Genomic DNA, 58,399 nt, shown 5'->3' with positions numbered 1-58,399 from the left:
GCCCCGCTCTGCACGCCTGGGGCTCTCACTGCTGGCCCTAACACCACGGTCCTCGTCCCTCTTTTCCTTTCCCTCTGTCCTAAATGTAGACGGCAGCACTGCAGGACCTGTGCCTGAGGAGCAGGACACCAGGAATTGCTCCAGCTCGGGTGGAACAAGGACTAATGACGGTGCACAGACCTGACTGCGTGGAGATACCCTGAGGGAAAATGACAGTGAGGATGAGGAGAAATCCAAGTTCTGATTGCACATTTTGTCCTCTTTCGCGGCTTTGTTTACCCTTTCTAATAAAAATAAAGCCAAGTGTTCTTGTATTCCAGCAGCTGCAGTGCCTTTCTGAGAGCTACTGTTAATGATCCCAGTTTGCAAGGAAACACCCAGGATCATCATCAGTTTTACATCCCTGGAGACATAATCAAACTCAGTGAACTTTCACAGAATCAGAGCATGGTGGGGGTTGAAGGGACCTCTGGAGATCATCTAGTCCAACCCCCTGCTAAAGCAGGATCACCTACAGCAGGTTCTTTGTAAGAATACGATCAAAAAAAGAAATAAGACACCTTACAAAACCACAACTGATGGGGCATAGAAACAAAACCAAGATACATTTGTCATTTTTCAATCTCTAATTTTTTTTTCTTAATTATAAAAACCCTGAATTGAGCCTCGATGATAAATCGGGAACTACACCAATCCTATTTAACAGAGCGAAGGTTTGGTTTGAAGCAGCATTTCAACATGACCTCATTCCTGTCTTTGGCTTTCAGTGGCTGCCTAAGGAATTCCTCCTTCCTACACCACCAGTTGCACTGGCTTTTCTCAATTCGGGGATGTTTCCCATGCAGGTGGTTTGCCCAGCACCACCTCTCTCCTGACAGATTATGGAACTACACAGCAGTCTCTGTTAAGTTCGACTCGACAGCATCTTTCATCCCAGTCACCTTTTAAGCTCCTTATCTGATCTGCCTCTTCCATGAGCACCTCTTAAGCCCTCAGACCTTCCTTGAGTAGCTCCCCTGATATGGAGGCTTTTAACCTTCACAAAGCAGCTCAGCCCGGCCAGTTTTAAGGGCAGAAAACTGATTGCAAACAAGCAATGTTTTTCTAGTAGCATCTTTTCCCAACCCTTCTCCTCCCTTCCCATCACTTCAGGCACTTGAAGGACTTTTTTTATAGTAAGTCTTTATATGCTCATAAATTCCTCTATATTTGAATTACAGAAACCCCTTGAGCTCCATCCCCCCCAAAAAAACCTAAACACACACCACCACCCCCCCCCAAAACACTGACAACAAAAAAATCCCACAAAAACAAACCCCCGAGGGGTGCAATTACTATTTGGTAGCACATTCAACTTTTGGACTAGAGTGACTTTTCATACAGCTCGCTGTTACTACATTGCCAAGTATGTAAGTTTATAAAAGAAAATGCTAGCAGTTTCTTGCAGCCACATCTGTTAATTTTTCTCCTGTTCCTCTCGTTTATGTAATTCAGACATATGCAACAATCCCCCAAACCACAGGAAACTTACGGTTGACTGTACTTTTGCAGGTATTTAGAAGAATCTTTTAAGTTCTACACTCGGACAAAGAACAGGACAAGTGTGAGAGAGCCAAGGCATGTTGCTGTACAAGATTTTCTTCTCTTGTGGCTACAAAAAGACTGGGAAAAATAGGTGAAAAGGGTGAATTCAGAGAGATGCAGAGTGCAAAGAAAACCATCCTAGCAGTGCTCCTTTCCTAGAGCATCTTTCCTTCATCTTCAGGCAGCCTCTACTTCAAAGAGGCACCCCTTAGGTCACACAGCAATGCCACAGTGCTCCCCAACAAACCCCAAGACATTGAATCCCGATGTTCAAGACCTCTGGAAAGGCCCTCGCTTCTTCCAGCCGCATCCACTCTGCTAACCAACCCGGCCTCACCTGGGGCAGGCACAGCTCCCAGCAGCCCGTCAGGGCCCGCTCCCCCTGGAGCTGCGGCCCTGGCAGCTGGTTATTCGGCACCGCACTGGTTTATTCTGGGATGTTTCAGCAGGGTAGCTGAGGCACTCTATCCAAACGATAAAAATTCATGCTGTTAAGTTAATCAATGGGGATTTAGTTTAAAAAGAAAAAGCTAGTTCGGTTTTTTGGAATACGCGTTTACTGCACTTGAAAATTCACTTTTCTTCTGCTTTTGCCCATGCCAGGACAGACTCTATGAAACAAGCAAGCTATAATGGCTAAGTGAAAGAAAGGAACAGACATTACAGGTCAAGAACTACTGTCTTGCACACCAGTTTACGTTGCCATAATTTATTGGTTGCTGATTTAGACCAGTTTATATACGTAACATGCAAGATGAAGAAAACCAGTCATTTATTCCAAAAATAGGGGTATCGCACAGGTCAACAATTGTATCAATGGCAAATCAAGATCAAGTCTCCGTGCAGGATCAAATGATGCACCTACCAATTTTTTTTTCTCTCTAGTAAAAAAAAATTAGGACTAAGAAGCATGACTCAACACATTAAATATTTAATTAGTCCTATTTGATAACTTGATTACAGCTCAGATGCAGTAGCACAAGAGAACACAGAGCCAGCTAGGAAACACAGAACTGCTCTACCACGAAAACATACTTTAGCATGTGGGGAAGCACTGCTTGAACTACGCTTCACCTAGAAAGGACAGCAATGTCGTCAGCAAACAATGCTGAAATTCAATTGTTTTTTGAAGTTTCTTTGGGTCTTCAGACAGTCAATTCTGGTTTGCAACAGATGGCAGAATCTTAATTTGGAAGGCATCACAAGCATTCCAGCGTCCACGAGCTACCAGTGTTACTGGAATTCAGCACAGCTGGGTGTGCATGGACCCACTACAACGCTTCATCCACAGCAAAGCCTACCTCACCACCAGCACCATCATTTCTAACCTATAAATAATCTGGGGGAAAAAACCCAAAACAAGCCACGGCTCTTGCAGTGAATTCTGTGCTTGATACTACATACACCTTGCTACTGAATAAACTCTAACAGAACTTCCATTAAAAACAGCAGGGACTAAAAAAGTGCAGCGCTTAATAGAATTATTCCCATTTTTATACTTTGTCGAGCTCTTTAGATGATATCTCTTTGTACCATTCTCAGAGGTCAGTATTTGGGAGTTTAAAGAGCTTGAACTCCTGATTTCTCCAGCAAGACATCACAAGAGAAAACAGATTAAAATTAAAGCAATTTAAAAAAATCAAATGCCCAGCATATTTTAAGTCACGGAAATTAAAAGCAGAAGTGTATCTTGGTTTTTAAATGACAGGACCTTTGTTTTATATTGACTTGAGAGCATAAATGCACCTAACAATTTTTTCTAAGACTTCTTCCAGTTAATTAGTGGCATTTTCCTTTAAAAAAAGGGTTTTGTTTATTTTCCTTTCCACCCCCTAAATTAGTATTTGTACTAGCAACAGGTTGCAGTAAGTCCTGCTCTCAGACAGGCTGTCGTATAGCAGAGCGTATCATTCTCTCCCAAGCATCGGATGCCCCATTTCCTGGGAGGTACCACAAGGCCAGCTAAGGTTTGCAGCGCTGGACAAAGCGTGGGTAGAGACAGACATCTCGGATATGGTGCCTATTCAGAATCCAGGTTAGGAAGCGTTCCAATCCCAAACCATATCCACCGTGCGGGCACGTACCATATTTTCTCTGTGAAATTAAGATCAAGAGAGTAGCTATTAAACATTTTCTTGTTGTTTATATTGTAATTGCAGTAATACCACTGGGAAAAAAAACCACAAACCCTTCCAAGATTATTTTCTGAATGATGAGGAAAACAGACTATACTCTTTTCGGGCAAGATACTTGTAGTTAGTTGTCCCTAGTTTCTTGGGGCACTGTACGGACTAGAAGAGGAAAAAGGAAGGTGAAAAAGAAAGTCTTAGCGATTCTTTTTCAACCACCTCCTCTTCTGCTCCCCTTACGCTAGCAAGATGTGAAGATCAACGTCTATCTAAGAGCAAACATCGCAGAAGATGGACGTTACAAGAGGAACACACCCGCACAGACCAGTCGAATGGAGGTGATCTGGTCAGGGCAGCACACAACTGCAGCAAACAGCAGCCAGTTCACCAGAATGGAGACCGTTACCCACTGCATTTTGCCAATGGGTAAATGATTACCTACTTTGGGCCACCGCACGTTTCCTCATCTTAAGAGCAGTTAAAAAAAACCACCAAACATCCCATCTGACAAGCAGCACATCAAATCTGTTTTACAAACCTGATCAGTATACCAGTAGTACGGTGTGGGATCGATACCCTCTCTCTTGTAGCCTTCGAGTAGCTCCTCACTGTCCCAGGTACGCATAGAGCCTCCAACGATTTCACCAACATTAGGCATCAACACATCAACCTACAGCATGCAACATAAGAGCAAACTATTACAATTAAGCTGCTGCCTGCAGGAGGGGGAGGAAAAAAAGCCCAAATTTAAACCTGTATTTCCATAACACATTTCACCATGTGATTTTAATTCTCTGACAAGAAAGAAGGCAATTCCTTTTGGACCCAATCTGTAGATGGAATAAACTGACTAGGTACTCTGATCACTAATACTCTCACCCGCACTGAACTGCAAAAAAAAAAAAAAAGCCATCCAAACAAACAGACCACCCACACAAAACCAAACAACAAAAAAACCCCCAAACTCCCCACCACAAACCCAGCTGCCAGACAGCTAGTGCTTAGACAACACAGTCTCCAAGAAGTGAGAGAGGTATTGTCATTAGGCTAGCACTTACTCCAGGTCAGCAAAGAGCAGCTCACTATGACCTACCGACACTTTACCAGCCCTTCAGAGTTGCTTCATTATTTCTACAGGATCAACAAGCCGTGCCAAGAGACACCCACACCAATGCCTGGTAAGAATTCTCCAAGATTTTCCTGTAGTACCTACTCACTTTATGCTCACTCACACTGTCATTCCCCCTCTATTTAGAAGCCTGCAACACTATGTAAAATGCCAACTTACAGATTCAGTCAGCCGGGAATCGTCATGACAGCGCTGCATATAGAAAGACTTTATCTCCGCAGGAAATCGGCACAGCAAGATTGGCTCATTAATGGTGTCTGTCATCAACCTCTCAGGAGCTTCAGGAATATCCTAAGGGTAAAGAAGGCTTTATAAATATTTGAAACCAAAACTACCCCAATACCTTGAGTTCCACATGTATCAGGCATGAAACAAACAGTTTCAGACCACATGTATCCATGCATTCATCCTTGCGTACCTCAATTTTTAAACCAAACTTACTTTAGAATAAACTATATTTACATATAAAACATGTCAGGAGAAAAAAAAAAAAAAAAAAAATCTGTTGAATTACAATGCAAGTCTTCCCAATGTTTCAGAGAACTGAGAAAAACCTAAACCTGAAACCTAGACTTTCCAACAACCAGTAAACACTGAAGAGCCTGATCTCCTTCCTCCCCAATAATGTTTTCCACAAACCTTAAGACTGCGTTTAAGTGTTTCTCTGTTATGTATACGGGTTATTTTTTAAAAACATCAACTGATCAGTTACATAGAGGAGCTTATTTGGTTTTTATTGATGTTTTCTGACTGAAATTTGGTAAACTGTGAAACACCTAGCCCAAGTTTCATTTTGATCAATTCAGCAGCTTTACTGTTTCAAAACTGGGGAGAAGTGAGGGATGACACCACAGTTACACTGACAGGGAACATCAGTGATGATGTGACCACGGCTTGTTACACCAACACATCTTGTTTAGTCAAAAAACTGTCTATCCCTAAAAGGTTTAATCTGAACTTTTGTTCAGCCAATGGTATCCCACTTTTCTTAGACTCTGAGTTAAAGTCAGAAAATTAGACTTTTCTTTCACGGGAAAAACCAGCCACACCTGTAACCTGTTTTAATCCCACTGAACACTCTGTTATGGACCTGGCTGCTGCGGGAGCGGGGACGAGAAGCCAGCTGCAGCATGTGCAGCCTTGTGCAAGACCTTGTGCAAGGGCAGCTCACAAGGCAAAACACCAGCCTGCAATGGGGCGGAAGAGGGAAGAATCCTTATTTCCCCCTGGAACCTTATGCTCAGTGCAGCATGAAGGCCTTTCTCTCCCTTCATCTCTATCATCTTTAATAGAGATGGGAAAAAAAGTAACAGCAAAAATCCCAACACATCTGATTTTGTGCTGCCAAGATTCCCTCAGAATACACTGTGTAGACTTTGACACTAAATAATTACATGATCTCCTCCTAAAAATCATCTTCTTTTAAATCCTTTGATGACTACGGCTACACCGTCAAGTCCTCTTGAGCTCCTTCCAATAGTTTTGTCCGAGGTGTCGGTGAAGAGCGAGACAGGGAAGAGACAGACAGACGACAACACAGGTTTGGGTTCCCACGCTCAAAGACATCGTGTGAAAGCCCAGCCCACAGCCACACTCCCCAGTACAACAGTACTGCCCCTCACAGCGCAGTCCAGACAAAAATCCAGGCCTCAGGGAAGTTCACAGCAGAGCTCCCTCTAACTGAAATGGGACTAGAATTTCACTCCTTATCGATATCGTTCCAGCCAAACCACAACAGATTCACACGGCACCGGTAAGCCCAACAGCATCATGGCCCAAACACGCTGTCCTTCAAGGGACTGACGCACCCCGAACACAGGGCAGTGGGATTTTGTTTGGGTTTAACTCCTAAAGCGCCTTGGAAAGACTTACTTCCCCAAACTCGTAATAAGTGCCATCTTCCTTCTTCACATCGTGTTCCTTTAACCACTCAATGGCTTCAGAATAGTTCATTCGTCGGAAAGGACGCTTAGGGGGCTTGAAGCCCTGTAAATAAGAGTAGACATAAAGACAGTTGGAAGAGTACCACATTTAAAGAGTACTTTTCTAGTTGATCAGCAAGCCCACTTCCCGACCTGAAGCACAGACACTATTCTTTCCAGCTCATCCATCAACCAATTATTACTTATTTAATAAACAAACCAAGCTCAGTACTGGGAAGCTAGAACCAAGCCCAGTAAAGCTCACAGAACAGATGCTGAAAAAGATGGCAGGAGAGAGAGGAGAGAGGCATTTTCAAAGCCGTTTACTTTTCTGTACGAATTTGTTGCCCATGTAGGAGTTTCAGAGCCATTAGCAGAGGTTCCACGGGCAAGGCCACAAAAGAACACTTTTGCTTCCTTGCACACAGAACGGCTTCAGGACCCGCCTTTGTGAGGTGGGCCGTGCTTCTGCTGTTTCCTGCCTCCTGACCCGTCTCAGCCCAAACGTTAACACCGAACCTCCCAGCATTCATCAGGAAAACAGGTCAAAATAACGGGGATGACCGAGCTGGTATGGGCTCCAAGAGAAAAGCTAGTGATGGAGATGAAGTTTGCAGTCACCTAAAGCCATCTTCTTTGCAAAGGCAAGAGAAGACAAAGGGTCTCTAACACATGAGAATAGCTTGAGAGCTCCACATTCCAGGGTAGCAAGTAAAACACCAGCTGTTTCATTGCTCCCTTGTGCTCAATCTGCCAGTACCAGCCGATCAATATCACAAGCTCTGGGATAGAGGGGTTTATTCCACCGGTACGGTACCCATTGCGATAAATCCCAGCACATTGCTGGCTCCTGGAACTTGCTAGCACGGAACTTCGTCCACACAGTCCCCTGCTGCTGGAAGAGTCATTACCAGCCATGCAGCATTTTCATTCTTCTGATGTTATTTAATATTTTTCTTATTATTAATAACAGTAAGCAAGCAGAGCTCCCTGCCCTGCCTTCCCCAGACGAACATGCTGATCAGGAAAGGTGAAAAATCATCTTTTCTTGGCTATTCATGACCGTTTCATACTGTTGCCTACCGGGTTTAGGTCATATAGTAAGCTCGATGCAGGTGATTTCAAGACTCTGTCTACTACATCACAAACCAAGCTCTCCAGACGGTCCAACAAATCCTCAAAAGTTATAAAAGGGCATTCAGCTTCAACGTGAGTGTACCTGAAACAAAGAGTCACACCATTACAAAACCACACACAAGCAACAAATCTTTACCCATGAAAAAAAGCTCCACAACCCAAAACCGCACACTTTTGTCCCCTTTTTCATTTCTCCCACTTCTACACTTAAAGAAAATAAAACCATAAAAGAAACAAACAAGAAAGACAACAATATGAACTGTATTTTCTAAAAAGACAAAGCTTCCTAAAAACGTATCAGCTGTTTCGCCCAGATCTTCCTTCACTAAACGACAACGTATTAAGACCAGCCGGACGTTCAGTGAGACAAGGTATTACCCCTCAAATACACTTTTGCTCAGTCCTTCTGCAGTAGCGTCATGCTGTCTGTTCACTGTACATGATGTCATCCAACCACCTGCTACTCCCCTGCTTCATGAATTCACTTGTACATCAACAGCAAAGAAGTATACTGTCTCATACTCTGCCAGGTGTCTGCGGGTCCTGGACTGCTCAGCTCTGTATGACTGAGCAACACAAAAAACGTCACCCAGCGCGGGAATGCAGGTCTCCAGGTAGAGCTGGGATGATTGTGTCAAGTATGCCTCTTCACCAAAATAATCCAGCTTGAACAGGGTGGAGCCTCCTTCCACCTGCGTCTGGACTAAAGTTGGTGGTGTGACCTGTTACAGAACGGGACTGTCGTTACTTGAGTGAAGGACAATGATGACAACACATGAGAGCAGTGATGCAAGGCACGCTCTTCCAGAACACCATCTACAAAGCTTCTGTACGCACGCATACAAGCGCTGCAGTCCGATACTCTTCGGTGCGTTAAGAAGAGGTACGCGGGCTGTTTGGGAATCATGCTGTAACGCTTACACGCCTCAGAAGTGTCTACGCACCTGTGAGATCTATGTCTATGAAAGCAATCAAATAATAGTTTCCTAAGAAACAGCTTTTCTCTCGCCCCTTGAGGACAATTAGAAAGTCTACAGAGTTTTTCTACGACAAAGATAGCCTTGAAGTCAGGACATCAAAGTAGTCACTTGCTGACAAAGGAAAACATACTTACTTCGTAATATCCGTTGGCAAAGAAATGATCCCTGAAGGCCTGTACTACCATGGAGCGCACCTTGAAGATTTTAGACATATTCTCGCCTCGAATCATCATATGCCTGTTGTTAAGTTGCACATCAACCTCCGAATCCTCGTTGAGTAGATTATCAGCCCCTCCTGCTGGGGCCAGACCAATAAGCTCCCAGTAGTCACAGTTCAGCTCGTGGCCTCCTGGAGCCTGCCAATTTGGAGAGAAACAGAAGTTGCACAAGTCCACTTTTTGCCCCTTGGATGTCACCACATGTGGCAGAGACATTAATCCAGTTTAAACAAAAGATGCTAGAATCCTAACCGCAGTATTTGCAAAGCGACTGCCTTGGAACTCAGTCATACCACACTTGGAAGCACCATTTGTAATCCACCACAAGTCTCTCAGACTTAATGTGAACGGGATTGAGTACTACAGCCAGGTAATTAGGAGCTTCCAGACGCAGTCAGTGGAAGTATGATTTATCACAGACAGCTGGGTTTATTCAGCTGGAAGAACAGAAAGCTAAGCAAGGCTAAACTCCTTGCTACCTTCAACTGTTCAGTGAGCGGTTATAGAGAAGATGGAGGCAGGCTCTCTTTAGATGTGTCCAGCAAAAGGACAAATGTCTCAACCTGCAGCAAGGGAGATTTCGACTGGCTATAAAGAAAAATTTCTTCACAGGGTGGTGAAATGCTAGAGCACGGACCGAGCCAGCCTGCAGTCTCCATCTTTGGAGACATTCAGGAACACATCTGAACAAGACCCTTGGCTGCCTGACCTCACATTACATCATCTTCAGGAAGTGGGTGGACCAGGTGACCTTCAGAGGTTCCTCCCAAGTAAACCATTCTGTGATAACTTACTCTGTGTGCTAATTTTGGCTGGGATAGAGTTAATTTTCTTCATAGTCTGTAGGGTGCTACAAGACAGCACACTGGCACAAAGAACCTTCCCATACACCTTAAGAACACTACGCACCCACCCACAGAGTGGAGTCCTCCCATCTATTAGAAGAAAAGGCAGACCCAAGACTGCAGTCCAACATACAAGGTATTTTGTTCTTTGTACTACTTGAGCCACATTCTCCTACTGCATGGCAAACTTCAAAAAAGTTGAAAAAAGTCGCTTAGATCACAACGGAGGAAGAACTGGCTCACTATAGGTACTTGTGAGTTTGTCTGTCGGAGACACCTGACCGATGTCTCGGCACTAGGGAGCATCTGCCCACAACGTGCAACCCTCCCGTGCCCCGTTTGCAGCGGCCCCACCAGGGCTCAGCCCTGCCCGGCTGCAGACCAGACCTCTTCACTTCTGGTCTCACTAGCTCCCCCGCGTGGGTCCAGTAGCTTCTGTCCCCTAAAACAGGATTTTTTTCATTCACAGTATTTTCAGGGTATAAATGCAGATTTTCAAAGTCTAATCAACAGATTTTTACAAACCTGGTGGTTTTGTTCATTAAAAGCATGGTATCGTTGTGATAAGACATGAAAATAGTTCATGTTTTGAGCAGTACATGAGTTACTCATGATTACTAAACTGCATAAAAGTAATTTCAAAAAAAGCCATCCCTGTTTGGCTGCATTTATTTTCAGAAGTGCCATAAGGTATGAAGGAAAGGAAACCTTGCTAACTTCTGATCGGCAAGCACCACAGGGAGCGGGCTCACATTTAACTGAGCGTGGCTCTAACCGTAGGTCGAGCTTGCTCAGGTCCTATCGCCAAGAAAGGGACAACTAGAACAATTAAGTCTATCCAAATTTCATTCACAAAGCATGCCAGTAACGGCCAACACTACAAGGCTTACAAGAAAACTGAAATATCTACAAAGCACCAGAAATAATTGTCAGTGAATATCCTGACATAGGCCTGCATGTCCTGATGAATGCACCAAGCTGCCGTCACAGATAATGGCTCCTAAAAGCTTCTCTCCTGCCTTCAGTTTGACTCCTCTTCCCGAGGCCACCCTTCATGCACAGCTGCTTAGCATGGCTTTAGCCCTAACTCCAGGTTCAGTTTTCCAAACAGTAACTGTGCAGATCTAGACTGGAATGAGAAAGGCACAACACATAAGCAGCATCATATTTTGAAACCTACAATCACACTTGCCCAGCCGTTAACCTGAGACCACCACTACAAACAAAGTTTTATAACATGAGTTACAATACACTGCCTAGTTCATACGCTGCCACGTGCTGGGGGACAAGTACAACACAGTGAGGAGCCTACTAACTCACCTCAGTAACAGAAGAGAGCTAATGCCAAATTCTTCACCTCACAAAATAAAGACTGAATAAACCTCTTGTTAGGGAAAATAAAGCTATGTCATTTATTTCACATAACTTTCCGCTGTTATATTCTAGGAAATATCTATGGGACGTAATGGAAAATTGTTTCAGGCAAAAGCAGAACAGTCACATAGTTCACCTGTCACACACTGACCCGTGGGTGACAGCAGCAGCTTTGGGAGGTTCTTTTCTCCAAGCCAAATTCCCACCAAAATTATTTAATCATTATTTCCACCTCCACTTCTCCTTCCATCGGGAAAACAATAAACCGCTGAAGAGGAAGAGAACCCAAATGCACCAACTCCCGTACCTGCTTGCCTTCAGGAACAAGGTTCAGCGTGCCATACACCGCAACACTGCTCTCCGTAGAGAGAATTAGCCCGTTGTAACACTGACACTGCAGAGAGAAAAAGAGACAAAGGCACAGTTAAGGTAAATATTTTACTTTTAGTTTTCCTGTATCTATTGGAGTCACAGGCAAGATTAACAGTCACTTCTAATAGTTCTCACATTGACAAAAATACTCTAGTGGTAGGAGACACAATTTAACAATAATACAATTTAATCAGTAGGTTATGGGGAACTTCCAATCATCTAGATAAAAGAAAAATGGATGAGGTCTGAGCACCTCACTTATTTAATGACAGAACAGAATTAAATGATCACAACTTACCAGTTCATCTGAAAGGACACACTGAAGAAAACCTGTGCCATCTCTCAAAACAATGAACATCAAATTTTTTCCTAGTTAAAGAGAGAAGACAAAACGCCTGATTATTCACCGATCCATTTGAACAGACCCACTCCCGGCAGACATTAATCACTGATGTGCAGATTATTACAGAAGGACTATGATCACATTCTTCCATCTTAAAACCCAGAGATGCTCCAGGGAAGCACTGAAGCATTAGCACAGGCACAGAAGCCTTTCAGAGCTGTATTCTGTATAACAAGTTTAAGTTTCAACAGACATCAAGAGGGTTGGGAGCGCGTGGCCGTGCTGTGACCTGAGGCGTCCCTCTGGTCCCGAGGGGTCCCAGGTCTTTGCAGCACTGCTGAGTGCGCAGGCCCCACGTACACTCAACATGGGTAAGGTGACGTCACCCTGGTCACCCACCTCTCCACAAAAGCATCCAATTACAAAAACAATTCGCTAGAAACTGCTCACGACGCCCAGATCCACAACCGCTTCGTCAAGTCCTTCAGTGGTAATTTGAAAAAATACCTGCAGAGGCAGAACCACCCCTGCTGTGAGCTTCCACGCCCCCACCTTGCTAACTAGAACACCAATCACTGTGATAGCAAGTATTACTGCCTCAACTTATTATATAAAGTAGCATGACTTCTTTTAAAACTTTGGAATTCCAATTTGCTGATTTCCCTATGAGCAGATGCTAGTTACCTCCGCAGTTTGCAGGATTAGTTTAACACACAAAACAAGTCTTTTGAAGAACTTCTGCAGGACTGGCCTCCAAACTGAAAATCCCACAAGATTTCAAGTAAGAAATGTCTATTTGCTCACACATCATGCAGAATTTGCCGTGTTGTAGTGACCACTGTGATAAACCAAAGAGGACATCTAACTGACGGTTTTAAAATTTAAGAGTAGGTGCTGTCTGATTCATTGTAAGCGTCCAAATTTTGAAGGCTACTGAGTTTGCTCCATCTCTCTGCACAGGTTCAGTAACTTCTAAATGCTTTTGGTTTACCTTGTCTCCGTAATCTGTGAATCCAGCCAAAAATCTTCACTCTCTGGCCTCTGTATGCTTCCAGAGCATCAATCTTTACCTGTAAGCCAGAGAATAAAGGCAATCAGAGAAACGATTCACCATTTAAATGGCATTTTCCACACCATTACTTAGACTACAAGTATATATGACATCTCCCTCCCCAAAACAGCTCCTCTCAGCAGCACCTGAAGCCAAGTTTCATCCAGGGTATGAGCACAGCTGTCAATTCTGAACAGCTGTGTAGTAAGGAAAGAGCATTGTCACCAGCTGTATCACAGGCAGTACGTCGGGACAGCATTTCCAGACTTCACATTGAGTCCTTTCTGTTTAGCAGGCTTACTTTGTCATGTAGGAACTCAGGACTGTGCGAGCTTTTAAAGCAGCTCACTTTGCATTTGACCAGAAGGAGAAGTGAAAACACCTAACAGCTCACACCTTAAGACTAGAGCACTCAGGTACTACAGGAAATCCAAGGTGCATTCTATCACCACAAGACTGGGAAAGATACAGTTTCTGGCCCTCCAAGTGCACGCTGGATTAATTTCTGAAGACATCCAATAGATGAGTTCAGTTAGCAGAGGACTGGATCCGACAGGGGTACATCCGGACACGGAGCTGAGGTAGTGACACAGCTACAGTCCGAACAACGAACCCAGCAGGCACCGGCAGACTGGATCCTGCCTCAGGACTGCTACAGCACTGCTGTGGTTTCAGCACGGCTGGGCCCAGCCGCCCCCCCCCAAAGGGCGGCCACCAGAGCGCAGGGCTCCACTCAAAACCAGCTTCTGTCCACGTACACAGAACCTTTCTGCACAGGGTCTGTCCAAAAATGCATCACACAGCAGCGTACGTAGTATCTGCTTGCTAAGCCAAGGACTGCACCACATCGCCAAATCCAGCAGGACTCCACAAACAGCCAAATAAGAACATGTCTCGATAAACTGCATCCTCTAACCAGCACCGCTTCTTCACTCTCCACCACTACGATAACCAACCAAAGCAAAACTAACGAGCTTTCTCAAACAGAAATATGGTCTCCACCAGCAGACAAACAGAGAAGTCTGATGTATGAGCTAAGAAGGTTCAGATACCCACCAAGTGCACGTGAACGACCAAAGTCTACACACTAGAGGACACAGATAACCAGACAACAAGGTTACATCTATGGACAGCAAAACGACAGTGGCCTCCAACAGCTGCCAGAGCCACGAAGCCAAGTCAGACTGGATCTTTGTGCAGACAAGACGCAGTAACAAAGGCCACGTATCAACCGCACCAGATCTTACACATTTGGGCTCTGGGAGACTAGGATCACTCTTGATCACAACTTTCTTAGCTTCCTCCAGGTTCTTCTCTCTTCTCAAGAGATCTTCTGCCTGGTGTAAAAAAAAAAAAAAAAAGTATTCAATAGCTGTAACCAGGCTTTACAAGATTCCCCCTCCTTACACCTCCTGGAAACTCTAATGTACACTTACAGACACAGATGGCATAAAGAGCCCTGACGCGACCCTGCTGTGGCCTACAACTGCCCTAATTCAGGACCAGGATGAGAAACGATGCAAGATGCATTTCTCACTTTTTCCAGAAAGTCCAAAGGCAATAGACTGCCATTGCTCAAAACTCACCCAGTTTCTGCCACTGGTTTGTCCTAATCTAAACAAAGGCGAGCTGTAAGGAACGTACGTGTAAAACAATGACACAGATTAAAACCAAACTGAAGCTTTTTTGGAGGAGTGGGAATGACAACAACGCTGTTTAATGTTTTTGGAAGAGAAAGATGGTACGCTTCCTCCAACTTGGCATCACCTGCAACCTACCTCCTTCTTCTCCTTAGCTTCATTCTTCATTTGTTCCCTGTGCCACAGTTTTTTGACATTTTTCATCTGTGACTTTGAAATAATGGCCCATCTCTAAATCAATCCAAGGAGAGAGCAGAAGAGAAAAGATTACTTTTGTGTCCCTTCACACAAAGCAGCATTAACGTAATTTCAACTAGGAAGCTCTAATGCGACAGCACCTCATTCTCTTTTTGCGAATCCACGTAAATAGTAGGAAACGGTTCCTTTCCTGCCGTCATCAGAGCCTGAAAAAAGAAGGAGAAAATAACAGAATCAATGACACTGCAAGTGAACTAAAGCCATCCCTAAAGAGACCGAGCAGATATCTTTCTTCTGGTTGGAGCTGCAAAACCAGGTGTACAATCTACACGGAGAAATACAAGGCCAGTCACTCAGCCACAAGCGCAGTTCACACTCTTCAGAAAAAAAAAACAAAAAACCACCAAAAACCAAACAGCAGGTGTTTTCCACAGTTACCTTTAAAACAGTCTTGAACGGTTTCTTTTGGGTCCCATCACCAGTGGAATCATTGCCCTCTCGTTCAGAAACGTACAGCTCTTCTGTAATACATGACAAATACAGGGAATGACTCAAAAAAAGAAAATTATTGGCTACCACAATGCTCAGGAAGAAACTGGACGCACACAAGGATATAAAATCTTTACGGTTTTAAGCAACAATAAACCTTCCAAACGGACCAGTGGGTCAGACGGGGTAAGAATTATTGAACATTTCCCAGTCTGGAGATGAACCCATGCAGTGAGCGCTCCATGCTCAGCTCCTGCGGAGTCCCACAGGGTGAGCTCGGGAAGCCACCGCAGAGCAGCCGCCTTTTGCGGGAGTTCCCGGGCGGGCAGGCAGGCAGGCGGTAAGGCGCGGTAAATCGGAGCCAGCCCCGGTGCGAGCCCGCTCAGGCCACGCCGTGCCGGAGGCCCGGGAACGCTTCCTCCTTCTGCCGGCGCCCGCAGAGCAGGCAGGGCCCGCGCACGCGCTGCCCGTGCCCCGGGGCGCTCCAGGCACCCCCGCCGTTGCCGGCCCGGTGCCCCCCAGCCCCTCGCCGACCCGCGAACCTTTTCGCTCCCGCGGACGCGGCCCGCTTGGGCTTCCCGGGCTCGAAGCAGGGTCGAGCCCGCCCGGCCCCCGGCCCCCTCCACCCGCGCTGCCCCCCGCCCTTCCCGCGCCGCGGACCCTCAGGCCAGGCACATCCCCGACCCTCTCGCGGCTCCCTGGCCTTCCTCCCTTCGCGCCCCGAGGCCGGAGCCCCCCGGCACCAGCACGCTCCCCCTCGGCCGCCGGCACCAGCGCCGCCCGCCGCCATCTTCCGCCTGCGGCGAGGGCCGCGGGCCGAGCCCGGCCCAACCTCCCCCGCACCGCGCAGCCCCGCCGGAGCACGGCGCCGCAGAGGCCGCCCGCCCCGCCGGGCCTCACCCAGGACGAGCGCCGCCGTCCTGCCCAGCACCTCCGCCGCCATGGCCGCAGCCGCCCGGCCGCAGGCACCCGCCGGAAGTGCCGTCACCGCGCCGCCGCCTTGCATCAGCCGCCCCGCCCCCGCCGGCCCGGCCCCGCCTGCCGCCCGCAGCCGCCGCCGGGGCCCCGCCGTCCTCCCGCCTGCCGCCCTCCCGCCTGCCGCCGGCCTCTCTGGGGCGGGCGGCGACGAGCAGCCCCCCGGGGCGGGGGCGAGGGCGAGGCCAGGGCAGCGGGCGTGCCGGCCCCTGCCGACGGCAGCCGTGCTCTGATCCGAGCCGCCCCTCGAAGCCAGACATCTCCGGGACGCGTTTGGCTCCGCTAAGTCTCATTAGAGACAAAAGGGATATCCCCACCTCCGCGTAAATAGTTGCTATTTTAGTATTGCACCTGGTTTTAGAGTGCAACACGGGGTGGGGTTGGGTTTTTCTTTTTTTTAAAGACCAATCCCATCCGTCTCAATGACAGATACGTTATCCCCATTTCCTACTCCAACTCCTCCCACATTCCCGTTCTTACCCAGGTAGTTATTAGAAGAGAAGCTGTAAACTTTAGGACATTTATTTGCATGGAAGTTTTGAAATGTACATTCCATTAAACAAGAGCTGTATATCACGATTTTCACTATAAAACCATTTCAGAAATCAACCTTAGTCCGGGAGTCAGAAGTAGATAAAAGCAAAACGTTCATATATCTCAACTTGAGGGGTAAAAGTATGTGCAAATGTAAAGAGACTCTCGTAAAAACACTTTTTACATGGTAAAATTGACTTGCTAGCAAGTGAAGTGCGTTCCATCTAGAGGCGACTGTTTTCTGGTCGTCCATGGCTGCCTGCTGTACCTAAACCTGACACGAACAAACTTCTGCCAGCTCAAAGGGCGGCCCTCCAGAGATCAGATGTACCTGTTCGTAAATACACTGTCCAAAGAGTTGGAGAGGCAGAGAAACGGAGAGCAAGTGCGAAAAAACCTCTGTAAACTACTGACTCGGATCTCTATTCCAGGGGAAATCAAGGAACGGGCTACGAAAGGAATAATGGCGCATCACTCGTACTAACAATACGCAAAGAACGATCTCTCTCGATGTAGCGCAGCAAGCTGTAGTCAACTGTTGAAGAAAGGAACAGAAACCACACCACCTCTAAGTGTCAGAATCCCTAATAAAATCTGACACTGACTGAAGTTTATCACCAGGTAGAATCGTAATCTCAGCCACACAAGCTCAGATGAGAATATCCTGGGCCCTCTCAAAGGGCCGATCGGCTCGTTTGCGATTAATTTAATTGTGCAATTGAATGAAATGGCGCACGCAAGGTAGCTGCCACTTAGCAGTTCGCTTTCAAAGACAAAATATGAAATGTAGCCGCAGTTTTATACCAACATTATTAAAACGTGAAAAAAGTTTGCAATTCCAGCCATCACTAAAAAAAATAAAATTACAATGCTGGGTTTCATACCCTCGCACGCATATCCTTCACTTTCACATTAAACAGAAATCAGTTGCACAAGGATTAGTAGCTCCGTAGAGAACTCTTGGCCTTTCTATGCTTCCAGTAGTCCAAAACCAGGAAGTTCTGTGATAAAGCATAAAAATCTTCCCATCCTTATGCCATTTGGTTAAAAAAATATCCTGAGTTTGTTTAAAAAAATGTGTTGTGCAATTATTGGGATAAAAAGCTTCTCCCCCAAAGCAGTAAATCATCTTGTTTCAGGAGCATCTCGGACTTCTGTCACGCTGTTGCCTAGGACTGCATCTAACGGAGCCCGTTTTTTCCGTATGCTGCGTCCGGAAGCAATGAGATCAGCGTATCCCCGCTGGTGGGAGAAAGCGTACGCAGAACGACGGCCGGACACCCCTCGGCGAAAAGCGCTCTGCCTTCGCCTCCACTGCTGTTCTTCTGCCATGTATTTCTTGCGGTTCTTCTGAATCTTCACGCATGCAAACACAGATTAGTTTATGGATTACAGGGGAAAACAGTTCATGTGCATTCACTGTCTGGGGAAATAACCTGATACTATTTTACATCCCTAAACTGCTTAACAGGAGGGTTCTCTTCTTTAAATTTGGTTTTGTTAGAAACAAGACTATATGCAGTAACGCATCACTGTTTCAGGAAGCCTTACTGTATTACTTTGAACTTCATTATTTCCATTTATCTTTAAACGTCTTTCATGGAAGCAGATGTAACTGAGAGCTGTTCCTGTATTCTCATGCTGACACTTTTTAAGCAACACTACCACAATTTTAACTATTTTCATACCCATATGCTATCTGCCAGCTCGAGGCAAACCAGAAGCAAACAAAACCCATCCACTGTACTGACACATAGCAACGGAACTCTGACACAGCCCAAATAAACCCCAGCGTGAGGCCACCAGCGGCTCCCGAGTAGGTTTCTGCGGTTTTACAAAGTCAAGTGCTCAGCTGAGACAAAGGAACGAGCCCATACTGATCTGCGTGCTGGGCTTGTACCCGGACCTCTGCCTCCCACCAAAGCACGCGAGCAAGACACTGGGAAATAAGAACACATCGCAGTGACGCTCTGCTTTGGCTGGCAGAACGTCACAGCACCAGTCGTCACCCCGGCAGTGGGCAGGCTCAGCCTGGCCTCGGGGAGCCCTGCTGCCGCCCGCCCTGGCCACGGGGCTCCAGTCTCCTGTAGCTCTCCCTGGGGCACGCTCACTTATTCACCTCTAATATTAGCACCAATACGGACTCCTTTAAGTAAACATGTGCTACATTAAACAAATTAACGTAAGACTTTACTCACTCTATCAATTTCCGAAGGCCAAATTGTCATTGATAAGAAACGTTGTGCCACGACAGGAAGCAAGCAAACAGCAATTGATAAAATCATGGTCAGCCAGAGGTACGGTTGTCTCAGGGCATTTGGAGCGGTTCCTAGGAATAAAAAGAGCAAAAATTAGTTTATGACATGATGAAGTAAACTAGATACAAAACACAAGTAAGATACTAAAAGCCACAGCTACTCTCCTGAGGACCTAACATTGAAGTATTCTGTTGCATTATCACAACATCAAGCTTTTATTCAGAGACTCTATGAGGAAGAGAGCATAATAGGAAATAATTTCATAAAGCACCTCTATTACGACGTATCCATATTCCTGTCAAAGCCCTTCTAAGAGTTATGGGAGGCTGCAAGACAAATGCTTGGCTGGGATGCAGGGCTTTCGTCCCACTTTAAAACATGCAAAGCAGGAAAAAGCCCTCCTGGTATCATTGGCATGTATGTGGTCCAGAAAACAGGCAGTATTTAGTAGCCAAATACCCAATCTCATGGAACTTTCTATCAAACCAAGTAGCAGTCATATCTTTATATTCTGAGATGCATAAAGTATTCAGGTAGAAGGAAGTTAAAAAAAAAAAGCCTGAAACATTACTAAAGGTCAAAGAAAAACATTGTATTAGAGGCAATTACCTTTCTTCAATTGGGTTCAGCTTAAAAATGAGAACAGAAAATTGAGGGGGCTTGTTATTTTTTGGGGGGGTATTTAGATCCAAGGCAACATATGAAAGATTTGTCGCTAGGACAACTCGGAAGCACAGTTTTCCTCAGAAAAAGAAAATTCCAATTGGTTGTTACTGACACTTCCCTAGACTTCCAGCGAAATCCCCAGGAGCTGCCAACAGCATTTGGCTCTACCTTACTCTGGGGTTTTACCGTCCACTGATCAGTTAGAGCAATTTGGCCACGGCAAACTCTGCCAGATCATCACACTCCCTTTACTTTGAGCTGCCCCACCAATTTTAACTTAGTTTTCATTTGCAGACCCCTACTGCTGGGCAACGCCAAGTTCCAGCTCATTTTCATTGAAAGAAGAGAAATACTCCAATAAAGCAACCCAGCCCCAAACATAAACAAAACCCTTCACTGGAAGTGAATTAGTATTTAACGTCATTTCCTTTCACAGGCATCAGGTTCATGCCATGACATTGTGGCTATAGTTCTGCTCAAGTTACAAAGCTGTGTGAGACAGGAACAACAAACAGAAAACACAAGGACTGACCTGTGAACTGAAAGCCAGAAGGAAAGAGAACATGGATTCCAGCACTGTGGAAGTCAAATGTGATACCAAAGTAAAGTGCAATACTCCCAAATACTGAAAAGGCATTAATGAAAGTCCAGTAAGATGTATCCAAGCCAATCTGAAAGCAAGCAAAAGCTTCAAATGAGTTTATTAATTCAAAATAATGTCAACTTCTCTGTAGACTGACAGCATTTTGGTTGAGTCATCTCTCACCCAGTTACGTGTCAGTCAGAGAGAGCATCAACTGAGGAAAGAAGGCAAAAAAAAAAAGAAGCTTTTTGCATATTGTTACGTTTTTAGCAGACAAATTTACAAACACGACCAGAAAGTGTTTTCAGAGCAACAGAGATTAGGAGGCTAAGCTTACTTGCCTGAAAATTGACGACAAATATAAGAGAAGATGCTGCCGTGACAGCAAATGACTGATAATCCGAAGGTGCCTCTCCATCTTGTCCCATAGTTTTAAGGTAAGCTCCATACGGTATGAAGAAGATTATCAGTGAAGTTATAGCTCCATGAAGCAAACTTAAAAAGAATTTCTTGTAGTTAAAAAGTAAATCTTTCTGTCCCAAAACATACAGTCCAGGGAACCGAAGACTCAATTTGTCACTCACATCCTTAATGAAGGGGGGAAAGAGAAAAGAAAAAGTTGCTGCAATTTCTTGTTCTGTGTGAGCTTTGAAGAGTAAGAAGCTCAACTCTACAATGTCCCAAAGGAAACAGCAGGTTTTTTTTTCCTTTTCAAATAGCAGTGTGGGCAGCAGGACTGTGCACAGAGTAGTGCACAACTAGGAAGAACCATGTCTGCAGGACATCTCTTACAAAGCTGTCACACATATCCCGTTCCCAGGCTTCTCAGTTCTTAGCCCACGACTTGCCAAGACAAGAATGTCCAGCCGCACAGCTCTTTACAGCTGTGATTGTGTCGGAGTCCTTTCTCTACACGGTGAATAACCAGAAGATGGGGGCTAGCATTGCACATCCTGACTTTAAGTCTCTAACAAATACTCAACTGCCAGCTTCATTTTGTACTGAATTTATTTCTTAGCTTTCGCACAAAACAAAGCAGAAGCATTGATTTGCCTAATCAGCAGGTAAGCCTGGTATGGAAAACCAAGTGAAGAAGGCCAAACGCACTTGTCCCACCGAATTAAAACAAATGCTACACACCAAGGCTTCCTGTCACATACGGTCATGTACAATTGTGCAGTCCCTACATCTTCAGCTCAGAAGGGTAAGCAAGGAATATCTCTGCCATTAACAAAGCCACCCGTTGCTGTGCTGTGCGAATGATGTCATGGAATAGCAGGCACTTAGAAATATTTTTAATGAATGTTATTAGCACTGAAGACCTCCGACCCGATTAACTTTGGCTATTTCAGTAACCCTCTGCTTACTGTCTCTTGTTACCTCACACACTGGGAAGAGGAATACATTTTTAAAAACCAAAAGACAAAACAAACCCCCCAAAACACCTTGTGCATAAAACAAAGCAACTAGTTTCCATGTAATTAAAGACTTGACGTTAGACGCCTTTGGAGTCATCTGTTGTTAACTACATGAGAATACCTGGTCAAGCAAGCCAACCAGCAGAACCGGGAGACTAGAATACAATACATTGTACAGCGTGATGAACCAGTCTTCATATGCTGTCTGCAAGAAGAGAAGAAATTTCAGGAGTTAACGATTTCTTTTTGATTATACCTTTCCTTTCCAGTTCCTGAGAAAATTCACATGTGCTCTACTATAGCATTAAATTACCTGTCTCTGCGCTGACCCAAAAGGCAAGCAGCACCTTAGCTCAAAGCTCTGTTTTAGCAACTATTTTAGCCTGTATTAAGCTGCCCCACTCCTTACAAACCATCAGTGTTACCTGACCTGAAATATGACCGAAACCAAACACCTCACACCAAGTGTTGGTCTGGTTTGTAGCTATGAGCACTTGGCATCTCAGGTACAAGTTTGGGAACCTGGGTTTCTTTGGATGTTTGGTTTTTGCTCTGTCCTAGGCATCTGCTTTCCATCACAGGAGAGAGCATTAACCTCCAGCAGGGCTGCTTGTCTCTGATTACGGCCCTGACCCTCCATGCAATGACACCTGCCTGTCTTCTGGTTATGCCCAGGGAGATGCACCTCAACTCTTAAAGTCCTTTAACCCAACCTTCCAGCACTATACGAACTTCAGACACTGACAGTTACAGCAAGCACATTTCAAGCCATTCTAGCCAGCAGTTCAAGATAAAAAAAATTGGGTTTGGTCTCCTACTGATACACATATGTAGTGTCTTGCTTGACCCAGAAATATCTTCAGTAGCAGGGTTGGGAAAGGTTTCCCAAACCACTGTGTAAGAATCTCTTCCTCCCTGTACAATCATGCTACTGACTTCAGCATTCTGAAATCATAACCACTTTCTTAGCTGGTAACTAACTAACTTAGTAGTTATCACCCATTCCCCCGCAGAAATTATTGATGATAACTTCAGGTTCCCACGTTAAGCCTATTCTGCACAGACAAAAAGGAGGATCTGCCTGTTAATATTACACACAAGCATGCCTTCTTACCTGGGCAGAAAAGCCATTGAAGAATGAATACCAGATGTGGACTAGTGTAAAAGCAAAGTTTTTGTAGAAAAAGTATCTTAAAAACTTGCACATCCTAATGTAAGACCATCGTCCATGGACCAGCAGCAGTCTCTGGAGGTACCGGAATTGCCCAAAAGAGTAGTCACTTGACATGACGGCTTGCATCCCTTCTTGGCCACTGATTCCAACTCCAATGTGGGCAGCTAAGTTAACGAAACAAACACCACGCACTGTGTTGAACAAAGGCAACAACATGCCAAGGGCAAATCTTCTATGGGTTCCTATTCTCTGCTTCAGGTTCTTCTGCCCCGTTTTACTTCTGTATACAGCACAGAGGCTGCATTAAAGACTAACACAACAGCGCGTAAGCCCTTTCCTGCCCTGTTATTTACTGCTCACGCCTCCACCGTCCCTTGGATTCTCTCTCAGTGCATGTTCCATCAGACTGGACGCTGGGAAATTTGACCAAGGGAGAACAAAGCGATGAGACTGAGCAAGCAAACCCTGAACGAACTGGCCAGGCAGTTTACAAATGCACTCCTGACATAAACCATATCCCAGAAGTTTCTTTCTCAGTGGGATTTCTCAGGAAGCGGTTCAAAGAGCACTAGTTGCAATACAGGATGGCTAATGCCTCCAAGCAAGGGGCAGCTAAGCTATCGCTTTGTTCTTTACATTACACTTTTGTAACTCACAACAGGATAACGGATGTAATCAAGTCCATTCTCAGGGAACGTCTACAGAAAAAGCTAAAATGTATCAGCAAAAACCACTAACCATTTCATAAAGGGCTCCTCAAAAAGGGAAAGCACGGGCATAGAAGCTAACAAAACCCAAGTGATGTTAGCGTGGGTAATGAACTAGGTGGTAGAGTCTTCCGAACAAAGAGTATTAGTGAAGAGACTGCAGAAGAACGCCCAGAAGAGATCTTTCCTACCGAGAGAAGTTTTACAGCTGCCTTACTTTTAATCATGTTTACATCATTGGCACCGTCCCCAATAGCCAGAGTAATAGCTTTCTTATATTTCTTCACAAGCTCGACCACCATGGCTTTCTGCTTCGGAGTCACTCGACAGCAGATCACAGCCCTGCATTCGCAGGCCAGATCAACAAAGTTCTGCTGCTGCTGTTCTTTGTAAGCTTCAGCCCTTCTCCTCTTCTCAGTTTGCTTTTTTTTCTCTTCTGCTGTTCTAGGGAATTTCAGTTTAAGTTTCTTTTTCTTCTTTTTCTTCTCTAGCAGGATTTCATTCTGCGTAACAAAAATATGTTATATTCCCTTCTACGCTATTTCAAATCACACTCCAAGGACTGCCTATAGAACACTTAACCTCATTATGCTCCCATCACCTATTTATAGCATTTTAATAAAATGCTCATGCAGAGGAGTGAACAAAGAGCTACAGAGACAATGAAAAGAAGGTACTCTGTGGGATTAACAAAAGCAAAATGCTTGTATTTAGTGTCACAGCAATTCTTGCAGATTTCAAAGGAATGTTTCTTCTGATGGGAAAAAAATCCCTTTTGAAAACATCCTGGTATTTAAACTTTCCTCTCTCCTATTTCCCCACCTCCTAAAGGAAGCATGACCATGCCCAACACACATGGAAGTGTCCTATAAAAGCCTGGGCTAGCTCTGGGGTAGTTCAGCTGGAGCAAGGGGTAATAGAGACCTGCAATTTTATCTGATGCTCCTGCTAGATTACCTCAGGCATCCCAGCCTGCTCCCCGTGCCTTATACACAGATGTACATTTCCTTATACAGAACAAAGGTTTAGGGCAGGAAGGCTGAAATGTGGCAGATGGCCCTTAGCTGGTCATTGGACTTTCTCCTTTACAGGTGTCTGTAAGAGCTGCCAACAGGGTGGGTAATAGTCACCAAATTTCTGCTAGTCACCCCTCTGCTAAAAGCTCTTTTCTGCTTTCTGAGCGCCCATGAGAGCACTATGTTGCAGGACACGTCTTTTGTTTCTATCCTTTCACTCCCATCTCTCATTTCAAGCGCATTTCCATGCCTATACTGAAGCCATGCATCCTGTAATGCTGGCAGGCATCTCCTTCTCTCTCTTTTTTTTTTATTTTTTCCCATTAGACCAGAATCCCCATGAAATACTCTGAAAATCAGGCTGTGCTTTTGCAGGGGCTTGGCTTTACTTTGATGGCAGCTACCAGGGCTATTTGAAAGGCCCAAAACAATCCCTATTTTATTGAGCACTATTTTCAACCTTCAAACCCCAAAATATTTCTGAACATAAATATCAAACAGATGTGTTCAACTGGCGGCACAACGGCCAAAGAATTTTCAGTGATTGATTTAGCAAAGCAGACAAATGAACAGAGTCCTCAGTGCAGGACCCCCAAATACACAGGAGAACGTGTATGTTTTACATACCAGCCAGGAGCCAGTGATTATTAAAGCACGATCTCTACTACCCTGGAAGAAGGGCTCGTTCATTCTTAGAGAGGAATGTGTACTTGATCCAGCTTTGTTCCTCTGGTTTTCCAACCTAGTTTGAAGAAGAGCACTGGAAAGAGAGGTGGATACTATTAGAGAAAAATCAAGGATAAACTTTAAGCTAGATCAGTCCCAGACTGAAAATCTGCAAGAAAGAAATGCAATATATGCTGCAAGGACTTTTTTTGCCAAGTATTAGGCGATGTTCTAAACAGTGCTAGAACAACAGTGAAAAGAGGATTGCACTGGTTTGCAAATAAGGGAGAAACTGGAAAAATGAGTCAGGAATAGCTGTGACACTGTTACAAGGCCCTAGTTTTTTTCCCAGTCCCACATTGTTATCCCTTAGGTCTAAGCGTTTTGACCAATTCTTTATGACTAAGCACTGAATACCTTGCGATCCATTGTGGTTGTATAGCATAGGTCTGTACTGTGTACAGGAGCATGGGAGAGGGCAAAACACCAGCTGGGGTAATGCTGGAGTTCAGGGACAGGTAGCAAGAGCAAAACCGGGCAACGACTCAAGTCCTGGACTAGGGAGAGACCCGCTTAGCCCGCACCAGGTGGGCTCCAGACTCGTCCGAGCTACAGGACAAATTTAATGTCAACGGTTGCTGACCTAGAAGGTATAACCTCCTGTACTCACAATTAAGAGGTTGCCTTGTAAAATTAAAATTTTGTAAAAGCAAAGAAACAAGCTACAGCTGAACAACTGCTAAGAAATACTGTTCAGTCATTGAAGAGTCACTGTGGGATAAACCAATGTTACCACTGGGTTAAGTTTAAAAATGGAACATTTTTAATTTCAACAAAATAAATCCTTTGTGCTTTTCACTTGCCTAATATCTTCTCCATAGCAGATTGTTGTTTCATCTGTTAAGAGTTCACAAGAAAATCCAATATTTTCAGCAGTTTCTACGATAAGAAAAATAAGAGAGGAAAGTATTTACTTAAAGTTCTGTCATGAGTAACTGTTGGGAGCAGCCAGAAGTACCTGAAGCCCTCAAGTAATTTTCAAAGTTACGTTTCGGTATGAGAAGTTCCCGTTCATTACCACAGTGTGGATGAACAGGGGTAAAAAAAAAATCATACATAGCGGAAAGAAGCTGGGGGAATGCTTGTTAATTATTTACCATACAACAACAACTGTGTGGCAACGAAGGTGCAGTGGGCAATGGATTTAAAGCCAACAACAGGGAATTATATTTCCTATGAAATGTACATTAGTGTGGTGGAATGCATTGTCACAAGATGTTTTGAACGCAAAAACTGTCAGTGACCTGGAAAAGCCTACGAGCAATTTGTGGAAGAAAGATCTACTGGGGCCTATTTAACTTGTCGGTGGAGATGCTGTCTCCCCGTCACAGCGCCAGTGCACCAAAGACATTGCCCGAACCAACCACAGGGCATGCCACACTATCCTGCCTTTGCTCTAGATTCCTTGAACCGAGGCTGTTGCCAGTGCCAGAGAGATGCACCTCCACCCAGGCTGCAGGACAGCCATTCTTCCTTACAAATTTAATGCTGTTTCTTGAACTGACTTAACAAAATGTGTGGCTGGACTGCAGACTAGCAACTGCCAAAAGAAAAGCAAATCAATCTCTGCCAGCAGCGCTTATGATTATTTGAAATGTAAATTTTCACTGTAAAAAAGAGAAGTTTTGGTACCTGCCCTCAGAGCCAAGCAAGCCTGGTTAAAATCAAGTTGTCCTGCGTTTGCTTTTGCATTGGGAAAAGCAGTAGCTGGGTATTTCCCTATAGCAGACAGTCACAAATCAGCCCTCCAGGCTCATGTGTGGAGGAACAGAAGTTACACAGAAGCCCATCCAGTAATTCTGGACTGGCAACAGCTGGGATGAAATTCTGCACATTATAGAAATTCCTCCAGTTTTGATTTAAATGGACTGTCACACTAAGCTTTTCCAGAAACATATGCTTTATTTCTAGTCTGCATTTGTCCCAGTTTATCTTCTAGCTCTTATCCTGTTTTACTAGCTCCTTGGCTGTAAGTAAACCCACCTTTTTTGTCACCAGTAAGCACCCAGATTTTAATGTCTGCTTTTGAAAGCCTGGAAATAGTTTCTGGAACTCCATCCTGTAGTTTGTCTTCAATAGCTGTCGCACCGAGCAGCTGGAAGGTATTTGAAATACAAGTATTCAGTAGGGTAAACAGGTATAGAAAAGTGAATAATTTTCAGTAGAGAGTGAAACTATTCTGGATATATCTTCAAGCCAAGGGACAGCTCAAGATAAAAATTCAGTAAAGACAAACTCTTGCATATAGAAGTGACCACACTGAAATACATGTACTAAAAAACCATTTCTCTTCATTCTATTAAACTCTAAAATTTGGCGTGGCTCTAAAGCCAATAAAATACTGAAAAGATCTAAATCAAAATTCCCTTAATAAACAAGGATAATTTAATTTTAAAAAGATCCATTTCTTCTTATATAAGAATAAAAGTACACTAAAAATTTAAAGCTTGACTTACAATCAAGTTTTTTTCTATTTCCTCATATACTCTGTCCAGAGCTTCATCACGATTAGTGGTAGCTACACTGGCCTCCACACACTTTTTATTCCACACTTCAAATTCATCACGACTAATGTCTCTATAGCACAGGCAGAGTGTCCTAAGAGTTTCACTTGCAAAAACCTGAAAAATAATAAACATATCCACAAAACAAAACTCTTCATTTGCAATCCAAACATAAGAGTCAAGATCATAAACGTTTGGTGAGTCTGATAAAACAGATCTGACTGTGCAATTAGTCCTGGATATTTCAGAAATGCCCAAAATTATGGCTGACAAGGCAGTCTGAACTGAGAGGCTGAAGAGGTGACAAATAGAACAGAGCGTAGTGATCTCAAATATTGATAACTATGACAAAAAAGCACGCAGACAAAATTTAAGTTCACTTCTCATGAAAAAACAATGAATGCATTTTTAAGAAAATGCATAAAAACTTATATTGCTTCGATTATTTCTCAGGTTTGGGATGATCTGTAGAGCCAATTATAGGTTTGCATTTGTTCCAATAGCTTGGGAAAAGAAAATTAATAAACTTATAGTCAGAAATAAACCATTATTTAATTTAAAAACAGCATATAAAATACAAACGTACGTCTAGTGCTTCTTCTGTGGCTTCTCTCTTTAGATTCCTTGGGTGCAACCGTTCATAAATTACTGTATCAGCCCCTTTGCAATATAGCCTGATATTTCCACCTGATTCTCTTACTGTGGAGTAAAACGTGAGAGGTGGGACAAAACGTTAGAGTACATTTAAATAAAGCAGCAGCTTCAGATTAGATTTTTCAGTCGTCTGCTGTTAAGTACCAAGACTACAAATCATGCTGCTTCATCATCATCCGTAACATTGTTCCATTAAGTAACTTGGTTGACAAGTGCACTTCCTCTTCTCTTTCATGACAGGAAAGGATACTTGGTGGGGTAGTGGTCCCTTCCAGCCCAAACCATGCTCTGAGTCTATGATTTAAACTCCCAAGGATCATGTTTTTGATAATGGTTCATAGAGTATTAACATCTCACTTGCCCACTGGGCAGAGACATACGTTAGAGATATGACGCACCATAATTATAGCCTTAAAACCCACAGATCTCTAACCAATTCAAGACTGACTTCTTTAAAGATAGTTAAAAACAAAACAAAAGAGCTATTTGTACCTCAGCCTGCACACCTAGTGTTCCAATAGCTAGAGGAACAGACAACTTGTTTATTCTCTGGGGAAAAAGGGGAATAAGTCATCTCTGCAGCATTTCTTCAAGCTTCTACTAAAGGGACCTAACATTGTCTTCAGCAGAGGCCATGACTGAACACCAGGGCTGTCGAGGGGACACATCTGCACCTAACTACAAAGCCTCTCTTTTGCTATCCAGAGCAATGTGGATTAAAATCTACCCTGTGTGTTACACAGCCGTAATTCTTGACTTCAACTTCCCTTGCATGTGCTTCTTCACCTCTGAAATACAAGTGACCTTTTCTATAAAGGTTGGTTGTAATCAGCTTACCGATGACAGACATCCGTTTTCTATCACTGTTGAAATCCAAGATAGCAAGGACATCGTAAGTTCTTTCAATCCCCATTTCACTTATAGTGATAGTGTTTTGTGTTCGGGATAGGAAAACATAGCCGAAGTTTCTGGCTGCCATGACCAGGGCCCCTTCATCTGGGGAAGCTGCTTGGTAATTGAGCTGACCTGCATCATCGGACAGGGAAAAGAAGAGAAAGCCAGCGTACGGCTGAGCGTTACATGGGTACTCAGACACCACAGCTAAAAAATTCACACCCATTCTTTAGACATGCAAAGTGCCTTCCCTTTCTGAAGTGGGGTCTAATACATTGCTGCAGCACCCGACGGCAGTGCACACCGAGCAGAGGGACTTTTTAGTACGTGTACTTTCCAAATGGGGTAAGTCACTGAACCCTCCTCCCTCCAGGCTGTCCTGGTTTTGGCAGGGATGGAGTTAAATTTTCTTCCTAGCAGCAGGTATAGTGTTGTGTTTTGGATTTAGGATTCACTTCTAAATTTAGTTTGTGTCACATTTTTGTTATTCATTTTGGTTATTTGCTGTGATACTCTAGGACAGACATACATGATTTGTATACATCTATGGGGCTGTGCTTCCAGGAGCAAGAGTGTGAAACCCTCATGCTGAAAACACTTGTTTTTCTGCACCAAAAACAAGTTTCCAAATGTGTTTGTACTTTCACACACATATGTGGAACCAGAGATTATGCTAGTGTCATTGTGATTTTATTTGACGTTTATGCTTTTGAGATTTTAAAGAAATATTTGAACGGAGAGAAGACTTACAACATGAAAACACAAGATCTCTGTACGAACTGTTCCCCTACCTTTCTAAACTTGCTGCTATTTAAGATGTGCATTTGCTACAACTGTCACTGTAATAAAGACAGTCCTCCTTCCATAAAGAGACAGAAATTCAGCCCAGGGAATACACTGGCTCTTGCTTTTGTTTAATTTAAAAGAGTAGCCTAATACTCCTTCTCATTTATGGGATCAGCATTAGTTTTGGATCTCTCCCTTGTGCGACTGGATTGGAATTATTGTTTCCCCTTACACAAGAAAAAAAACCCAAACAACCAAACATACTCACCATCAGAAGTGTCAACCATGACTGTGTGACAAACAGCAAGCAGAAAAAAGAACTTTTGAATTTCTGGATCTTTTCCAGATTTTATTTGCTCTATCAGATAGTGATCATAGAACGAGAACTTCCCATCTGCGTACATGTTCCAGCTGAAATCCACTTGCTGCTTAGAAAAGAGAAGAAGAGGGTTTGAGTTATCTCACGTGCAATTGCTTTGTGCTTACCTGCATCTCTTCATACTCTGGCAAGGCATTGTTCCCTGTTCTACAGACCGTAGGGACTTCAGCGCCAGATCGGACCGACCTACCTCTGGGTGGCTCTGAAGCTGCCCTGCTCCATCCCGGCAGTCTCCTGCAATGCAAGCGCCACCCGTTAGAAGGCACAGGACAGAATAATAAAGATTTTACAACTCATTCACAAAGTAAAAAATATATAGAACATCTACTGCACTAGAATAGCTCAGATTTTAAAAAGAGCAAATTCATTCATAGCTGCAGTACCTTTGTATACTAGTGACACCAAAGCAAACACAAGAAAACAAGCACGCGGTGGAATTGTCATAAGACCTCTGTGTTGGCTTAACACAGCTTTCACTGTCAGAAATTCCTGTTCTCTCTTCAGACGTAGGATGTTTAAAAAGCACATGGCGTCAGCACACTGCATTTTTGTTATTTGAACTGACCAAACAATAGTTTTGGAGCACATATGCTACATATTCGAAATACTGAAATCCAGACAAGATTGGAAATGGAAGTAACTAACACTAAAATGAAAAACTAGTGCTCTTATTAAATTTTCTTACTTGTTTCTAGATTAATTTTGCCCCCAAAGCATACCTAAGCATGCCTTCCAAAAGGGAATCATTCTGTAAATGACTCATTTCTGACTTTTCAACTAGGAAGTTTCCTCTCAAGTCTACCAGTTTCCCCCTTTTAAATAGGAAAATGGTGGGAAAACCCCAACAATTCAATTTTACTGGAGCTTTACTCAATGCCAGGGCTAAATTGGGGAAGTTCAGCTGAAACTAAAAAGACTCGTATGCCCAATTTCAAACAAGCATTACAATTCCTCCTCATTTCCATAGAATTGGCAGAGGCTGCCAGCTGTGCTATACGGGGACTTGCAGGATCCTGTGCTCCTGTCACAAATCAGCACCCCTCTGCTAGCCAGTTTTCACTACAGGGCGCAGCAATGTGGTGCAAACTTACCGTATCTTTGGCCGTTTATGCAACATTTTTTAAACGTCATGATGTTCTGCGTAAGCGTTCCCGTCTTATCAGAGAAGATGTAGTGGATCTGCCCCAGCTGCTCGTTCAGTGTGGTGGTTCTGGCTTTCGCGGCCGTGTCCTTCTCAGGGTAATACATTTGCAGGTCCCAGTTTATGAAATAGCTTTGGCCCAAACGAATCACTTCGACGCTGAATGAAATAAAATGAATGTTCTCACTCCCAGCTGCATCTCATATTTCAAAATAATGACATATTACCAGATCCGTAAGTGAAGTAATTCAACCCTATCACCAGTTCAGCCATTTAAAGGCCAAGGTATTTACCTACCTCACATAGAGGGAAATGGGAACCATGGTGTTCAGAACAATGATATATCCCCAAAAGTTAAGGAAGCCACGATATGGAGGACTGAAGTCTTGCGCATCGTAGAGGTACCAAGACGAGTTGCCAATCTGCTGCTCCCAGTACGTGTGTCCAATGGCAAGGCCAGCCGACAGCAGGATGAGGACAACAAAAATCTACAGTGTACACAGAGAGGCCCGTGACGCTTCAGAAACATTTGCTTAACATAAATCCCAAATCTTCGTGTTCAAAATAGAATATTACATGTATTTGTAAGTAAGAAGAAGGGGAGCAAACCTGTTCTGCAAAATCATCTCTTCAATCAATCTGAGTTCTAATTTTAGTTTATTCCCCAAGCATCGTTTTGTGTTTTTACATTTATTTAAGCAGGTAGCAAATAGGGTACATGAACACGCCTGGAGCAGGGGCAGAACCACAGCCATGCTGAGATGAGTGCCTCCGCCTGCCAACAGGCCAGCTCCTCTCTCCTCCTCCCCTGTCCCAGGGAATCACACTCGGTAGAGCGCGGGTTGTAGGGCAGCGGGTATTCCTCATACACACACCGCGCAAGTGCTGAGCCCACCTCTGGACAGGGTCCTCAGGTCTCTGCCCACTGGTTCAGTGCAGGCGAGCAGAAGCACCTGCCATGCTGGCTTTGAAGCACTCATCTTCACCGTGTAGGCTGTCCTACACTTGCGGTTTAAGGTCACAGATTCCACCAACAGCGAGGAACCGTTTTAGACTCCCTCCTACTTCATCCCAACTCATCAGGTCAAAACAAAGTGGAAACATGCTTATTGCACCAAAAAAAGAAGTTTCCTAAATTTGCATTCACTCTATTTACATAAAAATGAACTCAAACACCTGAATTTTAAACAACAAGGCTTACAGTATAAACCATGTAATTCATAAGGGAGTCAATTTTTGTCCTTTTAAATCTTGTCTTTCCGCTGTTTTTCATTATTTTTGTATCAGCACCTAAAAGTAAAGAGAAAAAAAAAAAGGAAAGCTAGAATACACAAACAAGTGCTACTAAGCATTACCATTTTACAAAACTGGGACATAAAATACAGTCAATGTTTGTAAGATAAAGATGTCATTTCGCTCTATAGGGCATGCTTTTAGTTGGTAAATACTACACATGTTCAATTCATAAATACCTGCAAATATGACCACTCCATGGCAGAAGTCTGTATTCCTGATTTTACATCCACGTAATAAAATCTTATCAGCATCCAGTGAATAACTCATGTTTCTCCAGAATAATGTTCCTGCAAACTTATCCAGTCGGTTATTAGGTTCTTCACATTCAATCAGACCTAAAAAATATGGAGGAGAATACGTTTAGTACACAACAGTTAAATAAATGCATTGATTTGTACCCCCCATACAAGTAATTTTACTTCATCAAGTTGTTTCTTTGAGAAAATGAGTGTTCTGAATAAACAATTTCTTTGAGATTTAGGGTGTACAAATACTCAGTGCTGTACTGCTGACATTTTAAATATGGTATCTCAGGGTGGTATTTTGCCTTCCAGACTGAAAATGCAGAAAAAATTCATTTCTGCACCAAGACCAGTACCCACAGCATTTACTGCCAAACAGGGCACTTTCTGTTCACCTCTTCTTTTAATATTTCTCAAGTTTTAACAATTGCCTGCCTGCAAGAGTGTACGTGTCTCTGGATCTTACACTTTAGCATGTCACTCTGTAAGTCTTTTTTTTTCTTCTCTTTCTTTTTCTTTTTTTCTTTTAAGCATTTGCAATTTTAGGTTTGCTAAAAAATTCAGCTCGAGATAAAACTCTGTGTCAGATCTCAGTAAGAGAGGGGATTCCTGCCCTTCAAGTTTCCACAACACACGCAGAAAGCAGCTAGATCATAATGATGAATAAGAAAAGGACAATAGAAGATATATTCCAGATCCAATCCCAACAGCAAACATACTTTTTTCCCCAAAGAAAACTGGCAGGCAAACACTAATAAAGGGCTCCATCATCTCCACTTAGTGTGCCGTAAGAGGCAAAGGTCTCCTCTTCAAATAAATCATATTTTGCTCAGCAGCACAGTCTCCTTTGTGCAACTTGCTTACGCTGCCTCGTGACAAAAGCCAGGAAGGTACTAACTCCAGAATCACAAGCACCACAGGCAGCACTTCCGTCCCCACCCATGTTTTATTTACTTGTACTGTAAACTGCTTGAGCAACATTCAAATGTTGTAAGGATATAACTGTACAAACCATTAAAGTCTGCCATTGCACTTTCTTCTTGAAGATATCTGTGTGTAACCTCAAGTGCCATTTTGAATTTTAAGTTTGTCTCACTAAGAAGAGAGGATAAAAAGCACATTTTATTAGAAGCATGGATACAGGAAAGAAGTTTGAACAAAATTAAATGAAGCAAATGACTAAGCCCTACATCCCAGCCTCCTGCTTGGCATGGATATGAAGCATTCACAAACCACATGACTAGTTCCTACACCGTCTGCTTTTCCTCACACTGTTACCTCTGTTCAGCGAAAAAGTGAAGCTTCTCACAGCCATTGCTTTACTAATGTAGTAGTTAAATTTGAAGTACTGGTTATTTGAAAGCAATATTTAATAACTGATACTGTTAAAAGCTCCAACAGAGAACAAATAATTTGCAACACAAACAAATCCTTGTTTTGCATGATGTTATAAGTCAATGTTTTCAAGATTACTAAAGGCTGAGTGAGGAATCCACTGCTCATTCAGAAAAACTAACATTTCACCTCATTAGGTGAGGTCCATATCAGTACAGACTTCTCTCTAAGAATTCTACACTAGCTTTTCTGACAACATGAATTAAACCAACATTTACAAAGCGATGTGACCAAGACAGTAAGATTTCTGCTATCTAAGCAGCTTCTATGAAAAACTTCCACAGAAAGATATGTATTTTGGTTTTCCCACTGACAAGGAATAAGAAAACTTTAAAATCCTAGAAAAGTCCAGGTTGGAAGAGACCTCTGGTAATGAGCAGTCCACCCTCCTGTTGGAAGCAGGGCCTTAGCTGAGGTTATTGAGGGCCCAGTCAAGCCAAGCCTTGACTGCTTCCAGTGACAGCAATTCCACCACTTCTCTGGGCAACCTATTTCAATGGTAAAAATTATCTACCATGAGAACAATTATTCTTGAGTTCAGACAGAATTTCCTCTGAAGCAACTTGTATCCATTGCTTCTGTCCTGTCAACGTGCATCCTTGTGAAGAGAGTATCTTCTCTGTAACTGTCTTTGAGATACTGGAAGACTGATTAAATCACCCTTCTCCTCTCCAAGTCCTTCACCTTTCGTGTCATGTTCTCCAATGCTTCAGACATCTTTGTAGCACTGCAGTGGACCCTCACCAATTCTTAATGATCCTTGAATTGTGGGAATCAAAAACTGGATGGACAGTTTTCCAGGTGTGGCTTAACAAGTGGCAAGTAGAGTCTGAAATACACACCACTTGCTCTTTTACCAGTAAGCCAAAATTAAATCCAAGAAATCCTTAAACAGAGCCTTACCCATCTAGTTCAGCTGTCTCTACATAGCAGAGACTGTTTGGTTCTGAGCTGGATAGCAGCAAAATATCAGCCTAGAAAAACAAATAAATAAGCATCAAATAAATCCAAGTCAAGATTTGTGCAGAACTCTGTAGAAACATAAAACAAATATATCTAAAGCACTTACAGGAACGAAAGTATTTTTCTTCAGACGAATGATATCACCAACTTTAATATCTTTCCATTTTGTGTTTTTGAACCTAATATCAAGATAGTTTAACAATTATTACTATTTAATCTAGAACACTATGCACTCTGTAAATCTTGAAATATTGAACTTTCCTTACCACAAAAACATTACATCCTGCTAAGGTGTGTTTTTTCTTTTTGGAAACTGCAATTCAGCTGGGGGTCTGTAACTTAGAAGTCAACCTACCTCTTCTCTTCCCTCTTTACCTATATATGAATTTTTGTTGTTCTCTCCAAAGAAGTTGCTCTTAGCACGGACTTAGTGCCACAGAATTAAGTTTAAATTGCTGCTTTGGGCAATTCTTTTCCATTTTCAATTAGGTTTTCACATAGACGGTAGAGAACAAAAAGCTGAACTTCCCTTAGTATCTACGGTTTAAGGCGAGTGATGAAACTTGGTAACAAGGCAACAAACATCACTTACAGAGTTAAGAAGGGAACAGTACAAACCTTCCATCCCTGATGACTTCACATGCCCTGTTATTAACCTCGTTGTCCATCCTGTGACGAGCCTGAAAACCAGGAGTAAAGAATGTACTCCCTACTGTGTATCACAATTAAAGAAATGAACTACACTGTTTTCTTTTGCTTTTCGTATTAACAAAATATGTTTCTTACAATGTCATCCACTAGGTCCTTGACTGCAGTTATTCCCAGCACCAAGAGTAAGGGCACCAGTGTCGTATACCATGACAGGGTAGTTATTTGGGGAATCGACTACAAAAGACAAATAAAATCAGTTCAATACAGGATTGTCAATCAAGCTCAATTCAGAGACATTTAATAATGATCTGACTACAACATAAGAAAGAAAACCAATGCATCAGAAAGAGAATTTTAAGTCAGGTTGCGAAGATGAACAAAACTCGGGGGAAGAGTTTGACTGTGCTGCCCTGCCTCAGCATTGGCTTCTCTAACAATTGTAGATGCTCAGATTTTCTCTTGGAGTTTCTGATTCGTGAATGGAACTTAAAGCTATCATGTTTTACAGAGCAAAAGAAACATCTTTTCCCCAGGAAACTCATGAACTCTGCAACTAGCACATCCTAGCTAATACAAAGCTAGTGTAAGTCTTTCCAGATTTCTGTTAATTTGGGCTTAGTTTCTACAGTAGTTCTGATACAGTCCCTCACAAAGCACCCTGCAATTTCCTGACAGGATAGCACTGAATTGTGTCATAAGTATTATTCAGCTCAGTAGATCAGCACCTCAAATTCACTTCACAGTCAGTATTCTCTCTGTCTGTCTTACCTGCAAAATGAGAAGAACGAGGAAGTAGAAGTTGGCTGCTCTCTTAAACTGTTCAAACAGATTCAGTGGTAAAAAAGTGATAGGGTTGTACTTGTATGTCTTAATTGCATTTCCCTGTTGAAGAAACCCAAATGTCATTCACAACAGCAGATTCTTCTTACATTACAAATGTACAATGCATATTTGTAAGTCAAGCGTTTTACTAGTGAAATCTTTCCTACGAACTCTGTTAGAGCTGTACCTTTCCTCAACAGTTTACCATGGGTCACAGTCTTAACGACATAAGGCAAAAAAGGTCTGTTTCACTGATGTTAACATATCCCAAAGAAGCATCTCAGACTGAAGCTTCAGCTACACCGAGGACTACAGGGCATTGCAGAGCCATGGTGTGGCAAAGTTACAGTCTCTCCTCAGGTAAATAGCACAGTGCCATGGCACTGCCAGAGGAGCACGGAAAAGGGAGGAAACTTCAGTGCTCCCCTCCTCCTAGGCAATCTTCTCTGTAATGCCTTTTGACATTGTTTGCTATTAGGGAGATAATTGGTCTCAGGCATCAAACTACAAATAATGAACCCAGATACAAAGGACCGTTAACTAGACTTAATCAGGAGGGACAATGTTGGATCCAGCAAAGGCTCACTCTCATGACTTTTACTATTAAATGTTGATACTCATGCATGAGATAATCCAAATGGCCTCAAGACTGTGAGGCAGGTATCTCAGCAGGTACAAGGGAGCCACACAAGCCAATGCATCACAGACGAAGCCCAACAGTCCACATGTAATCCTGCAGTCCAAGCGTCTGTCACTCACAACCAGCACCACATGCAAGCACCATAGCTTTAATACTGTCAAAGTTGAAAATTATGAACAGGGAGGGAAGGAAGAAAAAAAAAAAAATCAACCTTTTGTCTTGATAAATGAGACAAAAACATCTCCTTTATCATAATTATTCAGAATGACACTGTTTAAATGACTAGACATTCCCAAATGTCTATTTTTAAGACTGTCCCAGTCTAGCTTAATCAGGATATTGCTTAATACTACACTGAGACTTATTCTATGAAAGATGACACCTATGTGGATGTTTGCAACAGCTCTGGCTGAGCAGATAAAACTGGAATTTGGACTGAGGACACCTGGCTTCTAATTCTCTATCTCATCTCAGACAAGTCTCTTGGTACCTTGATTTTCCATTCACAAACCCCAAGCCAGTTATACTTACCCTCCTTTGATGGAAATCCTAAAGAAGTGTTAATTGTGGCTTTTACACTAATCAGCAGTGGTTGGAAAGATCTTACTGAGATTAAGAAAGTATTCACCCCACAAGTACTATAAACACATAATTGAGATAAAGAAAACTTACTGCATATTTGCTTTTTTTGAAGCACAGAAATACTGTTCTCTTAAACTGAGGCTGCTCGTAGAAGTGTTCATCGTTTGCTTTAACTTGCCAGCTGCAGTCTGGAAGAGACAAGGCAAAACGGTCAACGCCTGATTGTTATGAGGGAACAAATGTGCCAGTTTCAGGTTTTCTCTCAAATGCCATATTTTAAAGGTACTTTCAATTGAAACAAGACGGATACCTGCTTTTTAGTACCTAGTCAAAAAAAAGGTTTTCAAGAAGTTTCCAGTCTATTTGTCTTTATTAACAATTAAAACATAATCTGAGGTAGGAAGAAGTGGCGATCAAGAATTTGGAAGTTCTATGAGAAACTGAAAACCTATCTGAGTAACATTTATTCATGCTGAATTCCCTTCTTTCCCCTCTTTTGGTTTGCTTCTGTTACACCTGTGAAGCACTAAGCACCCAAAACAGGGTTTCTCAGTCTTTCCAGAAATGAAAAGGTCCACTCAACTTTTGAAAACAATTATTTCCTATAACCATACTGTGCAATGGTTGTCATTTACAACCATAAAAAAGTAAAAATCTGAAGTGCTCATTTTATTTCTTCAGCCATCAATTTTGTCTGATTTCTTTAAAACTCGGGAAAATTAATTGCATTTTGCAGTAAAATTTAACGAAGCTAAACAAGCAACATCTGCAACAGCCTTCTGAAGTTTTGGACCATAAGCTGATAAATTTGCTTACAAAGCACTGAGCAATCTTGCCTCCTTCTGTCACATTTAGCATTTAAACCCTGGCTTGACATCCATCCTCCCTAAGGAAAAGGTTTCTAGAGGACTTGCTAACAAACCATCCATCTCCACCTTAAGGTCTCTACAGTTAACCTAAGTCCTATCAAGTCTACCTTTAGATGGGTTCATCCAGGATGTGCACAGCTTTTGGCCAACCACTACTTACTGCCAGAATGCCTTCTGCTGCTGCCCCTCAAGCGTGCATCAGGGATAGGACAGCCCTATTAATTCTGCTGCCCACATCAAAGAAACTCCCCGCTGAACTCATTCAGCAAGTTTTTGAGCCACTCATAGGAGCACTTTGCCTGCCTGGGAAGGATGAGGCAGCCAGCAAAGGCAGCTTTCTTGACTCATCAGCCAAGTATCTCCCCCTTTTCTCCAGCCCACGTTAATTGTCCTTAATGGGTGCTCTCTTTGGTTTCATGGGATTCTCCTGACCTAAGCCATCCAGCAGGCAGAGCCCGGATGGGATGAAACTCCCGGAGGCAGAGGCTGGGCTGGGGACTGGCACCAGGCTCCCAGGGACCCATGGGGAGCATGTGTGAAGATGAAGGCGCTCCTGGGCCGCTGTAAGGCACTCATGTCTGATACAGCTGGCTAACTCAAATCCAGGCGCAAAGCCTTTCTTTTTTCCATCCAACACATAAAGCAAGTTCTCCTTTGACGTTTCTGGGATCTTTACTGTCACTATACAACTTTCATTTCCAGAAAGTTGGTTGCAAGCTGAGAAGATAATAAATACTTATCTTGCTGTAGTACTTGCATGTAAGATTGCCTAAATGAAAACACAGAGCAGATGGCGAAGATACATAGTGCATCCTGGTCAAGGTTTACATAGAAGTGCCGAGAGTCACAGGGTTTTACCTCCTTACATAATGCTTACATAAAATTACTGGAGGACCACGTTTTGGTTTATCATTACTGAAGTGCATGAATTGAGAAAGTTATTAAATTTTGTCAAAATGACAGGACTGAAGAAAATTGTAAACATGTCTACAAGAACATTTCTTCACCACGTTCGCAAAACCATTGCAGTGTTGATAAAACCTCAGCACTCCAGATGGAAAACTGGCAAATTAGGCCTTAAATAAAACCTGCAGGAAGGAAGCTCCCCAAAATGAATTCAAACTGCTTAAAAGTGATATTAATACCTAATATCTGGGAAGCTGCAGCAGTAATTCATCATCTTTAAAGGAACACAAAGGGAAAAACGTCTTTGTTGAGGGAAAAAAAAAAAAAAGAAGCAAAAAGGATGTAAGTTTTGTAGCACTACCTGAATATAATTAGCTACTGAACCAGTCAGAAGATTCTACAAATTCTGCAACTTATGCCAGAAAATTATCTATTAACCAGAAAAAGCAGGCAAAGAGGATTTAAACAAACAAACAAAACCCCCAAAGGGTCTAAAGAGGAAGAAAAAAAAAATCTGACAAAGTTTGTCAACTGCTTACAAGCTCTACGATTAGAGTACTGGCCTACCAAGGCTGCCTGGTAACATCTCTTACCTCCTTAAAGCTTTTGCTCTAGCTCAGAGTTCAAAGGAACCGCCAATTCCATAGCTCTAGTCCATATTTTGGGTAATAACTTGGGTAACATTAACTGCATAGACAGCACAGCCTTGTGGTTACACTGAACTAGCGGGAGCTACAAGTCCTTTGGAGGGCAGAATCAAAACTCATCTCCCTGATTTCAGATTCTCTCCAATTCACCAGGATAAAGGAAAAGGCATGGTACACTTCGGAAAAGAACCTGAAGGTGTAGGAGGTCCTGGTTTAGTTTTGTTTCTCTCTTTTCTTCTTCTGTTTATACTAGAGCATAAAGCAAACTTGTGGTTGCTGGTGTACTGTGTCTACGAAATAAAATATCTGGAGAAAAAAAAAAAGAGGGGGGAGCTGGAGGAGAGCGCAACAGTCATGATGAGAACTCAATAAAACATGACGGATGATGAGAGGCTAAGAAAACCATGTTTATTCTATAGGCTATGTTACCTCAGTCATGGTAAAAAAAAAAACCCAAAACTAAATGTGTAATAGGTGGTTATAAAATGAAAACACGTAATAGGTGGTTATAAAATGAGAGGTGATCAACTGTTCCCTGTTGCCACACAAACAGGAAGAAATCTATATATATTAAACAGGCAGTGGTTAAACAAAAAGTACTCACATTGCAACACTGAAAAAAAAGGTATTTAGGGGAGTTACAGACTTTCCTTGGACAGAGGTTAAGAACAGGTATGTCCAAAACATGTCAGAGAGGTTCCTCCCATTTACGTTCCTAGGCTGGCGGCAGCACACGGACTGCACTTGAGGGGTTTCTTTGAACTCCTCCTATTCACCTTACCTCTCTGTGATTCTGAAACTACTGTAAATGAAGAAAATCATGAGGCTACAAAATTAGCCCTTAAACTGAAACCTCAGCTGTGCAAGACTTAGAAAGCAGAAACACATGCAAACCAACTGACTAAACGCAGCAAATTGGCTTATGCTGGTTCAAGTTTCCAGATGCTGGGGAAGACAAGTGTCTGAAGTTCTGTTCGAGCTGTTCTTGATGTACAGGCTATGAACATCTAGGGCCTGCCTTAATTAAGATGAGGTCACCGTGCAGATCATTAGCTTTACGCAAGAAGCTGTGACACAGAACTCTGGTTGCAGATTGGAATGAAGTTGATTTTCGTTCTGACAATTGTTAAACTGAATTGCCATCAATTACTCCTCCACAGATTCAGATAAGCCCTTCTAAATCCTAACTAACAAGCACAAAAATCAAATTGATCCACACATGGCCTAGTCTCTGTATTCAGGACCATTTGCTACCCAAATCAAGTTTCTGTCAGAACGTTACCTTTTTTCAATGGCTCTCGGCTCTCCTCCGTGTCTCTGTTGATTCGCTTTTGTCCTGGTTCAACTGCAGGCTGCCGACTGTCCAACTCATCCTCTGTTTCATCGTCACTGTATGGCATCACCTCATCGTTGGGCTGGGAATCCTCATCGAAGGTGGTCTCTGAATCCCTTTCCGAGATCATGCTGCTAGCGCCCTGCAAGCATTTTGTACAAGTTAGGGAAAGGAGTTAATGTAGCAAGTGCTGGAAGCCACGTCTCCCTAATTTTCCTCTGTTGATGCTGGTCACCAAAACAAGTCTTTCATTACTGTTCTGCTATATGTAATTACACGTGCTCACAGGACAAAGAACGCCCTGCACTTGTGAGGCAGCAGACCTGGCACAGGACGTAGGAATCAGGGAGCCCTCAAACACCTCACTCCAGCGCCTTCCGACAAGTGCGTCGTCTTCATTTCTAACCACGCAATACCCAAATTTGTCGTACTGAAGCTTAAATTACTTGTGCTTGTTTCTGCGGATCAACACTTCCAAATGGGTTCTGTCCTGTCTGTGCTAGGCACTGTAACAACTGTAAGAAAATTAAAACTCGTGAGGAGAGGAGGGGGCTCCATCACCTCAGTTTCTGCCAGGGCCCCGAGGGCACCAATAAGCCTCTCTGGCCCCCACCAGCCTCGCCCGGGCCCCCCCGCACCCATGGGACCAGGAGCCACATGTTGGCTCAGCCTGCGGCCCTGTCTGAGCTGCATTAGAGGAGGGCTGGTCTCCAGCTGAGCTGTGGCCATGTCTGTGCCTCCTTTAGCTCTGCCTTGACACTGCGGACCTCTCCAGCCATCGCTGGGCCTGACCCTAACCCTGAACCACACATCAACTTCCCAGCTTGACCCTGGACCTGCCGCATCACTGTGGCATCGCCTTACGGCCTGGACTCTGACTGGACCTGGCCCCTGTGTTGGGGTCTGTCCTGCTTGCCTCCTGAGCCCTGCGACCCCCGTCCTCTTGGTTTCCCATGGGGAGCAGCCCTGCTCTTGCTCTCCCTGGCAACTTCAAAATAAAACCAAGTAAGGATGGCTGAAGCCAAACAACAAGATGTCCACAGCAGCTAGCTACCAAGTATCCATCTGTTCATCCACCTTGCAAAGACAGCCTGGTTTTGTGAAGGAAGGCCAGTGCCACCCTACAGTCCGTATGCTGTTGCTAACGAACCAGCAATCATTGGGGCTGACACCACACCCTGTCGACATCTGCATTAGTTTCCATTCTTGCAAAGCTGAATTGTCTCCCGTCCTTAATATCTGAGAGACCTATCAATACTACATGAGCACTTAATATGCTACTCAAATGACACGACTGTTGGCTGGAGCCCAAAGCATGAACACTCATGAGCCACAGCACTGCCGTGCTTGCCCAGCACACAGGCTAATGTTGCAAGACTGCCAGTTTACAAAATAAACCAAAACCACCAGGTATTATACAAACACACAGTTTGATTTAATAGGAATTAATACAACTTCTCCCAAGACCCACTCAAGCTGTTAGAGGCTGCTCACTGATGCAGTTAGCCAGAAATATGACAGCTAACACATGACTAACGCAGTTGTGGAACCTGAAACTTCTGTGAAAAGATAATTTGTTTTCCTAAATAGCCTTGGAGTTAGGGAATTTGCCTCAAGATGCAGTAGATTCAACCTCAAACTCAGACAGTTGAATACCTCACTGTGATATTTTGGAGGTTTTCTCATCTTTTGTTCTTTCTCAACTACTATCCCATCCCCATAAAATGTCGTATTTCATCCAAAATAGAAAGGAAGAAAAGTATTACTCAGGAACCTGAACCAAAAATTTATCTCCAGAGCAACCTGCTCATCAACAACTTAATGCATGGGGCCAGGACAAAGCGCCCAGACATCATTACTGGCACCGGTCCGTGATGCAATCCTCACCGTTTCTCGCATGGTGGTGAACGAGCAGCTGGCAACCCAGCCCTTGCTGAGCGCGGTGCCTCGTCGTGGCGCAGACGTGCTTGCAGCGGCTGCAGGCGGGCAGTTGCGCAACCCACGTCAGGGCTCAGGAGGCCCCAGGTTACATCGTGGTTTCGCTCCCTCAGCAAGCCAGGCAGATGCTGCTGAATCGGGTATTAAGTCTTGCCCCTTAGCAATCCTGCAAACTCTGACTTGCTGAGCGATGCTTACAGCCAACACAAACACTGACTTTTTCCAATTTTTTTCTGTCTGAACAGGGATATGGACAATCCTGCCCTCAGCCATCAAACCCTTTGCTTTGCAAGCAAGCCATAGTCAGACTCTTCACCCGCGTGTCTACTTTGGTGTTTACAGACACTTAGATTTTCTTTGCAATGAATGTCTGTTCAGGCAGAAGAAACTCCTTAGGTTTTCAATCCCAAATTATTTGAATGTTACACAAAGTCCATTTAGAGCAGGATGTAATGTTCAATTCCTCTTTGAAATAGATATAAAATATACATAACTGCAAGAAGCCCTGCAGTAGTCAAGGATTCTGTGCTGCTAATACCTTACATGGGGACCGCTGGAGAGGAAAAGTTGAAGATCCTTACGTGCACAGTCCTTAAAACAAAAAATACCACCAGGTCTTTGAATTGCTCTCACTCTAAGACAAATAAAATAAGGTCATACCCCAGCACACAGAGATTCAGTCTTTAGCCTATTAATCTTTACTCATTAACTGTTTAATGATTAATGAACTAATTAATCAGGCAAAGGGTTAGATGAGATGTCAAAAAACCACTGCATTTGTTTTCTATTATAGATGCAGAGCTAAATGGAAATACCTAAAATACAAACAAAAGCAGCCTGTGATGCTAGCTGGGAATGCCAGGACAATGGTTTGCTGGGGGGAAGTTCAAATTAATTATATTCACTTTACCTCCTCAAAGAGCTAAACTGCCAACTGGAAAACCCCGCTAATAGAGGAGATCTCATTAACTGTTACCCCGCAGGCAGCACTACTCTGTCCGCTGAGCTGCTCTGTGCTACAGGCAGTGCCATTGCCATTTCCACAGAAGGCTTCGGTGATTTCAGGCAGTATTTACTAACCCTGATACCACGAAACACAGAGGGCACCGTCCCTGCAGCCAGAGACCTCGTCACGAACATCCCGGTGGGCGGCAGTCTCCTGAGAAGCATGGCTGCCTGCCTGCTCTGTACATACCGTACCCTGCCCTTGGGGACCAACAGCGGCCGAGGGGACGGTGGTCCGACTGACGGGGAGCGCAGGCGTGGCTGCCAGTGAGCGTGTGGCACGGAGGAGCCCGAGGCTGGCTAGGAGACCGCAGAAAGGCACCTGCAGTCGAAAGAGAGCAGAGAGGTGTTGTGGGGCCAAAGGCAAAGGAGTCTTCCAGTGACAGGGTGACAAATCGGTTTAGAGTTAAGTGTCTTGACACCTAGTCTGCATGAAAAGGACTAGCTGAGATGTCAAAGTGATGTCAGAAGTTCAGAGGAAGGTGGAGAGCGATCACGAAGTGAAAGAGGAGACGGGAGGAACCGGCAGCACGGAGCTGCAGAGATGCCAACTAATACTGAGCCAGCAGGGGACAGAAAGAGAGGAGAGCGCACATCTACCAGCACCTGGATGTGGGATGGACACAACGGAAACCAAAGCTGAATTACACATGGCAGGAAGAGAGGCGGCTGCTACTGATTTTTGCAACGGTCACCATTCTGAGGAGAAAAAAGGCACCACAATTAAAAAAAAAAAAAAGCTAAAAAGACTATGCCATGCAGGATAAAAAGACTATGCCATGCAGGAGAAACGAACTATTTATGAACAATGTTGAAATAAAATATGTATGGGGAGGTAAAGGACAGGAAAATAGTATTAAACACAAGTTTAATTATACCTGCCTGAGTTTATTTACTAAAAGGGCAGAAAACTCAGGTGCAAATTCCACAGTGCTTTGGTCACTCAGGTTTTGTGTCTGCTCATGCCTCAGGGCAAGTACCAGCCAACTGGGAATAACTTAAACCTTGCAAAAAAAACATTTACTGCATTTGTTTGAAGGCAGTAAACAACAACAAAAAAATCATCTTACTCTAAATTCTGCTCTGCACATGACACTGTTGCAAGAACTTGGGGTCACAGGGAGTGTAACTTTAATGCTGCAAATCAGACAGTCACTCAAAGTGGCCCTAAAACAGTTACAGATCAATCTGGAACGAGTCATATGTATAGTAAAATAATTTAAATGCTACTAAATTTGTTATTTTTATTTATTGTGGATATAAAAACCTACAATGTGAAGCAGAACACAATTTCATACCTTTCCCTTGGCAACATGTGCACAGTCTACAACTTGCCATCGTGTCCTTAGCATGTTGTTCTGCACAACAATCTCACACATTCATGCAATGCCTAGTACAGCAATTTCTCAAACCTTGCCACAGGTTGTTGTTTTAGAACGTAACAACATCAATATTTTAAGCAAGAGTCATAAACCAAAAGCAAATAGTACAAAATACAAATTCAGAGAGACGTTTCTGAACTACTTTAGGGCTCTGGATTTAAAATAGGGGAAAAAAAGCTACATCAAGATGTATTAAAAAAGTAAATAAATGAAAAGCCCGATCCTCAGATATTTTGGGTTTGTCCCATATTTCTTCACTCTGGAAAGATTACAAGAGCCATCACTACGTATTAAAAGAAAAAACAACACTAAACCAAAGCAAAACACAGGTAAATGCAAACAAGCTTCCTGCCTCAGTATGACCCTGAACAAAGTCTTTGTTGGGCACCTGTCAAGAGGATCCCAAGAGGAAATCTAAACTGCAGCTGACTAATCACTGCCTTGGCAGGCAGGAGGCAAATATGGAAACTTCCATAGCTGCACCAATTCCACATTTATTGAATCACGATCATCTGCCGTCCTTAACATCGTAATCCAAATATAAAGCTGTCAGGCTTCACATTGTTGTGAAACAAGGAAATACATTTTGCCAAACCAGTAAGGAAATAGTCTTCTCCAATAAAACAGCAAAAGCATAGTTATAAAACACAGTAACATCGATGTCCGGTTCAATAAAATGAGAACATATTTTAATCTCACTTGGGAAACTCCATCAAACACTTTAAAGGCAGTACTCTATTCAGAGCTCCACCAATGAACTAGTCAAATGATACTTGTTTTCCTTGTCCGCAGGAAAAGTATTGCAATAGAGTAACAGCAGGAAAAAAAAATAAATTTTGCAATTTCTCCACTCGGGTAGAATTTCCATGTTCACTAATTCATGTGGTTTTAAAAGCTTTCCTACACTTATCAGATTTATTTCTTTACTATGTGTTACTGGAGAAAGAAACATTGAAAAACAAACCAGTACTCACAGGAGGACTGAATATGCACTTCCAAAACTGCAGCTAGAATACTACATCTAACATTGATCTCTGGGGTGGGGTTTTCCCCCAAGGACTTTCTAGCAGATGCACGATTACTCCAATTACATTTTCCCCTAAGAGACAGAAGTAATTATTCTGCCATTTCAGCTGGAACACACCGCTCATCTTGCCAATAACTAAGATTTTAGGCTAAAAAGGGAGCATGAAACAAAGACAACCTGTTAGATAAAGAGAGCAACTGAACTGACGCTTGCAGGACTGCATCCAACCAACCAAAAAAGAAATCAGAGCCCCCAGAGTACTGTGATGGCTCTATCAGAGCAGGCACCTGTATTTACGAGACTCAAGTCCATACCCCAGCTTATACCTTGATAGGTTTAAGAATGATTTTTCATCCATGGGCACACGTTTAAAGAAAAGCTCCAACAATGTTTGAGAACTGAAGTTTGTAATTGAAAAGACAGCTGATGATCCACTCTTGGGGAAGGCTGCAGTTTTGTTTCTTTTAAAATAACCTGGTCACCAACATCCAGTCCCGGGCAAGCAAAACAAAACCACCACTTCCTAAGGATCAATTTATCCATCCTTTCTGACAATGCAGATATAAAGCAAAGTATTTAATCCAGATGACCATTTTGTAAACCCGACTGTGGCAAACGGCCTCTGAAACAGCTAGGCAGGGCACACTGGGGTAACTAATCCCCACCTCTTCTCACTTCTAACAAAACCAGCAAATTTGGCAGAACTCTGAGGAACAGAGACTGCTTCAGACAAAGGAAGCTCTGCTTTACACAGCAAAGCAGGAGATATACAGATATGCACGCATTTTGTCTTAAGGCTAGCATTCTCCATCTGAGACGACAGCAGTGGCCTTCAAACAAAAGGAGAAAAATCGGCTTAAAAAAGAGCAGAGGCAATGAGCAGTACAATTCAGAGCGTACAGATGGTTCATCCGGTCAACATGTAAAGATTTGGTTTTTTCCACCTGGTGGCAGCAATTCATATGGCTATTATTGGCTATTGCTATTTTTAGGACCTAAGAAGAGAAAGAGGATTCCTATGAGTTATTAGATGAATACATCCAATGCAGTTGCTTAAATGCAAGATGTTTTTATGCCATGGAACACAGAGGAAGGGGTAGTAAACCACATCAGGAGCCCAACTTCTCACCACACAAATTCTCAGAGGATTCTGTAAGTATCAGGGAGAAAACAAAATACTATTTGTTCTATTCATAAAGTGAAATTCCTACAGTTCCCACCTAACATGCCACTGACTGGTACAAACAGCAAATGAGATAATAGCTGTAGGTGAGCATTACAGGATCTCCAAAAGAACTGTTACCTTGGGACGCTGCACGGCAGCCCATCTCCCAGCCTGATAATCATCAAATTGGTAACATGGGTTCAGTTCATGCCTCTACACCTCTTGCTCGCTATTTATTCCTCACATAGCAGCAGTCAGAACCAAAGTCCTTCGATGGCGAGATATTGCATTTCTATTCTCACTTCAGTGATCCCAATCAAATGCTTTAATAGAGTATCATCCTTCATTAAAAATTAACTAATTAATCAACTAATCTACCTGTAACATGAGCTTCTACAAGGAAACAGGCAAATAATAAAACTAGATTTGCTTCCAAAATATAAGAGACAGATCACATGTTGCTCAAAACAGATATGAAATGTTACTGGTAACAAGTGCTTGGACAGGCAGATAGAAGTATCTTCTGAACAACTCAAACCTGCCAGCTAATCTTTTAGGAAAGAAAGAAAGAAAAAAAAAAAAAAGTACTTACTCGAAATAGCATGAATCAGCACAAATGGGCCAAGGAAATAACCTTCATCCCAAACACTACTAAGCTTCAGTTAGATTGCCATGCAAATTACATGCCTTAAGCTCATCAATTTATATAACTACTTCATACATAACAGTTACATTTACTTCATTGAATGACTACTTTAAAATAATGGAACACCTCCAAAATTACATCTTCAAGGAGAACGATTTCTGTCAGTCATTTGTTCTGAAACACGCTGACTTTTGTATCCGTCCTTACAGTATGCCATGACCATGGTAAGGCCCAGCTCTTGAAACGCCTTGGAGAAAGGCAACCTCTGGAGTTTGGATAACTATTTTAAGTCAGCTGTGACTGGAGACGTGCTCTCGCTCGTCTGAGGCAGTCTCCATCGAGAACCATCAATGCAGTACATTAGCAGTGGGGCAAACTGAACCCCAAAGCTGAAGCCTCAGCTCCTCAAAGCCAACCAAGTACATTTTGCATTAGGCAAAAAACCATAGCTTACAATTCAGAACGTATCATAGACGGCACGTGCCCTTTAGTGTCATCTTAAGTGCTCCCGATGACCATCGGAAACGGCGCAGATTGGTGCGTGGTACAAGTAGAAACAGACTCTGCCCAGACATTGCAGACAATTCAGTCTTGGCAGCCGACGCAGAGGTACAGCCCAGTTCCCAGTGCCGCTTCAGGAAAACAGAACTGCTGAACGCTTATACTGTGCATTGCAAATGGGTCAGCTTACAGCCAAACCACTCCAGCGGAAATACATCAGAGCTGAGGAAATAAGCACAGGTTTGCTTGTCTGTCAGAGCTCCCACAGCTCAACAATTCCACCTACAGTAAAGACATTCTGGGTCAGGCATGCTTTTCTGAAAGAAGTACGCTCAAACTGCGCTTGAGAGCGTAAGCTAATCAAAATGGAGGTAGTAAGGAAACAAACTCCTGACCTTACACACCTTCTTCATTGCACTGTGACCCTGGAGAAAGTTCCCACTTTGAAACTGCCAACACATGCCTAACATGAGATGACTCGCAATTCCCACCAAAAAAAAAAGGTTAAAATTCAAGTTATTAAAATACGGCTATGGATAAAACACTCGTGGTGAAGCAGTGCACCTACAAACCCCAGAACACACGTCATACCTGATGAGTCTGAGACCTCCACCACACAACAGAACCACAAAAGATTCAAACAGCACTTTGGGAGCTCAGGCTATCGCTGCAACATGAGGAATCCTTGGGGAACCCGTTCTGTAAGCAACTGGTCTCCTATGAGTCAGCCTGGTTATGTCATCTACTGCTGTCATTCACCCAGCCCCAAGGTTTATACACATATGTACGTATAAACACACACACACAATGTTTTACATATATATACATTTTGATTCACAACAGTTCCTCATCTCACAGAAAAAATTATAAAAAAAGTTGTTTCAAGCAATTTGTGACCACAAATTGTGCAGAGGCTACTTAGAATTTAGCCTAAATAGCAGAGGTTCATTCTACTTTCCACAAGCATTAGCATCACAAAGTTAATATCTAGTTATATCTGTTGATCAGAAACAACACAATCTGTACACTAACAGAGAATGAACAGTAACGTCAGCATTAGTATTTACCAGAGCAAGAAGACCTAAAGATGGTTAAACTCTGGTGAATAACTGATTTCTCCTTATGTCCCCCTACCACCAATTTTGAAATTTCAGTGCCAGTATAAAGACCTGGGAATGCCCCAGTGCAGACAACTGATGGAGAGTTACATATACACAGCTATATGCTAAGGCGGCATCAGCCCACAGTGCCTCACTCAAAACTTTAACATTATGTTTATCAACTCACCCATGTTTGAAGCGGGAGAAGTGCCATAATTGTGCAGAATAAGGATGCTGGAGAAATAAAGACATAAGCAAACTTGCACTGTTACTTCCCACTGGATAAACAAACTGCTCTGGCAAAATGTGTGTCCTAGAACGAGGCCATTCTGCCAGGACAAAGTGCCTTGGCACCGCGCTGGGAGACAGCGACAGCGTCTCTGTCAGCTTATACTGCAACTGGAAACACGCATGCCCAGCGTCATGCAATGTACTGAGGGCAACCACTCATTAAAAAAGGTGTTTCCAAAAAGGTGTTTCGGCTATACCTTTTTAACCGTGAGGATCAAGGACTTACCAAACTGGATTACTTCCAGCTCCAACAGACTTTTTTATTGGCATCATACGCAGCCAACCTTGTAATATTCACAGATCCTTCTTTCACAAGGAATCAGCTCCAGTCCCTCCTTGGATGCCATAATCACCCTAATTACCTGCACCATCAGGAGGTAAACACCAGTGTAAAATTGTAACACTTTGGTACCACCAAGCTCTGTGAAACCTTACTTTCTCCAAAAGCTATTCTTTCCAAACTTGGTTGAAGGAAGTGACAGTTTCTCCAACGAACGTACTGAAGCCTGAGCCAAACGAGCTGAGGCACCAAAACACTGAAACCCCCCTGGAAAGAGGGAGTAGTTTTGTACTGTTGACAGATGTCCAAAACCAGTCTTGGGCGGGGGGGAGAGAAGAGAGAGAGAAGAGCACAGTATCAGCAGAAGAAAATGAACACATGGGGGACACCAGCTTCCAAATGCCGTCACTCCTAAAGCTTCCCATCTCAGTTCTGCATGATCACACCACCTGGAAAAAGCACCTCATTTGAAAAACAAAGCCTCATAGAGGAAGAACTAGAATTAAATTAGTGGCTATTGTGTACTCACCAATATAGCTACCTATTAAAATTTTAAGATTGCTATGTATGAAAATGACTATGAAGGACATTCCAATATAAGTGAATTGATCACTATGAGCCAACAGGACTCTACACAAGGAAGAGATTAACTAGTCACCAACAATTTAACAGGAAATAACAACAGAGAGACCCATAGCCTACAGTCCAAGCTGCCTGAGGCTAAGCAAGGATGGTCAAACAAAGGCCACTTGCAGAAACAAAATTATTTTACTCATTATCTGTACTAGGATTTTTCATTAACAGATATGCAGACTTTCCATCATTTAAAGTCCAAGTCAAGACAAGTTATCTTTGCAGAAGATAATAAAGTTGGTAACCTTTGTTCAAGCTCTAGGTTCGAGTGTACTCTGAAGGGGTTTCAACCTGCCTTTTACACAAATCAATGTGTTGCCTCTCAAGGTTCATGTTATAAAAGAGCATATCTTAATAAAGGAAAAAAATATTATTTTTGTGCACACAGAAACCGTATTGTTTGGCGTGGAAGATTTTTGGAACTTTAAATAGCATTATTTCCCTAGATATTACCCTCCCCTGTGAAGGTTACTGCTACCAAGGTTGGAGATTACCCAGTAATACACCTTTTCTGTCAGTATCTAAAACTGACATTAAAGATACTTTCCTAAACTGACCTTTATCCAACGCAGTTTGTGACTCAACCAAGAGACTGCATTACAGACGTAGCTTGAAATGCTTGTAGCCTCAGCGCACAGAAACCGCCAGCTGCTCAAGAAGAATCCCCTGTATTGGACTCTAAATCAGGCTCCATCTGTAACGAAACAAGGTTAGAAAATGTTTTCTTGGCTGACTTCCATCTCAGGAGACTATGTGCATGCAAAAACAAAACAAAATTTCTTTTAGGCAAATAGTGAAATTAACTTGCCTTGCAAAGATTTCTTAACAAAAAGGAGAAATTTCTGAATGGCTCTCCAAACACTTTCATGCTACCTCCTCTCAGGCAGAAAGTCACTTTGGCAAATGACCTGGTTCTTTCCTGTTTTCTCTACACTGCTTATTCTTCCCCCCTCCTTTTCTTTTTGATGTTGGGTTTTTTTTACATCTCCCTGTGCATAACTGTACACCATTTCGTGTACAGCATCCGTGAGCTTGCTGAAATTGTCCATCTCTACTGTCAAATTAAAAATATATTTCTAGTTTGTATAAGAACACGTGAGAAAAAAAACACACAGCGCTAAACACACCACTACACGTTACAGAATAATTTTGTAAGCTTGCCAAAAAGCAACGGTGCAGCAGCAGTGCTCTGTCAGAGCACAGCATCATTAAAGCAGGGTTGAGAGCTCATGCACCCTCAGTCTCCCAGGGATATAATGAGAACTGTGTTCCTCACCCCTGACAAGTATAGAAACACAGAGAGGTTAAGTGATTTGCCCAAGGCCATATGGTAAGTCACAGACAGAGCTAGGGTTAGGTTTCAGAAGCTCCTGGACGTAATCCTGCATTCGATTACGTCAACACAAAGCATCTCATTTAACAGAGGCCAGATAAAGGAAACAGCCAAGGAAGAACATCTAACGCCCTCATAATTAAAACAAAATAAATCAAACCCCTCCCCATATTTAAATGCAGGTAGTGCGTTATACTCTGGCCCAATACGATTACCTATGTCATCAAAATAAAAGCCACAACAACGGAAGAACATGGAAAATAAATTCTAGCTAAATTAAGTAGAAGGCTTCAATACAGAGCAAGCAAGTGGCTTTTTGAGTTCACCATCATAAACTGCAAGGCAAGGGACTGGAACACTCACAGGCTGTGACACAGGAGAAAATTAAATTAACAGAACAGTTTAGAAGTTACCAAAAATAATCTTCATGATACCTGTAAGTTAACAATGGGACAAATACAGGCCTGGGAAAGATACGAAAGCAACCACACTCTTAAGTGAACATCCATAAGAGCAACGCAGAAGCTGACAAGAAAAAACAAAACGACCAAATACCACTTGACGCCTGAACCAGACTTTGAAGAGAAAGACAAATAAAAAGCCAGAACCAAACAGAAAATTGTGAGCAAATCTGAGCCAGTGAAGACACTTATGGAAGGAGTTCAGCCCAAGGGCTCTAGCAGCAGCTACAGAGGTCAGGACCACACAAGCACCAGGGAGCTGAGTCCCACTGGCTCTTCAGCCATTTGCATCCAGACCCCCACCACACACGAGGGGAACGACACCGCGCTGTTACTCATTACCAGAAACTATTTATTGCCGGAAGCTCCCTGTACAGTACGTCGTCTTCAGTTTCAAAACCTCTCTGCTGACATTCAAGCCAGTGGCGAAATGCTTCATTAGCTGCTCCGTTTACCACAGCTCCATTCAGGCTCCCAGAGAAGGGATGCTATTTAAGTTATAGACACAAAGCAGCAGGAAACACGACTGAGATACTGAGTTTTTTGGGGGGGTCAAAAACTGCTTTTCACCTCCCAAGTCAGTGACTGACTTCACAAGTAACTTTTTCAGTATTTTCTGTTGCAGAGCTAGTTCCTTAACATGGGCACCTATTACTGCTTTAAAGCCTGTATAAACATTGACTAATGAGTAATCACCCCACAATCACAAAAGCTAATTTTCCTCATTTATAAATAGAGGGGAAAAAAAAAAAAGAAAAAAGAAAAAAAGCCAGAAGCCGAGCAACTCGCCCGAGGCCCCAGAAGCCAGTCAGCAGAGTGGCGGGACCTGCCAGAGCTCAGGGAGAAAGCTGCGCCGCCTTCCTTCCCCTGCGCCTTACCTCCCAGCAAATACTTATCCTTTCCTCAGCCCCGGGTTCCAGGCTGGGGACACTCTGCGGTCAGCGTGACGGTCAGCTGACGCGCACCTTGCGGTGGGAGAGACTCAGATCGCTGCCGGGTTTAGGTGGACACCGGCCCGGCAGGCACTGAGGGGAGCAGGGACCCTCACGCGTGCGAGAAGCGCCGGCGGGCAGGGCAGGGCAGGGCAGGGCAGGGCGGCGGGCAGCGCGGGCAGGGCAGGGCAGGGCGGCACCCGCGGCGGGCAGCGCGGGCAGGTCGGCCCCCCTCCCGCGGCCCCGCGCTGCCCGACGGGCAGAGCGCGAGCAAAGGCCTCACCTGACAGAAAGGCCCCCGCGCCGACCGCCTCGGCACCGGCCGCCTCACGGTCCCCTGGCGAAGCCGCTCTCCGCCCAATGCATATTGAATGGTGTAAATATTCATGGCGCTACCGGACCTCGGCAGCCCAATGGAAAAAGAGCGCCCCGGGGGCCCGGCCCCGCCCGAGCGAACAGCGGCTGCACCGTGAGGCAGAGCCACCGCCGCCTTCACACCCCGAGCCCGAACCAGCAGATCGAGGCATTTCAGCTTTTAACTCTTCTCGACAAAAAACCATCGGGCTTCAGATTAAGGAGGTGATATTGTGAGAAAGAAAATCGTTTCGGGTCCGCCCTGGCGTGAGCTCTGACCTCTCCTGTGGCAGCGGGAGCAGGAGGCGGCGGCGGTTCGTGACAGAGCTCTGCCCTGAAGCCCCCGGCCCGCCACCGGCCGCTTCTCCGGGTAGCCGGGCTGCCCGACGGCGCCGACGTACCTGCTGGATAACGCCCCGCCGTGTGCCCCAGGCCCGCGCCAGGGGCTCAGCGCCCCGGCCCTCCCCGCCTGTGCTCCCCGGCCCGGCAGCCCGCCTCGCCGGACTTCGCTACCGGCCGCAAACCCTCGCAGAGGCGAGAGGACTACCCCGCGGCTGGGGCTAGGGACAGGCCCCGCTCCCCTAGCACCGAAGCGCCCCAGTCTCGGCAGGAGCCGCGCACGGCACTGCCCGCTCCGCGGAGCCGCCGCCGCCGCCCCTCGGCGGGTGCAGCCGGCGGAGGCAGCGCCCCGCTCCCGGGAGCGGCGCGGCCCCAGCCCGCCCGCCGGCAGCACCTGTGGGCGGGGGTCCCGGCGCCGCTCGCTCGCTCAGGGCCCTCTCATGCCTCCGACAGCACCGCTCCCGCCCGGCCTCCCGCGGGGAGCCGCCGTCAGACCGGACAAACGAGTTCCCCCAGTTCGCTGGGCCGGCCCCGCCGCGCAAGAGGAGGGGAGAGGCCGCGCCGGCCCCGGTCCTATGCCTGGCCCCGGCCCCGGCCCGGCCGCTCCCCCTCACCCGCCGGCCCCGGCCCACGAGCGGGGAGGCGGCGGCGGGACACTCCCGGTTACGCGGAGGGAGGCGCCGCCTCTCCCGGGCCGAGCAGCGCGGCTGATGCCGCCCCCGCCCCGGCCGGTGAGGGGTGGGAGTGCGCCGGCCGCGGGTAGCGGAGCCGGGCCAGGCCGTGAGCAAGCCCCTGCTCCCGCTGAGGTGCTTGAACCCCCTTCTCGTCTGCGCAGCCTCCCCGGCGTCGGGGAGGGCAGGACAGGCGCCGGTTCACACCGGGGCTCAGAAAGGAGCAGGATGGGCTCCCGGGCCTGGAGGGCGGGGAGCTGAATCGTGAGGGGAAGATGTCGTTAGCTGTAATAAAGAACGAACAGAAAGCGTTACCCTGGACCAAGAGGCTTCGTCTCTTGCCTTCGTCACGATATGCCGAGCGCAAGGCCGCCCCCGGCGCTGCCCCTCTGCCTGCCGCCGCGCTGCCGTTACCTGGTGCCGGGGCCTGCTCGGCCCCCCAGACGCTTGCGCGGGGCGGCTCACCCGGCAGGCTGCTCCGAACCGCCGGGGGGGGAAGAGAACGCAGCCCCCGGGTCCCTCCTGGTGTTTGAAGTGACAGGATTACTTTGTCCCGTCTTAATTAGTAGGACTGTACAGCGTTACAGAGAAAACGTTGTAAGAGGTACAGGATTTTAACCTTTTGGCCGTTGTAAACGGTCCGAATGGACTCCTGGTTCCCAAGTCCTTCTAAGGAAGGATTGGAGAGTTGGAGGATGCTCAGCCATGGTATTGTTAACCCTTGAGATAGATAGTTTTGTTTATTAATGAATAAAGCGCTTATATTTAGGGTTGACAGTGCAGTTTTGCTATATGCTGTGTTTGCAACCCACTATATTTTTCTTCTTTCAGGCTGCAGCAAACTACATGTAAACATCTCGGGAGCCTAATGGAACTCGCCAAATGAATGTGACAAGCTCTGACTGTAAGTTTTAATTCAGTGAGTTTCCATAAGCCTCAGTGATATGGATGCTGCTGTACTTGGCTACTAGTTCCCCTGACTTGAAATCTGGCGATTGAGAGGTTTTGCTGGTTTGTTTGTATCCTGGGTTTGTTGATCGGGTCACCCTGTCTCAAAGGCCTTCACGCTGTTGTTTTGCTGCTGTGCACACCTGCGTGCACAGACACACACCCACCCTGTCTGCATTCGTGTGGCAGCCCTGGCAGCCATCCTGTTTGCAGGAGGTGTCTGGGAGCAAACACCACCAACAGCCTTGACCTCCATGTAGACTGCTGCACACAGAACAGAGAGTCCTTCACCCAGGAAAGTATTTAGAAATTGAGTTTAATGAGAATTCAGGACAGACTGTGCCGATGGGGCTGTTCTTCCCCAGACCACCTGGATCCCTCCCTTCTCCAGCTGTGGTGCCTCCCCTGACCATCCCCACCCCATGCCATCCCCAAAGGCTCTTCCCTGCATCCCGTAAGGCAGTAGGCCCATCAGTCTGTACGGTTATGGTGACCCGCTGTGATGGGTGTCACCCCAGACCTCGAGGCTGTGGGCTCTGCAGTGGCGGCCCCAGCTCTGCTTCTCTGGCTGGGTCATTTGGGTGCCCCCCTCCCTGACACCCTGTGCTCCTTTGTGTGTGGGGAGACAAGGGTTTTAGGGCATAACCTAGGAGGAGGAATTAACCCTCACCTCACAAATGTCCCGTGCATGCCAGAGTCCAAGGGCAATTTTGAAGCAGTGCAGAGTGCTGATATGAGCCAGGGAATTAACGTTTGGACCAGGTGTCAGGAAAAGTGGTGTTAGGAAGGGCTCTTTGTGAAGCTGCTGATGGTAGCCTGCACCACTCGGTGTAGCAGGAAGAATTGCCTAGACTCTTTTTATTGTTTTCTAGAAATCTGTTTCCTGCAGTGCCATTGTAAAGATTTTAAAAGCTTATTACGTAGCCCAGCTTAGAGCAAAATGGTTGCTAAATGTTCCTAAAGAATAAAGAAATACTTTTTAAAATTATGATGACATTTTTGCATGCACTTTTATTCACAAATAATGCAGTTTATGGCAAATAAAATGCAGATGTGTTTACTGATCTGATTAAATTGAAAAAAATGGAAAGTATTAGCTATGTCTTAAAGTGATGATGGGAACTGTAACATAAGCCAAATGCTGTAGTGTTTAATACGCTCTTTCTGCAATAATGCTTTCCATTTTTGCTCAGTGGCTGGCCACTGTAAGTTAAACATGTG

The 58,399-nt window shown here is 44.3% G+C and overlaps 2 protein-coding genes across 11 annotated transcripts; both read right to left on the bottom strand.

Moving 5' to 3' along the window:
• Positions 1–2,277: 2,277 nt before the first annotated feature.
• Positions 2,278–16,421, bottom strand: NARS1 (asparaginyl-tRNA synthetase 1). The gene is made up of 15 exons (XM_054810067.1): positions 16,312–16,421; positions 15,361–15,443; positions 15,063–15,128; positions 14,863–14,955; positions 14,332–14,421; positions 13,025–13,103; positions 11,989–12,059; positions 11,626–11,712; positions 9,016–9,237; positions 8,424–8,623; positions 7,848–7,983; positions 6,715–6,828; positions 5,002–5,133; positions 4,252–4,383; positions 2,278–3,678 (listed from the first exon to the last, which is right to left on the bottom strand). Exons 1-15 carry the CDS (start codon positions 16,415–16,417, stop codon positions 3,547–3,549), a joined length of 1,743 nt encoding a protein of 580 aa, XP_054666042.1. The 5' UTR covers positions 16,418–16,421; the 3' UTR covers positions 2,278–3,546.
• Positions 16,422–16,899: 478 nt separating this feature from the next.
• On the bottom strand, positions 16,900–56,260 carry ATP8B1 (ATPase phospholipid transporting 8B1). 10 transcript variants are annotated; one of them, XM_054810779.1, is made up of 31 exons: positions 55,954–56,260; positions 54,277–54,422; positions 52,698–52,834; positions 45,306–45,437; positions 42,122–42,314; positions 38,508–38,605; positions 37,142–37,255; positions 36,509–36,607; positions 36,341–36,402; positions 35,829–35,901; positions 35,663–35,733; positions 34,377–34,459; positions 33,299–33,457; positions 33,028–33,116; positions 32,124–32,314; positions 31,777–31,985; positions 30,876–30,919; positions 30,575–30,734; positions 29,464–29,652; positions 28,559–28,671; positions 27,925–28,089; positions 27,452–27,563; positions 26,272–26,347; positions 25,370–25,502; positions 23,944–24,229; positions 22,960–23,183; positions 21,967–22,050; positions 20,769–21,014; positions 20,377–20,515; positions 19,119–19,249; positions 16,900–18,276 (listed from the first exon to the last, which is right to left on the bottom strand). In XM_054810779.1, the coding sequence occupies exons 5-31, from the start codon at positions 42,300–42,302 to the stop codon at positions 18,046–18,048; spliced, it is 3,762 nt and encodes a 1,253-aa protein (XP_054666754.1). In that variant the 5' UTR covers positions 42,303–42,314; positions 45,306–45,437; positions 52,698–52,834; positions 54,277–54,422; positions 55,954–56,260; the 3' UTR covers positions 16,900–18,045. The 10 variants fall into 10 exon arrangements, with proteins under 10 accessions (XP_054666754.1, XP_054666753.1, XP_054666760.1 ...); XM_054810778.1 differs by lacking the exon at positions 54,277–54,422; XM_054810785.1 differs by lacking the exon at positions 54,277–54,422 and having other exon boundaries at positions 30,575–30,731.
• Positions 56,261–58,399: the final 2,139 nt, after the last annotated feature.

The sequence above is a fragment of the Grus americana genome, chromosome Z (genome assembly GCF_028858705.1).
Source record: "Grus americana isolate bGruAme1 chromosome Z, bGruAme1.mat, whole genome shotgun sequence".
Lineage (NCBI taxonomy): Eukaryota > Metazoa > Chordata > Aves > Gruiformes > Gruidae > Grus > Grus americana.
Note: the sequence above shows the minus strand (reverse complement) of the source record. Positions and strands in the feature narration are given on the sequence as shown.

Excerpts from the sequence above, each read along its gene's own strand:
- ATP8B1 (XM_054810779.1), bottom strand. The coding sequence starts at position 42,302 with ATGATCTCGGAAAGGGATTCAGAGACCACCTTCGATGAGGATTCCCAG. Across the intron at positions 37,256-38,507 it reads TCAAAAAAAGCAAATATGCA|GGAAATGCAATTAAGACATA; the intron begins GTAAGTTTTCTT and ends TTTCTTCAACAG. Across the intron at positions 27,564-27,924 it reads AAATAGAAAAAAACTTGATT|CTGCTCGGTGCGACAGCTAT; the intron begins GTAAGTCAAGCT and ends AATACCTTCCAG.
- NARS1 (XM_054810067.1), bottom strand. The coding sequence starts at position 16,417 with ATGCAAGGCGGCGGCGCGGTGACGGCACTTCCGGCGGGTGCCTGCGGC. Across the intron at positions 7,984-8,423 it reads ACCCGCAGACACCTGGCAGA|GTACACTCACGTTGAAGCTG; the intron begins GTATGAGACAGT and ends TCTTTGTTTCAG. Across the intron at positions 3,679-4,251 it reads ACTACTGGTATACTGATCAG|AGAAAATATGGTACGTGCCC; the intron begins GTTTGTAAAACA and ends TTAATTTCACAG.